Source organism: Onychostoma macrolepis, chromosome 07 (genome assembly GCF_012432095.1).
Source record: "Onychostoma macrolepis isolate SWU-2019 chromosome 07, ASM1243209v1, whole genome shotgun sequence".
Taxonomy (NCBI): Eukaryota; Metazoa; Chordata; class Actinopteri; order Cypriniformes; family Cyprinidae; genus Onychostoma; species Onychostoma macrolepis.
In genome coordinates, this window is record NC_081161.1 from 2,254,244 (window position 1) to 2,326,332 (window position 72,089).

The 72,089-nt window shown below is 35.7% G+C and overlaps 4 protein-coding genes and 1 long non-coding RNA gene across 9 annotated transcripts; 1 reads left to right on the forward strand and 4 right to left on the reverse strand.

The window, feature by feature from the left end:
* Window positions 1-4,094: 4,094 nt before the first annotated feature.
* On the reverse strand, window positions 4,095-7,166 carry LOC131543578 (uncharacterized). 3 transcript variants are annotated; one of them, XM_058781065.1, is made up of 6 exons: window positions 7,106-7,166; window positions 5,834-6,148; window positions 5,419-5,724; window positions 5,255-5,338; window positions 4,531-4,611; window positions 4,095-4,368 (listed from the first exon to the last, which is right to left on the reverse strand). In XM_058781065.1, exons 1-6 carry the CDS (start codon window positions 7,164-7,166, stop codon window positions 4,313-4,315), a joined length of 903 nt encoding a protein of 300 aa, XP_058637048.1. In that variant the 3' UTR covers window positions 4,095-4,312. The 3 variants fall into 3 exon arrangements, 1 of the variants encoding a protein (XP_058637048.1); XR_009271935.1 differs by having other exon boundaries at window positions 4,329-4,368; window positions 4,960-5,338; XR_009271934.1 differs by having other exon boundaries at window positions 4,095-4,611; window positions 4,960-5,338.
* A 4,930-nt stretch (window positions 7,167-12,096) lies between these two features.
* Window positions 12,097-21,046, reverse strand: LOC131543576 (uncharacterized). Of its 3 annotated transcripts, none has more exons than XM_058781063.1 (7): window positions 20,096-21,046; window positions 19,145-19,459; window positions 18,730-19,035; window positions 18,582-18,650; window positions 17,028-17,087; window positions 16,809-16,889; window positions 12,097-14,219 (listed from the first exon to the last, which is right to left on the reverse strand). In XM_058781063.1, exons 1-7 carry the CDS (start codon window positions 20,154-20,156, stop codon window positions 14,209-14,211), a joined length of 903 nt encoding a protein of 300 aa, XP_058637046.1. In that variant the 5' UTR covers window positions 20,157-21,046; the 3' UTR covers window positions 12,097-14,208. The 3 variants fall into 3 exon arrangements, with proteins under 3 accessions (XP_058637046.1, XP_058637045.1, XP_058637047.1); XM_058781062.1 differs by lacking the exon at window positions 12,097-14,219 and adding an exon at window positions 14,935-16,703 and having other exon boundaries at window positions 20,096-21,045; XM_058781064.1 differs by lacking the exon at window positions 12,097-14,219 and having other exon boundaries at window positions 14,935-16,830.
* Window positions 21,047-23,358: 2,312 nt separating this feature from the next.
* LOC131543571 (uncharacterized) lies at window positions 23,359-53,378 on the reverse strand. Its single transcript, XM_058781056.1, has 11 exons — window positions 53,206-53,378; window positions 41,954-42,108; window positions 40,987-41,301; window positions 40,572-40,877; window positions 40,424-40,492; window positions 29,779-29,862; window positions 29,092-29,118; window positions 28,014-28,091; window positions 27,339-27,367; window positions 25,747-25,815; window positions 23,359-25,571 (listed from the first exon to the last, which is right to left on the reverse strand). Exons 2-11 carry the CDS (start codon window positions 42,012-42,014, stop codon window positions 25,461-25,463), a joined length of 1,149 nt encoding a protein of 382 aa, XP_058637039.1. The 5' UTR covers window positions 42,015-42,108; window positions 53,206-53,378; the 3' UTR covers window positions 23,359-25,460.
* Window positions 34,397-40,389, forward strand: LOC131543579 (uncharacterized). Its single transcript, XR_009271936.1, has 4 exons — window positions 34,397-34,857; window positions 36,330-38,070; window positions 38,172-38,281; window positions 38,493-40,389. It is a non-coding gene; the product is annotated as an uncharacterized LOC131543579 (long non-coding RNA).
* On the reverse strand, window positions 47,006-56,451 carry LOC131543575 (uncharacterized). Its single transcript, XM_058781061.1, has 8 exons — window positions 56,326-56,451; window positions 55,419-55,733; window positions 55,004-55,309; window positions 54,415-54,441; window positions 53,402-53,430; window positions 53,206-53,274; window positions 48,631-48,699; window positions 47,006-48,455 (listed from the first exon to the last, which is right to left on the reverse strand). The coding sequence occupies exons 1-8, from the start codon at window positions 56,384-56,386 to the stop codon at window positions 48,345-48,347; spliced, it is 987 nt and encodes a 328-aa protein (XP_058637044.1). The 5' UTR covers window positions 56,387-56,451; the 3' UTR covers window positions 47,006-48,344.
* Between the last annotated feature and the right edge of the window lie 15,638 nt (window positions 56,452-72,089).

Consider the following 72,089-nt stretch of genomic DNA (forward strand, 5'->3'; position numbering starts at 1 on the left):
GAGCGAGCTCTGAAGGTTTGAACACAAACACAGGCTTCTCAAGAGGATGCGGTGTGATGTCTACAGAGATTGCAAAATAATATATATATTTGCAATCATAGAGGGGGAAAAAAAAAAAAAAATCGGTCTATACGTACAGTATAGTAGCATGTCATACATTTATTTTTAACAAATGAAATGTTACAATCATTAGTGAAAGCAGCTGCTCAAGAAGTTCAAACATCAAATTATTTCTTACATATTGTTGTAAACACTTACATCATCAAGGGTCTTTGCCCATTTTGTTAATTAGCACAAACTGATTGTTAATTAGTCTGTAGTAAACACTCAAGATTACCTTCATGTCCTTCCAAATCTGTATAACTTTCATTCACCTTCAGAGCACAACTGAGTTTTTTTTTTTTCTCATCAATTTTGTCCATTCATTGGAAGTCTAGACAGTCTAGGCAATGGGTTTTGTGGAGGACCGCCACTACAACGCATCGTCATTTGGACTACTGTACTGTGGTACTGCTTTTTGACATTTCTGCAATAAATTATTGTGATTACACGTGTCTGTCTGCTACATTTCTCTTATAACGTTAGACTGTACTTTATACACTCACTGATTTTTTTTTCTTTATAAAAATAAAACATTTATAATACATTTTTTTTTTTTTTTTTTTTTGCACAGTTACATGATTTGTGGATTTTTAGGCTGATTTTATATTTTATATAAAATTACAGAGTTTGAATGTAAAAATACACCTAAATATAAAACCAATAAGATTTACTTTAAAATGACAAAAAAGAACATTAAGTTGATAGAATGGACATAAACCTTTAATATAATGAACTACATACATATTTTTAACTGCAGATTATTTTTGTAATTTTACGTAAATTTGTACATAATCTAAGAAAACTGAAAAAATACTGTATAAATAATCCAATAATGTTTTTGTATAAAAATGAGAATTACTGTAATTTGTAATTAATGGAATAATACTTAAAATAGCAGTCAAGTTGTTAATTTACAGATATTGTTTGTAATTTTACAGAGTTTTGAACATAATTTAAAATAACACAAAAAATACTGTAAAATAATACAGTAATTTTCCTGAATAAAAAATAAAAAAAATACTGTAATTTGTCTTTAATGATATAGTACCTAAAATATCATTCAAGTTGTTAATTTACAGATATTGTTTGTAATTATACTAAGTTTTGAATGTAACTTGAAGTAACAGAAAACTACTGTAAAAAATTTAGTTATTTTCTGTAAAATTAGTTTTTTTTTTTTTTTTTTACAGTGAAGGTAAGCCCAGTTGTAACTCAGTTAACCAATCAATTGACTAAAATTGTTTCACAGCAGATGATTTTTGTTATCGTATCAAGGTTACTTGTCTAGCCCAAGCATGATGTTACTAAAAGGTCTAAGTGGTTCGGTCTCTAGTCTGCTCTCTCTGTCTTTACTGCTTCTCAACAAATCACTGAAGATCAGATCAGCAGAATCAGGTGCTGCAGACTCAGGACTCACCACAAAATAGCAAGACATTACCAAGAATTCATGACCAGAAACTGAACAAACAGTCGGGGCAAAAACACTAAACAGTTGGTAAATACAGCGACCCCTAGTGGTTACTTAAAAAGTCACGATTATCTCACAATCACAATGTTGAATGTTTATGTAAAGAATAAACTGATCTCTCTTTCACTCCACGTAAATTGATCAATACTTTAAATAAAAGTGTTATTAAATAGTTTGAAACAGAACATTATGAAGCAAACCGATAAGCTCGTGCTTACAGTAGAAAGATTTAGTTGAAAACCTGTTAAGAAAATTAGACGCTAATTTACTGAAAATTAAATTAAAAATGCTATTGAATGACTCTTGGTATCCAATTCTTTGATTTTGAAAAATAAAGAAAAACATGGTGTTAAATGTAAAATAGTTATATGCAGCTGCAGGAATAAGTTTGTGAACCTTCTGAACATGTCATACTTTAATAATTACAGACAAACACAACAGACTAAAATAATAACACAAACAATCATATTGTTCAAATTTTTATTGAATACACTGAGTAATCTTAAACAGTGCAGGGCGGAGAAAGTAAGTGAGTTCTTGAATTTATTAACTTGTAGATTCAGCAGCAAAACCATCAGATGTTTTCTGTCGCTGCTGATAAGACTTTTGAGCAGTTTTGGTTTATCTCTCCCTACAGATCTGTTTCAGTCTCGAGAGCACAGTGCTTGTTAAGTTATGCCACAGCATCTCAGTTGGTTTAAGATCAGGACTTGAAGCAGCATAACTTTTTTCCAGCCTTTCTTTAGTTGATTTACTGTACTTGAGTGCTTTGGGTCATGAACACTGTTCTTGTTCGGTGTTTTTCTGATAATAGACACATGAACAAAGACTTCCACAGTTTCTCTGGTTGTCATGACACTGAAGCATATTTACCATATATTTATATTATGATTTCCATCTGTGTAAATAACCATTCATGTTTATTAAAAGTACAAATGTTGCTGTTTTTAATCAATCTCTAATTCATATCGTATTTAAAATCTGTGGAGACTTTAACCCTTGTGCATTGTTCAAATTCACTACCCTTTCGTTATGTTCGGGATGAAAACATCCACTAAATTAAACTGCTGTAAAATTGTATCAGATAAATTTTTTTTTAATTTTTTTTTTCATAAATCTGTTAATCAACCTCAGTCCTGATCAAAACTACTAAATCTATTTAAAAAAATCCAGGATTTTTACTCTTTAATTGCCAAGTTCATAAATTATGTCACTGATTTGGGGGGGAAAAAACACAAAATTACTTAATTTCAATATAAAAAGTGATTGTGGACTGGATTTTTTTTTACCTTTTATCACAGTCTTGGACATGTGAAAGATTAGTAACAACATTGGCTTTGATGCATTGTTAGTTTTTGTGCAGCATCAGATTTTAATTTTTTCTCCCTCATTTACTGTTCGTGGCTGTTTTTGCCCCATTGACTTCCATTATAACTACATTTTTTGATTGCAAAGCCATGACACCATATAATCATGCATTCTTGATTGTTGGTGGTTTTCCCTGTTGGGAAGAGGTAACATTTGTAATTTTTACTGTTGATCACCAGGTAGCACCATTAACCCTTTAGATAGGCATGTGCAAAAAAAAAGCTTAGTTTCTGGCTTGTATATGGAGTTATATGGAGTATAACGGCATATAGTGTGTGTGTGTGTGTGTGTGTGTGTATGTGTGAGAGAGAGACCTTTGCGCACTTACCTTGATGCGTCTGAGAAAATCAAAATATGCACCTCAGCTCTCACAACTACATGGAGTAAACAAAAACAAAGTAAGTGTATTTATGCACCTGCTGCCTTTTGATGGTGAGAAGTACAGACTAAACAAAATGCCTTGTTAGTTTACTCTCACACACACACACACACACACACACACACACACACACTATAATATGCTGTTATACTCCATATAAAAGCCATAAACTAAGCTTTTTTTTTTTTGCACAGGCCTATCTAAAGGGTTAATGGTGCTACCTGGTGATCAACAGTAAAAATTACAAATGTTACCTCTTCCCAACAGGGAAAACCAGCAACAATCAAGAATGCATGATTATATGGTGTCATGGCTTTGCAATCAAAAAATGTCATTATAATGGAAGTCAATGGGGCAAAAACAGCCACAAACAGTAAATGAGGGAGAAAAAATTAAAATCTGATGCTGCACAAAAACTAACAATGCATGAAAGCCAATGTTGTTACTAATCTTTGACATGTCCAAGACTGTGATAAAAGGTAAAAAAAAATCTAGTCCACAATCACATTTTATATTGAAAATAAGTCATTTTGTGTGTTTTTTCCCCCAAACCAGTGACATCATTTATGAACTTGGCAATTAAAGAGTAAAAATCCTGGATTTTTTAAAAACATTTAGTAGTTTTGATCAGGACTGGGGTTGATATAATAGATTTATGCAAAAAAAATTGAAAAAAAAAATTTATCTGATACATTTTTACAGCAGTTTAATTTAGTGGATGTTTTCATCCCGAACATAACGAAAGGGTAGTGAATTTGCCCACAGTGTATGGTTGAGTTTTTGAAAATTTTCAAAGCATTTTCCCAAAATGTGTGTAAAAATAAGATTTGTCACCAAAAATCATTCCATTTGCTGAAACACAGAGAAAGTTGTGGCCAAATTAAGACTCAACAGCACCCCATAGTGGCCAAAACGTCCCCAACAGCACATAAGGGTTAAAATATTGAAAGCTTTCCAAATTTATACAATATACAATGATATTTGTAGAGAGTATTTTATTCTAATATTGTAGCTATTTCTATTTCCTCTTGGACGTAGGAGTCCTTCTTCCCTACAAAATAAATAAATACAAAATAACTCAATGACCTCTCATTTTACATTTCATTACATACATTGAAATTAATTTTTCAATCTTTTTGTTTGTTTCCCACAGTGTCTGCAGCTTGTTAGAGATCAATGTGAATCCTCAGGTTCTGTGATGTTCAAAACTCACCAGCTCTTCTCACACAGATGATCTGAAGAAGAATCACAGTAGGAGCAGCAAACACTGCGATCTCAACAATAATCACAATCACTGCAGGACAGATGTGTGGAGAGATGATAGAAAAACAGAAGAGAATTAATCTGTGAGAATGTAAATGACTTTGTAGATTAAATCAAGGATATAAAAGAATGAACAATTACTAACAATTATTTAGAAATCCACTAATAGTCTCAATGATATAAAGTCATCAGTAGTATCTGAATAATGAAGCAAAGCAAGGAACCAGTTGTGGCTCAGTTAGAGCTCTAAGAGACCTCCTTGTGGACCGAGAGGGAAGCTTCATAAAGTCTAAGTTTATGATCAGCTGCATATGATCATCTCCTGATTCTACAAGAATGTGAATAAAACCACTGAAATGAGAATCATTCATAAACAAACCTCGAATTAGACAGTTTAGAGTAGTCACTTGACTCTGTGTTTCTGCTGTAGTTGACGCTATGGAGGATAAATGTATAGTTTTAGATTTATGTGCCAGATTGTGGAAATACAGAGATAATATTTGAATGAGTGAAAACATAAAGTTACAGTTTAGCTTTCAATGACAGAGCCTTATTATCTCCAGCAGCTCTGAGTAGCAAAAACAACATCATAACATAGATTATTAGATTAAAAACTGTTTGTGAGAGCAACTGCAAAAGTGAGAGACTGATGAAGTGTGTCAGAGATCATGTACCTCGTGTTGTAGGAGCTGCTGTAGTTTGGCTTGATTTCTCAGAGTCTGAGCTGCTGACTGGAATCAGTGTTGAATCCTTTACACCTGCAGAAGATGAATGATACGCCATAGACTATAATCATATTTAAATTACTGATAATTATTTGTTAATATAAATAATTTACCTGAATACTGGACAGTATATGTGGCTGAGGTCTTCAGCTGGTTTCTCTGTGTAACCTGACATCTCCACTCTCTGTTGTGATCTTCATTCAGGAGTGTTGTAGTCAGAGAGCTGAGACACTGTTCTGAGGAGAATATCTGAAATCTGGAGTCTGTCTGCAGATTCACACCAGCCTGATTCACCCAGATCAGATCAATCCTCTCAGAACCAACCAAACTATCACAAGTGAATATATCATAATATAACTGACAGGAGAGAGTCACAGAGCGGCCTGATCTGATCTCAGACTGTGAGGATGATGAAGAGACTGAAACAGAAATCAGACAAAGATCACACGACTGATTCCAGTCTTTTCAGGAACAACAATATTACTGTTTAATTCAACATATAATCATAATATTCACAGAAACACTGACCGTGAAGAACATGCAGATAAACACGTGCATCAGTTCCTTGTTGTGGTCCATTCACATATTGTCGGCAGGAGTAAGATCCACGATCTTCTTTTGTGACGTTCTTGATGTTCAGAGAGCAGTCAGAGCCCAGACTCAGTCTCTCATGTCTCTCTGTGTCTTTCTTCTTTATTCCTCCAGCAATCAGTTCAACTGTCTCTGAATGTCTGCTATAGATCCATGTAGTTGATGTGCAGCCAGAAAGAGCATTATTACAGGACAGACGGACATTTTCACCAGAACTGCAGAACACATGAGTCTCATCCACTCCACTGCTACCTACAAATAATAATAGTAATAATAATAATAATAATAATAATAATAATAATAATGTGGGTTGATGACTTGATTATGAAATACAGTTTAAATAAACTCTTTGTGGTTCTGTTTTAAGCAGAAAATGAACCAAGCAGAGTAAACTGATATTGAACACATGAGTTAACTCTCTCACACAAACCCCAAAATCTCTTCTGAATAACCCAAACCTTATTTCTTTAATCAGTTTAATTACTATGAAGGCATTGTATTGTTTATTTGATGCTAAATGTTACGAATCCTGGGCCTGCCCTTCTGTCCGACTGCCACAAGAGGTCGCCCTGCCATCATATTGACTCTCACACCACACATCAGTCCTGCCTAGTCTTGCCTTGCCTCGCCTTTGTCGGCTTGTGTTTCCCCTGCCTGGACTATTGCTTACGTTTTGGATTACCTCTCTTGTCAAGCCCCTTTGGATACTGTTCGCCGATCGTCGACCCAGGCTTGTCTTTGTTTACTCTTTGTCTTGTCCCTGCCATACCTGTTTGCCATTGCTCAACCCTGCCTGTATTTATGACCATGCCTGTAAATAAAAGCTTGCACTTGGATCCGCACGTCTCACGTCTCGTCAGCCCTGTTACACTAAATATATGAAGTAAAGGAAGACTTATTGAATAAAAACACTTAACATATTTTTATTTTGCCATTTAGCTTCCACATTTGTTGTAAGATGTATGATTTTTATTATTACTATTATTATTATCATTTATTTATTCAAGAAATTACAACAAATGTTCAGTTGCAAGAATTCTTCTGAATGCAGATCCATATTGTGAGATGAGAATAAAATGAATAAATAACAGTAAAAACAAAAATAAACTTTTTTTTTTAATGTTAGAATTGTGCTTTATAATTTTATATATATATATATATATATATATATATGGGTTAATGAATGATATCATAAACAGATGTCTTTACCTGTGAGAAGTGCAGAGAGAGTGATCAGTCCCAGCAGACACATGTCACACTTATCAGACATTTTCTGTTTCTGTCCGTGTTTCTTTTAATTCTATATTTACATCTCTTCCTTTAAACATCACCAGCTCCTCCTGCGGGTGTTAACTTCCTCTGATCTCACCAACTAACGATTTATAGTGTCCTGACACTACAGCTGCATTTCACTCGCACTATATGTGAGATAAAAACATATTTATAAATATATACTGTACAGTTAGTTTTTTGTTTTTTTCTATCTCAGCAAGTGACCACTGAAAGTCATGACTACTGATACATAACTGAAAATAAATAAATAAATAAATAAATAAGAATAAAAGAAGAAAAATGTAAAATTACTGACTAAAGTGATGATGATGATGATGATTATTATTGTTATTATTGGTATCATGATCAGTGCATGCTTTGCTGCTTTTTTTTTTAGTACTTCACTCTCTAATGATTAACATTCAGAAAATATGTGCTTGTTATCTGAAGCCTCACAAATCAAAACTAAAGCAGTTTGTTGCTCTGGATAAGAGTCTTTTGAGAAACTACAATGTAAATGTTGGGTTACATGCAAGATACACAATAGATAACAACAATGCATTTATTTCTCAAGTGTGAGATCAGTGTGTGCAGTTATCTCTCTGTAAACACAATCTATCTGCATTAATAACTCAATCATCCACCAGCTCTCAAAAGACACAGCAGAACTACAAAAACGGTAAGTTTTTTTTTTTTTTTTCAGTGATAATGACCGTCTTTTCTCCTCTTTATACTCTGGTGTTTTGTTCGAGTGTTTTCAGTGCTGTGAGCTCAGTTTTGAGGTTAGGAATCATTTAATTGCTCAGTGTGAGCTCAGTTAGACCACAGGTTCAGACCACACAGAACTGTGATCATCTCTGAACCCAGTTTAGACTGACGACGAGTGCCATCACATTCAGCTCCTCTTCTTTCTTTAAGTGGGCTTCTGCATGACTTTAAACTCTGTATCTTTTTTTTGCATTTTAGTATTACAATATATTGTGACACGATATAATGTTATACCCCTGCATTGTTTTGAATGTTGAACAATTGTATCAACATATATTCTATATCCCGCGATCCAACAGAGGATAAGCGGTATGGAGAATGGATATGTTTTTATAGGGAAAGACTGCCTAGTTAAAAGTTTAGCCATGTCACTACTGATGCTTGAACTAATCAATCATGTTAACAACTTTACAACACTTAATATGAATTTCACTGACATTGTATTAGGGTTGCTTTGTGAAAACATCTAAATGGTTAATTATTTAACCTTAATCAGGGGCGTCATACACTCATTATTTTTGAGGGGCCACAAGTTGGGGGGGGGGGGGTCGTCATGTGACACATAGCAGCCACAATAGCATAAAAAGACAAAAGACAGAAACTCACCTGTTCCCCACTCATGTTGGTCTGCTGTATTCCCTGAAAAGGTAAACAGGTGTTTCGGGTCTCGGGAGACTAGCGTAAATTGGCAGACAGTGCCATCTGCTGTTTTTGGAAAAGGAAGTTGCTCAAATTAATTTGTGAGATAATCTGCCTGCACGCATTTGTGAGAAAATCAAGCCAAGTTTCCTCATAAAAAGGCAAATGAGTCTCACAGTTGTAACACAATACATACTGTGTATTTGTCCATACCTCTGCATTTTCTCTCAAATAGAGTTTTGTATTTGCAAATCACTTTGTGTTTGTTTGAATGTCGAGTTTTTCTTTGCAAAGCAAATTGTGTTTATTTGCAAAACGCTGGATTTGTTTGATGAATAATGGCACAAAATCCGCTCCATAGTGTGTCTTTAGTAATTCTGAGTGGATCTGTATAGATTAATGCAGTCCTGTGGCATCTCCCTGCGATCTTGTTACGAGCATACTATTATTACTATTTCTGCCATAGAAATAAATGGTAAGAGTGGTATGCGGTTCTGAATTCAGCAGTATATTGTCTGCTTGCTAAGCTAGTTGTTGTGTCTTGACACAAAAACAGTTCCCTGATGTTCCACACTTGTCTGCTGTCCAACTCTAAATTATTCATGTTATATAAAATGGGCGGATGGCTGAACACACCGGCACAAGCCTTAAGAGTTAGTTATTTATCTATAGTTATTCATCAATACTTAAGCATCAAGGGCTGTGCACACTCTTAACATAAATCCTGGCTAAATGCACATTCCCAGCTATGATCAGCCAGTAAATCCACCCTCAACCGATTTGCATTTACCGTCCCATATCCAAAACGGAGCGTATTGTCTAATACAGAGCTTGAATTGAGGTAAATCCTACACTCTAAAAAATGGTGGGTTAAATACAACTCAACCAACAGTTGGGTTAAATGTTTACCCAACCGCTGGGTCAAAACAACCCAATCACTGGGTTTGTCCATATTTTACCCTGCGTTGGGTTGTATTTATCCCAGCATTTTTTTTTTTTTTTTGAAGAGGCTGGGGGTTTTATATATATGTGACCCTGGACCATAAAACCAGTCTTAAGTGTCAATTTTTCAAAATTGAGGTTTACACATCATCTGAAAGCTGAATAAATAAACTTTCCATTGATGTATGAGTTGTTAGGATCGGACAATACTTGGCCAAGATACAAATATTTGAAAATCTGGAATCTGAGGGTGCAAAAAAATAAAAAAAATATTGAGAAAATCGCCTTTAAAGTTGTCCAAATGAAGGTCTTAGCAATGCATATTACTAATCAAAAATGAAGTTTTGATATATTTATGGTAAGAAATGTACAAAATATCTTCATGGAACATGATCTTTATTTAATATCCTAATGATTTTTGGCATAAAAAAAATCTATAATTTTGACCCATACAATGTATTTTTGGCTATTGCTACAAATATACCCCAGCGACATAAGACTGGTTTTGTGGTCCAGGGTCACATATATATATATATATATATATATATCATTTATAAGAACAGGCTTTTGAGTTAATCAACACAATACATAGGCCTATATTCAGTCAATGCAATGTTAGGCTATATAACAAAGAGAGGTAAGCCATTGTTTGTCTTTTTAATTGCTTACCATAATTAATATTTGATGTGACTTCCAAATTGAAATATCTAAAAAATAATATTAATAAAATAAAATAAAAAAGTTAACTCACTGGAGGGTATCACTGTCAAATTCAGTAGCAATTTATTTGATTATTTAATCTTAATTTACTAGTGAAGATTCCAGTCTGAGTGATGGTGCCAGCTGACCCTTTGCACCACCAGGTGGAGATTTCACTAATGAGTTTGTATGACTGCATGCATACTGTATACTTCAAAGAATGTCATGCACCATCATTTTGATTCATTTTCGACATTTTGCGTAGTTCTGATGCCATGAGCCAGTTTTGATAACTTTGGAATAATCCTAAATATAGAATAATAATTAATGATCATGTAATGATTCAGTCCACTGAAGGCAAGCGTAGTGAGAACCCAAGTGCAGTTTATTTACAAAGTGATCCAAAATACAAACATAATCCAGACAGATGAAGACTTGACTTGAAACAGACTTGGAACAGACTTGACTTGAGGCAGACTTGACTTGAAACAGACTAGACTCACTGACAGCAGATTACAAAAATCAACACACAACGAGAGACAACGGCAACAAGATGGCTACTTATAGCAATCAATACAGGTCACATGACAAGAACCAACCAATGAGAGACAGGACACATGACTAAGACTACCAATCAGAACATGACACAATGAACAAGAGAACCAATAGCATGAATAAACGAAGGCAATGGAAGCATGACACAAACAGGGACCAGGACTAAACTCCAAATTAAAAGACATGGACACATGAACGAGAAACACAAACAAAACCCAAACCCCATGTTACAGATCAGTTATAATTACAGACTTGACACAGCACTCATTTGTAAACCACTTTGGATAAAAGCATCTGCTAAATTATTAAATGTAAATGTATAAAATGTTTAAAAAATTAATAATGAAAAATGAGTGCACGCTTCAAATGTATGTAGGTAAGATACAAAAACTCCGACATGGAGTGGATAAATATAGTAGAATGATAGAAAAAGAGAAAATTACCTGTCAAAAAAAAGTCAGTTACATGAGAAGATTTCTTATGCTTAGCTTCACCGGAGCGGCACAAAACAAGTAGCTCCTAAATGATGTCATGCACTTAAGCGGTCTATAGAGATGTTACATGTATGATGTTACACCATACAGATTTAAACTACGCGCACAGCTAAATAAAACAGGCTGGGTGCTGATTAACATTTCTGAAATAAATATTTCTGTGAAACGCGTTCGGTTACACAGAGGAAAGCCCGATCTAGGACCTGCCCCGTACAGCAGCAGAGGACTATTATTTTGTTGAACGAACTGAGGATCATGTCACGGGCTCAGATTTGGTTGGCCAATCGGCGGAAGGGGCGTGTCATGACCGCTCACAAGAGGAAAACAAATTTTGAAGTCGTTTATCCGTTTCCTACCCATGAACTAAAACCCTGAAAATCGAGCCAAAATCTCGTTTTTTCTTTCTTTTTTTTTCTTTTTTTAACAAATGAAAAAACGACTGTTTTCTCATTTCTGCCTATTTAATTTCAAATTGAAAAACAAACTATCCAAACGTACTCGGACCGTATAGCTATGGTTGCAGACACAGTCAACTTGTGTTCACGGACCAGTTCTAATATGGCAGACAATATTTGACCGCTCCAATATGGTGGACAGCTTATGAACAGCAACCCATAGTAACAGACACTACTCTGTGTAACAGTGCTTAAAACATGATGTTTTAAAGTGTTAAAAGTAAATGAAATAAAACTATATTTATAGAGGTGCTACAGGCAGTAAACTTTAGAGTTCAAAGCTTGCATTTTTTTTTTTTTTTTTTTAGACGCTCCTGGAGTGTTACCAAGAAACATTCATAATGCATTTAAGGTTTGCAATTTTTTTTTTTTTCTTATTGAAATATTGGTTGGAAGTGTAATCTGTAATCTGTTGACCGTGTTGGTCTGCATTTGTTGATGTTTTGTGAATTGGCCTTTATGTTGCAACCTTAAGCAAAAATTCCAATGATTTATTCAAAAAGGCCCACCAGTATCAGAAATATGTGAAAGTGGTGCAAATCTGATTGTCAATGTATTGGTGTGTGATGTGTAGCAACAACAGATATGTATCCCAGTGGTTCTCAGTAGTTAAAAAGGCTGTTGAAAATGTCTGTTTAAAGATGTCATTTCATCAGTCTATTTCTGGATGTGGTTGACACATCTCTCATTGGGGCTGGGCCAATGCTGAAGCAGCTTTTGTGCATGGTGCATGCTATAGCATGGCCATTATAATTTTTTTTTTTTTTTTAAGAAGAAAGTGCTTCTTTTTTTTTTTAAGAGGTGCCCCATCCTGATCCGACTGGTGCACACAAAGCCACTGGGTAAATCTCCACGGGCCTTCCATTTGTAGGGTTTGATACATAAATATAATTTAATTTAGCTCAAAGGGAATCATTTATGATTTTATAGGGAATTTGAACAGAATCACTGTTTTGCGGCTGTTCACCGAGTCGGCAGCGATTCACTGAACGAGCCGTATAACATTAATTCTGCACTGGATATTAAAATCCAAAATATAGTGTAAACACTATTAATAAGCACAGTAACAAGATCGGCAGATTAAGACATTAACTTGTAAGCACAAAACACAAGATACTTCTCTTTTAAATATAAATACGACTTTATTTATATAAACCTAAGACATAAACTAATCTAACACATGAACACAAGCATTCACACATTCACACGTTGCAAAAAGAGAGAAAGGATGAGTTTAGAGAATGAGAAAGTGAAATCCCAAGTTTATAGCAATATGTGCTATCGCATAGACCTGAACAAACCATCAATCACTTAATTAACCCTCGCGTTGAGTTTCTCAATGAGGCTAAATTTTATATTAAATGCACCAGTTCAGTTAGAATCTGGAGTTGTTTTACTTGCGTTGCCTTTGGTTACAAGGATTCCCTTCTGTCATCATTGTTGCAGGAAAGGGGTTTTCCCGAGTTGGTGATTGGCTGGAAGTTCAGTAGTCTTTGAAGTGATGTCTTGGGAAGCCAATGGTTGGGTGTTGGCTGAGGATGGTCTTGGAGTCAGTTGCTGGTTGAAGTTTGAAGCGGGTGCAGTCAGAGCTGGACTTTGCAGCAAACTTAACTTTTGAACACGAGACTCAACGGAAAGAAAATAAACTACAGTAAAAGAATAAATCGAGTAACGAGACTAGGTGGTTTTTCCTCTCATCGTGGTGTTAAGTAGCAACTGGCCTGTAGGCCAGAGCACGCTCAAAGAGCGCTAAAACAGCGTCAAAACTCGGCTTTTTGGACAAAATTTGAATTTTGGTCAATGTCTTGACCAATTAGATAGGCTATTATCTTAGCTAGGGTTGTTCCTTCCATCATAAATCAGCATGTTATCAGTCACATGGTCCGAATTTTACAGACTCTGGCAAAGTACACTTTTGGATGTGATTTCTATAACCAGAATATGATACATTTGACAAAGAATCAATTGGAAGAAACGTTTCAAGCTAGAATTGTCAAGCTCATACATACCAAACACGAATAAACCTTAAAGTCATTCAATAGTTATTAAAAAGACATACATAATATGTGCTTAAAACATGATAATCTAATGTGTGGGTTACATACATAATATAGTGTTATGCCTAGCAATGTCCTTTTAGGATGGTTTTATGTGCATATGCAAAAGAAAGTCTCTGTGTAGTTCTGTGGAGACCAAAAGGAATTTCAGTCTCAGTCTTTGTCTTGTATGTGTGGGGGAAAAGTCAATCTAAAGAAGCTCGTGATTTCTCTTGTGGAACACATGAGATGGCCATCTCTTTGACCTTTAATCTTGATTACTTGTCCCAAATTTGACGATCTCCTTCCGGCATTGTACTTGTCAATGAGTATTCTTTTGTCTTAATGTTGCAAGCTGTTCTGTGAAAGAGGCTTGTTGGTTAGGCTTGCTCCAGAAGTCGGAGATAGGACCCTTCGGGGCATTTATCGAGCCATTCTTGTCGTGTGATTCTTCACCCCGTTACTATATATATAAATAAATTACTGTTATCATATAGTAGCTACAGTACTGTATACATACAAATGTGTATTTTCTGTGTTCTACAGCATTGACATTTTGCAGTAAACGTTTAACTGTTAAAATCTGTATCTAAAAAGCTCAGTGATACACAATAACATTCATCGATAGAGAAAGCGATCCAATTTATTTGACATTTGCAAAAGAATAATGAATTATAAATAAAAGTTAAAATTATAATCAAGTGCTTTAGTATGTTATTCAACACACAAATAAGTGCACTTTAAAGTACAATGAAAGATTATTAAAACAATAACTTAAAATATTCTTTAAAATTGAATTTGATGTTATTACAAAGTGCTCTTTTTAAGAGTGTTAAGAAACATGTTATGAAATTGTCTCTCTGTAGGTACACTTAAGTGGCCTTTATTATTTTTTTTAATAGTAATTGTGTTTTGTTTGTTTTTTTGCAAGTACAGATTTTGTTTCCGGAACTAAAGTCCAAGCTGTGAAGTCAATCAGTGTCAGAAACACACTGAGCTTTAACCACTAACCATCAACCCAGGGTTGGGTTTATGTTCCCACCGATCTCGAAAGCAAACCTACGCTCTTGCATCAACCAACTGCTGACTGACGAGAAAACATCATTATCTTGAGTGGAACAGAGGCAAACTGAACCACAGCGATTTGAACTGAAGACAGCGACTGTAACACATTTCTGTGTCATTCAGGTAAGCTCTTGTCAATGTGACTGATATTTGATATTTTAATGTGAAAGTAATATGACAAGAAATTATCTTGCAGAAGTTCTGTTTGTTTTATCAAGTGCCGTGTTGCAGGTTGTTGATTTCTTTCTCTTTTTTTTCTATTCTGCTCTCATAATTTGAAAAAGACAGTAAAAAGTGGTTTAAAGAACAATATCTCATGAATTATTCAACTGTAATTGCATTCTTTATTGTGAGAATAATTCTAAAGCAGTGAAACACAACAGACCTTATTCAATATCCGTCATAATGTTTGAAAACTAAACGCACACTGCATTAGATTCAACCTGCCTTAAACAAACACAGAGAAACTATTGTTAAAGGGTTACTCCACCCCAAAATGAAAATTTTACCTCCCTTGCCGCTCCAAACCCGTAAAACTTAGTCTGTCTTCGGAACACAATTTAAGATATTTTGGATGAAAACCGGGAGGTTTGTGACTGTCCCATTGACTGCCAAGTAATTAACACTGTCAAGGCCCAGAAAAGTATGAAAAGCATCGTCAGAATAGTCCATCTGCCATCAGTGGTTCAATCTGAAGGTTATGAAGCGACAAGAATACTTTTTGTACGCAAAGAAAATAAAAAATAACAACTTTATTCAACAATTCATCAAGATTTAATTTCTACTGTTAATAAAATTGTGGTAGGCTACTATGAGATGGATAGCCTAAATGTTATATAATTCAGATGGGCTACCTGTTATTTTTATGGTATATCAAAAAGTGTATATTTTTCAATGTCATTGTTGGTACATTTTACCAGTATTTACCATACTTTCAAAACAAAAATTAAAATAGGAAAAATATGCAATATGAAGTTTTACAGAGAGAGAAGAAAAAAAAAAAAAGATTTGGTTTTCAAAAAGCCTTTTTCCAAAAGGTACATCTGGAAAAAGGGGGGTCGTCTTATAATCAGGGCCGTCTTATATTCGGGACAATATGGTAATTTAAAATGATGAAAAGTGAATGTAAGACATTAAGGACAGGCGGGAACCCCGCAATTAACGGAAATCCGTCGTAGCGACGGAGAACTTTAATCCCTGTGTACATGTTGTTTGATGAACACCTTATCTGTCTTTAATTTGATCCAGTAGCATCTGGTGTATGAAATCAATACTACAGTCAACTCTATCTTTTATTTTACGTAAATATTGCTAATTTACCTAATATCAGGGTTAAATACCTCAAACACATTTTCACCATTTGTGCACCAAAAAAAGAAAGAAAAGTTTTTCAAATTGTGAATTTATACTTAAAATACTTAACATAAAATCGTGTTGAACTATCTTGTGGGTGAGGAATACAATCCTTCATGTATTTTCTTATTTGGGTTAAGAGGAAACATAAGTAAGGATTTGTCTCTGCATTGAAATTATCCGTAACAAAAAAAAAAAAAATCTGTAAATATATCATGTGATAAACAAACTGGAGTATGAAACTTTATTTTAAAGATAAAAATAAAATTGTAATTTATATTATTTCTGTGTAAATAACTATACATGTTTATTAAGATACCTGTGTCGCTTTATTGATGACTGTATTTAATATCATATTTAAAGCAGTCTGTACAATATGGAGTACTGGAAAATTACATTCAAATCTGTATGCAAATATAATATCCATAAACACTGAAATAAATCTTGCTGTAATCATTATAATAGATTTATATTCATTGTAATATTATAGACATCTCTACTTCATTTTGGTGGTGAGAGTTTTTCCTTCCTAAATAAATAAAATAAATCAATTTACTGAGTTTTTTTCACTGCCATGATTCAGCTTGTTAGAGATCGATGTGAATCCTCAGGTTCTGTGATGTTCAAAACTCACCAGCTCTTCTCACACAGATGATCTGAAGAAGAATCACAGTAGGAGCAGCAAACACTGCGATCTCAACAATAATCACAATCACTGCAGGACAGATGTGTGGAGAGATGATAGAAAAACAGAAGAGAATTAATCTGTGAACTGCTTATTAACAATGAACAATTATTGACAAAACATTTACAAATTCACTAATATTTCAGTGCATGCAAAGCCATTCCATACCTCTGATTAATGATCCAGCAGTCATACAGACTACAGTTTCTGATGCTGTGACAGCAGCTTCTGTGGATCAATAATATCAGTTCAGTTCAAACATAATGTGACTTCAATAAGACATGCAAATGTTGATGTGTAGTAACTGAAATGTGTGAGCAGCTGAAGACATCTCAGTGTTTGGGGTAATGATCCATTTATCTATACAGGTGTGCAAGTAATAAAGATTCATTTTATCTGCATTGCAGTTTGTCAAAGGCACATGTTTTCAGACATGTTTGCTATCTATTTAAAGTAACTAAGGTAACACAAGACAACTGTATCTATGAAGGCATCACTGATGATCTTGTCTCCTGAATTCTGTTCAGTGATGATGGAAGTAAGACTTTGCTGAGGAACCCTTTTGATCAGAAACGGTTCTGGTTACAATATAAACACACAAAGTTATTTATACCTCATTTATATGAGAGTGACACACAGTGAGCTGCAGACCTTAAACCTTCAGTTTGTCCTGAATCAATGACATATATTCTCCTGAAATTGATTCACCTCTTAAGTGCAGTATTCAAATTTTAATTGTTATAATTCATGAACGCTTTGGAATACAGACCTAAGGTTGGACAATCAGACAATCAGCAGAACAAAAATGAAAGTATAAAACATTTATAGAAGTTTAAATTTACTGTAAAGAAAATGTACTGTACTATTTATATTTTATATAAAATAAATATTTTACAAAATAGGTTTTAATCCAAAATTGATATAAAATTAAAGCCATGTGTCTAAATACGTGTTTTTTTTTTGTTTTTTTTTTTTTAATTAATTAATTGAGGTTCCTTTGCAATTTTGTTTCGGTGTTATACCACAAATAGCCATCCAAACTCCATTGATTTATTTTTTTATTTTTTTGATGCATTTTTCTGTCACAAATGTATAATTTCTCTCTAAAATTTACTTCTATCAAAAAATAACCACCAAATATGGAATCTTGAGACTCAGATATTTCCAACGATATGTATTTTGTCAAGATTATAAAAAGTTTTGATTCTAAAAGACGCAATACATTTTGTAATATGACACTAAGGGGGAGGAGCCTGCTAGAAGATTTTAAAGTACCGTTTCCATGGTAATGCAACGTCCAATTTGAATATAGTTTTCGCAGGATGAATTTAGAGGTTTTATCCTTTCAAATGATATATAATTTTTGATGATTATTAAATCATGTGATAGGGAAAAAGTAAACTAAATATATTTTTGTGACAAAGGTCAGAACTCCTGTTATGATGTATATGTTTTGAGGTGCACTCTTGTCATAAATTAATATATTACTGTCCCTACATAATTTCTAATAACAAACAGTGGTAAAATATCTATTTAGGAGTCTTAGACCTTTCCAACGATATATAGTTTGTCTTGATTAGATTAGGATTTAATCGTAATATATTGAAGTGAACTTGTGACAGTTAAGGGGTTAAAGAAATGTAGTTTCTGAATACTCGAGAGTATATGTGACTGAGGTCTTCAGCTAACAGTAAATATTAATATTAACAGCTGATTATGTACCTGGTTGTGTAGGAGCTGCAGCTGATGTAGAGCTGGTGACTGGAGACGGTGTCTTTGTTTCGGTCGGAGCTGAAGATGAATGTTCAGATACATCATAGACTACAATCATATTTAAATTACTGATAATTAATTGTTATAAACAATTTACCTGAATACTTGACAGTATATGTGGCTGAGGTCTTCAGCTGGTTTCTCTGTGTAACCTGACATCTCCACTCTCTGTTGTGATCTTCATTCAGGAGTGTTGTAGTCAGAGAGCTGAGACACTGTTCTGAGGAGAATATCTGAAATCTGGAGTCTGTCTGCAGATTCACACCAGCCTGATTCACCCAGATCAGATCAATTCCCTCAGAACCAACCAAACTATCACAAGAGACTCGATCATAATATAACTGACAGGAGAGAGTCACAGAGCGGCCTGATCTGATCTCAGACTGTGAGGATGATGAAGAGACTGAAACAGAAATCAGACAGAGATTACACGACTGATTCCAGTCTTTCCAGGAACAACAATATTACTGTTTAATTCAACATATAATCATAATATTCACAGAAACACTGACCATGAAGAACATGCAGATAAACTTGTGCATCAGTTCCTTGTTGTACTCCATTCACATATTGTCGGCAGGAGTAAGATCCACGATCTTCTTTTGTGACGTTCTTGATGTTCAGAGAGCAGTCAGAGCCCAGACTCAGTCTCTCATGTCTCTCTGTGTCTTTCCTCTTTATTCCTCCAGTAATCAGTTCAACTGCCTCTGAATGTCTGCTATAGAGCCATACAGTTGATGTGCAGCCAGGAAGAGCATTATTACAGGACAGACGGACATTTTCACCAGAACTGCAGAACACATGAGTCTCATCCACTCCACTGCTACCTACAAATAATAATAATAATAATAGTGATAATAATAATGTGGGTTAATGACTTGATTATGAAATACAGTTTAAATAAACTCTTTGTGTCCTGTTTTAAGTAGAAAATGAACCAAGCAGAGTAAACTGATATTGAACACATGAGTTAACTCTCTCACACAAACCCCAAAATCTCTGCTGAATAACCCAAACCTTATTTCTTTAATTAGTTGTATTACTATGAAAACATTGTATTGTTTATTTGATGCTAAATATATGAAGTAAAGGAAGACTTACTGAATAAAAACACTTAATGGTAATATGGCCGTAAAAAAAAAAAAGTGTTTCTTTTGCCATTTAGCTTCCACATTTGTTGTAAGATGTATGACTTTATTATTATTATTATTATTTATTCAAGGAATTACAGGAAATGTTCAGTTGCAAAAATCCTTTTGAATGCAGATCCATATTGTGAGATGATAATAAAATAAATAAATTACAGTAAAAACAAACAAACATTTTTTTGTTTGTTTTTAATGTTACAATCGTGCTTTATAAAGGTTGATGAATTAATTCAAATAATTACTTTTAATTGACTGGATCTTCACATTATACAGATCTTTTATAATATGTAATAGATCATACACAGATGTCTTTACCTGTGAGAAGTGCAGAGAGAGTGATCAGTCCCAGCAGACACATGTCACACTTATCAGACATTTTCTGTTTCTGTCCGTCTTTCTTTTCATTCTATATTTACATCTCTTCCTTTAAACATCCTCAGCTCCTCCTGCGGGTGTTAACTTCCTCTGATCTGAAACAACTGACTGTTTAGCTGCATTTCACTCACACTATATGTGTGAAAAAGAAGTATCTATAAATATATACTGTACATAGCAGTTAGGTGTGTTTTTTTTAATTGTAACTTATGAAGTGACACTGAAACACAACTTTTGTGAATTCTTCCCCTTTAAGTTGAACTCTTGCGATCTGCGTGATGTTTCAGTAATGACTTGCGTAAATAACGTAGTGCAGTGTTCACAAGTTACTTCAGCGTCGCAGTCACGTCACGTTACTGACGTCTGTATTAATGAGACAGTCTCGTTTCTATATAACTTATATTTCATTGTTTTTGTAGATTGTTATTCTCACAGAGATATTGCTGATATATTTCTCAGTTTATATTCCATATATCAGTGCACTTCACAAAGTTGTTTATTATACAGTTTGTGACATGTTGAATCGTTGATTATATTTAGACAATGTATATTTATTTTTGTTGCTTTATTTATTTCAGAAACTACCTCAAATACTCTAACATGTGTATATGGTCAAATCTTGTGCAATAAACGGTCAAACTCAATATGATGACTGACTCCCTGCAAGAGTTCTGCAGCGTTCAATAACTATTAACCAGCATTCAGTGGGGCAATCCCCTGCAGAAACACTGCTATTATCAAAAGTGCACTGAAATAAATTGATAGAGTTTAACTGTATCTATTAAAATCAAACATGCTGTTAACACAATGTATCAACTTCAATAACTCAACCATCCACCAGCTCTCAAAACATGCAAGATGACTACAAAAAACATTCAAGTTTAATAATTTTCTCATCAGCAATATTTTGATGTCTATTAAGGAGCTTCAAAAGTTGCCTTAGGTTTTTTGTTTGTTTGTTTTTCCCCTAATCACTGTCTTTTGTCCTCTTTATTTTGTGGCATGCTAGTTCTACGTTTATATATATATATATATATATATATATGTATATGTATATGGGTGATTCTTAGACTATGGGCACTTTTATGTTCTTTGGTCATATTTTTAAAAATACATATAATTTTGGACAAATTATAACTTTGTCAAACTAACAATAAAACCACCTTAAAAACTTTTTACTACCTTTCTATTATGATTTTTTCATACTTTTCAACCTCCTTATAGGTGTCAAAATCACTGTTTTTTCCTTGTCGCACACCCAGACTTTTAAACTTCAACAATGAAAATACAATTTAAAAAAATGACTTATCTGGTGACTATTAGTGTTCCTGAATTAAGCACTAGTAAAATAATTAAAATACATTATAGTATTTAATGTGAGACCACTATTAATATTACTTTTTATACTAAATATAGCTGTCGCACAGTATTGGTGTAATTTCCACCACAACACTGTAATGTCTCTTTGAAACGTTTGTGTGAACGATTGTTTCGGTGGTTTCTATGGAAATGTTCAGTGACATCAGAGCACATGTTGGACATGGAAGGAATTAAAATTTTCATCAACAACAAATGGAAGAAAAATCAAGGTAAATATTGCTTGATCAGTTAATATATTTATTCTATGTCATTTCCAAACATGCTGTACCTTCAAGGGTGTTTTTAAAAAGCTGAACATTTTAAGTTAAATAAGAGTATTTTTCATATATGAAATGCTAAGCATTAATTCAAAGCTAATCAGTGAAGCTATCTTCCATTTTTTCACAAAAAAATACAGAAATTTCATTTCCACCACACTGCCTCTGTGGTGGAAATGACATTTATGGTTACAAAGTACAATTGATATGTTTAATGATTTTGTGAATTGAGTTTAATGAGTGTGATGAGTTTAAGACTTTTTCTAATAAATATATCTGCTATTTCTCTACATTCACGTTAATTCATTGTCATTTCCACCACCACACATTTTTTAAAAATATTTTAAAAGTTCTCATCACACATTAAAAATGTATCCACAATTTATGAGATCATGCTCTACTTAATATACAAATTCAAGTTATTTATTTTCTTATAAGTTATTGTGGAAAACTAGTTACAAAAAATGATCTTAGACAATTCTTGAGTGGCATAAGTTATTCTATATTTAAATAATAGCTGTATATTGGGATGTGGTGGAAATGACATTTGTTCATTGCAGGTCGGAAAAATGTAAAATATTAACAATTTCTCTTGTAATCTAAGTTTGTCCTCTTACAGACTTTAAAACTAGACAAATTATTTAAACTTGATACTGTGTTACGTGACTTTTGAACAAGTTTTTTTTATTCAACTTCACAAGGCTAAAAGTGCCCCTAGTTGAAGAAACGCCCATGTATATATATATATATATATATATACAGCTATGAGCGGTTGAGGATATGAAACACATTACTACAGAGTTTGAGAAGTTTTTCCACACTCGTTCAACCCACAGTGAACAGTACCATCATCTCTGAAGCCAGTTTAGACTGATGGCTGTGAATTCTCACACATTGTGTTACCAGTTCCTCTTCTTTAAGTGGTTTTCCTTTCATATTGCTATAGTTTCTACAAACCATTTACAAATGACTTAGTTTCAATGGTGCAATGTATCAAATGTTTAGTTCAAGTTAGATCCAACAAAGCTAAACAGCTCAAATTAGCCGATTCAGGTTTGTTTATTAGAGTTGAAACTAAACTCTGCAGTAAAGTGTCTCTGCAGGTCCAGGAATGATGAACCTGATGTAAAGCGTGATTCTGTGCATGTGCCTTTTTTATTTATTTATTTACTTATTTTGCACATTTGAGTAGTGGTTTTCCCAATAGTGCACATTTTGAATGTGTCCTTTAAATGAAACAACCATTTGAGCTCTTGCAGTCTTTATTAATGAGCTGATGACATGAATCAAATGTGTTCAGTGAGAGACACAGAATGTATACATTGTTGTGGAGGATCCAGAAACAAGTCTGGAAAACAACTGGTACTGAAATGTAAAATATTGACAGCATTTCCTGCATATACACTGTTCAGCAGATTACCAGCAACTGATTTATACAAACTCAGATATGACACGGTCAAAATCTGTTCTGCCTCTAAAGTTTCTTCACTGTAAACATACAGTCATGGCCAAAAATGTTGGCACCCTTGGTAAATATGATCAAAGAAGGATGTGAAAATTAATCTGCATTGATAATCCTTTTGATATTTTATTAAAAAAATAAATAAATCACAAAAATCTAACCTTTCATTGGATAATAAGAATTTAAAATGGGGGAAATATCATTATGAAATAAATGTTTTTCTCAAATACACGTTGGACACAATTATTGGGACCCCTAGAAATTCTTATGAGTAAAATCTCTGAAGTATATTCCCATTCATATTCACAATTTTGAGCACTCCAGGGTGATTATGAACATGAAATTATCCAGCCATGGCTTCCTGTTTCACAGAAATATAAATAGGACGGAAAACAAAGCCCAAATTCCCTTAATCATCCATCACAATGAGAAAAACCAAAGAATATATTTTTGATGTGCAGCAAAAGATAATTGAGCTTCACAAATTAGTGAAGTGGCTTTAAGAAAAGAGCTAGAGCAGTGAAAATTCCCATTTCCACCATCAGGACAATAATTAAGAATTCCAATCAACATAAAATGTTAGGAAACTGCCTGGAAGAGCACCTGTGTGTCTATATCGTCCTAATGCACGGCGAGAAGGAGAGTTTGAGTGGCTAAAGACTCTCCAAGGACCACAGCTGGAGAATTGCAGAAAATAGTTGAGTCTCGGGGTCAAAAAACCTTTAAAAAAAAATTGTCAAACAGCACCTACATCAGCACGTGTTGTTCGGGAGGGTTTCAAGAAAAATTATCCTCGCTCATCCAAATACAAACTCCAGCATTTTCAGTTTTCAGACACGACTGGAACTTCAAATGGCACTGGCTTCTATGGTCAGATGAAACTAAAAAATGAGCTTTTAAGCAGCAAACACTCAAGATGGGTTTGGTGAACACAGGGATAAAAAGTACCCCATGTGTACAATGAAATATACTGCTGTATCTTTGATGTTGTGGGCCTATATTTCTGCTGGAGGTCCTGGACATCTTGTTTAGACGCATGGCATCATGGATTCTATCAAATACCAACAGAGCTGTTAAACTGGCAAATAAAGGTTTCAAAAAGTATTGAATAAAAGGGTGCCGTTAATTTTGGCCAATGTGTATTAGAGAAAAACATTTATTTCATAATGATATTTCCCCAAATTTTAAATTCTTATCATCCAATGAAAGGTCAGATTTTTGTGAATTTTTAAAATAAAAGATCAGAAGGATTAACAATGCAGATTAATTTTCACTGCCTTCTTTGATCATATTTACCAAAGGTGTCAATATTTTTGGTCATGACTGTACGTATGACATGTCATACATTTATATTTGACAAATTAAATAAAATGTAACAAGCTTTAGTGAAAGCAATTGCTCAAGTGGTTCAAACATCAAATTATTATTTCTTACATATTGTTATAAACATTTACATCAAGTGTCTTTTCCTATTTTCTTAATTAGCACAAACTGTAAGTTAATTAGTCTGCAGTAAAGACTCAAGAAACTGGATTATTTAATGAGCATGATCTAAGAGAGAAACCGTCCTTCATTTAGACTAGACTTTGTGCAAGCACACAGATCCATGCATCATCCTGAATTAATATAAAGAGGCTAGTTTATTGAAAAACAGACAGTTATTATGAAATCCCAAACTGAAATCTGGTAATCACAGGTAAAAGGACAGTTCACCTAAAAATAACGGTTCTGTCATCCTTCCCTTCCCTCACCCTCATGTCGTTACAAATCTGTATAACTTTCATTCATCTTCAGAACACAACCGAGGCCTGTTTACACTGGTATTAAGATGCGTTTGGTCGATCGGATCACAAGTGGGTAACGCTAAATACAAGTGTGAACGGGGTGTGCAACGTTTTGAGCTTGTTCACTTTCGACCACTTCCAGAGGTAGTCAAAAACGCATTCGACTGGATTGCGCTCGTAGTTTAGATGCTGATGTTGTTGAATGCGTTCGAGCAGCCACAAAAGACCACCTACTCTCCGCCTACTGACCTAATATGTAATCATTGCAAGGCGTACAAGGATGTGTGAGGGTGAGTAAATTATGACAGAATTTGAAAGAAGACATTATTTACAATGGCACTGAATGGAAATCTTACGGAATCAGTTATATATATATTCCTCTACACATGATACTATAATTGTATAATTAAAGACTGTTTGACTTATTTGTGATGGTTCTTGTTCACAGAGGCATAAAGTTGCCTGCAGTCATCCTGAGGTCCAGCTGTTGCTCCTCTGATGGAAGAATAAGTCACTTTATCATCATCATAAACCTGATTGAACAGATTGGAAAGAAGTTGATAATGTTGATGAGAAGTTTCAACCCACAATTAATACAGCATAAATACTTAATTCAAGATTTTGAAGAACTGCAAGTAAGAATAAAACAGATTAGAGAAGATGGATGGCATCAGTTGACACTGAAGAACAGGGAAGTGTTTTACTCGCCTCCTTCTTTCTGGCTTGGATTGTACAGTGTGTGGCAACCTCAGTATAAGTCACGTCATCTTTATGCTCCTAAACAGAAATAAATGAAAATATGATAAACCAAGCTTTAAAGACACGTCCATTCCTATATACTTTGCTAATTAGCCTAATTACAGGTGCAAATGTTTTAAGTAAAATACCTCGCTACAGGGTTTGAATCCCTTACTGTGGCAGAACAGCTGGAAGTCTGTCAGAAATTACTGATTTATGGCCCTCCTTCTTCTCTCATTCCAATGAATGTATATGTTGCCACAATGACTTTCTACAGGGGAAATTTTCTTTCTGGCATTTTCAACTTAATTCTATATAGCGCCTCTTACAATACAGATTGTCAAAGCAGTTTCACATATAATGAGTAAATAGCAGAATCAATGACAATAGTGTTGTTATTCAGCTCAAGACTGTTCAGATCAGTAACAGTGTGAAGTTGTAATCAATCAGCTGTAAACACTTCTACAAAAGGCAGACATTTCATTATTGAGCTCAAGTCAGTTCAATGTTGATTCAGTTTAGTTTAATACCAGTGGTACAAGTTGCTATTCAGTAATAACAATAAAACAATACCAATATTACCAAAATTTCAGTTTATGTGCTGTAGTTAGTGCTGGGCGGTATGACCAAAAATGTATATCACGGTATTTTTCAAAATTATACCGGTTTCACGGTATATGACGGTATTTATTTTTTCCATGCATGATCGGGTGTTAACCACATTTTCTACTGATTGAGAGAGGAAAAACTACAGTAGATTGACTTAGAATGCCCTATTTTACTGTCATGATGAGCGAATATTGTAGAAAAATTCCACACTAAATAGTGACTAAACACGACCCATTAATACATGTTAACCAGGAGTCATTCTCATTTATAATCGCGACATCGTCTGATAAAATCAACATGCATCTAACGTTATACTAAAGAGCGGCTATGCGGTGGTTTTGGCTATATTACTTTTTTGTCTCATGCAGCGCACTGCCTGCGTCTGAGTAAACTAAAAAAAAAAAGTGCATAATATTAACAGACGAACTATGCTCATATTTATAATTCCAAACAGTCGCGGTACGGCCAAATGAATGCAGTGCTTCTCAGCCGCTCGCTGCACAGAACAGACGCAGAGAGACGCGACGCTGCGCCGGGAGTCAGATCTCGCGCTCGCGGGGCAGCACTGGCGACATCTTCCAACTGAACCATAGCTAAGGTTTATCCAAAACATTCGCTAGGTTTGTCAGTTTGTATATTCTATGGGGAAAAAAGCCGCTAAAAGGGTCTGAAAGTTGCTAAATATAGTGCTAAAATCACGCTCGTGTGTGTGAGACGCGGGAGCTGGTGGCGGCGCGCGGTGGATATTGTGGATGAGTTCTTCTGTGTCATCACGTTCTACTAGTTCTACAGCCTCAGAACTGGCTCCATTATTCTTATCTGTGGACTTTATACACGAAACAGTGCAAATATACACACTTGTCTTCTAGCTGATGCTTTAACTAACGTGACTAATAAGAGTTCACATATTACAGCTTATAGAGCAACCTCACGGGTCTTTGGCTTTTACTTACCACAGAGTCATTAGTCCCTCTTCTGTTATCTAAAAATAGAAATATTAGGAATAGGTTATCTGAAATATGAATATTAATGATTACATACAGCACAAAACACTGGAATACTTGATTCTGATTGGTCTTGACTCTGATCGCTCATCTGGGTATTTAAGGCTGTGGTGTGATACGATGATTCATGCCTCAAATATCCATCTTTTATGGCTCAGAGCCATTTGATAGGAACTATTTTTATTTGCAGAAGCTTTTCTCTTAAGAGCAAATAAAATATTTCAACTCAAATGTGTAACTATGTAATAAGGGGGTCCTGATCGCCCTGTTGGGGTTTATTTTGTGAACTGGCTGGATGTTCATTGTCCTTTACTCAGTGGAAATGGTGGCAGATGATATTTGCATCTCAGAATACCGTAGTATAAAACAGTAAGCAATTCTAACAACATAATGAGTTTAAATGATAATATTTGTTAAAATCATTAAATGGATACCACACTGATGGGACAATAAATTATTTTTATATATAGACTTGAATGAATTATATTCAGACATCTCATTGTTTTCTCTTCACTTATCAGAGGAATTCTGTCAAAACATTTACACGACACATTTATCTTAAAGTCACATGCTTTGAAATGTTTGTCTGTTGTTAGAAAATAGAGGAAAACCCTAAAAACTCACCGGCTCTTTTTCTACAAATTACCCAGAGAACAACAGCAAGAAGAACAGCTGATGCAGCGGCAACAACAATCCCAATCACTGAGGAAGAGACACATTAAGAGGCATATTACTGTTTAACCAAAGATATAAAAACAACTACTACTGACAAAGAAATAAAACGGTAAAGCATATAACAGCGTAATTATGCATATTTATCATACTTATGAGTGATGATGATGATGATTTTTATTGAAAGTTTCTGCCAGAGCTAAAGCTGTGAGGAGCTTCATGATCCTACTGTTGCCACTTTATACATGTACATTACATTTATTCATTTAGGCGCTTTTCTACAAAGTGATTTACAAAAAAAACAAAAAAAAAACAATAAGGGATAATGACATACAGAGAGTTGTTTATATGTCCTGAAAGCATCTGCACACTAACAGAGTATATCTGATATGTTTATTAAATGATCACACAAAACAAGAGGAGTCCGCTTTTAGCTATTATGCCGCCCGCAGTTGGAACCAGCTTCCAGAAGAGATCAGATGTGTTAAAACATTAGCCACATTTAAATCCAGACTCAAAACTCATCTGTTTAGCTGTGCATTTACTGAATGAGCACTGTGCTACGTCTGAAGTGATTGCAATATGTATAATCATTTTCTATTCTTAACTGTTTTAAATTATTTTTAAATCAATTTTTATATCTTGTTTTTATTATTATTATTATTATTATTTTTGAATTCCTTGTTTTAATTGTTGTGACTTTTTTTTTTATGACTTTTTCACTTCCTTTTATGTAAAGCACTTTGAATTACCACTGTGTATGAAATGTGCTATATAAATAAACTTGCCTTGAATGAGAACGACATCTCTTTGAGTTACTTTTACAGAGTTACAAATTTACTTTTCACATATACATTCATTTAAATGTTCATGGATTGTAATTGATGTACAAGATCATTATTACATGAGAAAGTGAAGAATAGAAAAGAGGATTAAAACTAAATATTCAAGACTTATTTATTTTATGCTGATTCTAGGAAAACTTTGAAGTGTGATCAGAACCACTGAAAAGAGATCGATGTACACATACCTTGTTTTGGGGAGTTTGGTGTGGTATCTGGAATCGGGGTAATATGGGGCAATATGTTCATGTAATTGATGCAATGGAGGATAGAAAAAAAATCTTATTTTACTGCATGAACACAACATCAAGACATTACAAACTGATTTTTTGTATTTTCTTCTTCAGCTGCTGTATTCAGGAGCAGTTTTATTTCAGTCTGACCCTTAGTTATGATGCTGGACGGCGTCTGTTCACTAACGTGGAAGGACTTGCACAGTCTTATAAATGCTCACTATGATTTTAATCAATTAATGTGAATAACCTAATGCCTCGTTCACTTTTTATAATAAAATAGTTTATTTAAATTAGCTTTTACGTTGACGTCTTGTTTGAAAGGGGAAAGCGAATTATTTACAAATTAAATAAGGTTTATAATAAGCTCTTTCTCTGTAATAGGCATCTTAAACAATAAGAATACGAAATAATACATAAATATCTTGTTGTGTGGTAATTACAGCAGTGTGTGCAGCTGATGTGAAAACACACAAAACAGATGTAACTTGTGTATTTGTTGTGTAATCATTTTGAGAGTTAAACATTTATGCATCAGACAACAGACTGTAAGAGAATATTATAGTCATGACACGTTTTGTGTTTTTTATCCAGTAAAGCACTGAAGTGAGAGACTGATGAAGTGTGTCAGAGATCATGTACCTCGTGTTGTAGGAGCTGCTGTAGTTTGGCTTGATTTCTCAGAGTTTGAGCTGCTGACTGGAATCAGTGTTGAATCCTTTACACCTGCAGAAGATGAATGTTCAGATGCATCATACTGTTGAACATTAATATCATATCATCATACTTAATCATTACATCACACAACACAGTTTGTGTTAATTTATCACAATTTACAGAGTTGTTTATCCTCTTAACCTGCACCCCTATTTTTGAGCATTTTGTGAAAAACGACATAACCAAATAAAAATGTCAGTAGCTTTTGAACCCTAAGGTCTATATTTAACACTTCAACCTTTGTTACTCTAGAGTCAAAATAACTCAAAATCAGTATAGCAACAGAGTAAAACAAGGTAAAATATACATGAAAGTGACTCTAGATATATTTTAATGAAATTCACTAAGGGAAAAATGGATGGGGCTTTGCTGCCAAAGGCCTGAAAACACCATAAAGATAAAGCTGAATATCTGACCATATTTTGATTCAAATTTGAGGATGATACTCCCAAAAATGTAGATTCTGTAAGCTTTTATTTAAAAAAAGTCTAGGCTTTCCTTTCAAAAAAGCCATTTGGAGACCTGGTAACCAAATGACCAAATGAGTCAAAACTACATAATAAATATATGTATATTAATTCAGTACTACTCTGCCCACCAAAACACACAATAAAAAAATATTTCTGAACAGCATTTGTAGTGCTGACTCATTTGGTCATTTGGTTACCAGGTCTCCAAATGGCATTTTTAAAAAAAAAAACGCCTAAACTTTTCCTGAAATAAAACACTTTTTTTTTTAGGTAAAAACTTACAGAAACTACATTTTTATGGTATTTCATTTCAAGAAAAGCTTTGGAAAAGTCATTTGGATCTTTTATTTCAAGAAAAGTCTAGGAATCCTTTCAAAAAGGCTATATAGAGACTCCATATGACACTGCATACCACATATACTACATATATGTATATCAATTCAGAACTGCTCTACCAGTGAAACCACATAAAAACACAAAACTATTTCAGAATTTGAACTAAACAGTCTTTATTTTGAACAATTCTAATAATGAAAACAGTGAACCAAAACAGATTTGATCATTTTTGACCTAATGAAAACACAAACAATGATTTTACAACATTTGTAACTTATAAAAAAAATAAAATAAAAAAATTATCTGCTAAATATTATTAATATTACTAATATAGTAATAAATAAATAATGTTACTGAAAAACTAAAGCAACTGTTTACAGTATTTACTGTGTAGAAAGACACTCAAGGCAGCCACTAAAAAGGTTTGTTCTCTGACCAACTGGATGCACCAAACCCACTGAAAGACAGGAAAAGGAGAGAGAAAGAGTGAGAAATTGTGTAAGCAAAACAAATAAAACTTTCAACACTGTTTACATGTTGTACACACACAGACACACTCACTCACTCACACTCTCTCTCTCTCACACACACACACACACACACACTCTACATACCCACAAACATACACACGCGTACATAACTCATGTAGCCCCCTCATACTATCCCTCTCCGTTGTCATGTTTATAATCTAAAACAGCTAACATGAAACAAAAGCTGCAAATACATGATATACATATATAAACTTTCAAGAGAACAGTGTTGAAACTTACGTGCTAATGCTATCTCTGCCTGTCGTGCATCTCGTGCATCTGATGCGTGTCTTTCTGTTACTCTCTTCGCCGATGTTTCTCACCACGTCCTCCAAAACACCATCAAACGCCACAAAAACACTTCTAAAGTCGTCGATCCATGATGGAGAGATTCAGATGAAAGCTTCGGAGTAGTGGTGGGCGGATCGATCCTAATATCGATAGTATCGATACCAACGTTGGTATCGGTATCGGATCGATACTAGCCTGATTAGATCGATACTTTAGGTTAATTTTCTCTCCTCTACACATAATATATTGCTTAATACATTCAACAAAGAATAGGCATGTATGTGTGTTTATATAACGCTCTTTTCACGTCTAGTATGCAAGCATTACTGCGTTAGTGTTTTGTTATGCCATTACGTGACTCAGCGGCTCCAAGCGCGAGCGGATATTATTGGCTACAGCGAGAGATGATGGAACGGTAGAAATTCGTGGCAACAGCAACAAACTTATTCACCTTTTTCAATGTGGAAGTAAGCTTTTTTTCATAGACTGAATGTGCGAGACTTCCACTTCATTAGGCACGGTAGGGAAATCGTGAGAAAAATAATAAATAATAAAAACAATAAACGGTAAAATTATTTGTGCTATCCACCGTGTGTTTATAATTAAGTAATTCATTAAAATAATATGGTAAGAAGCACCAGTTTGCAACACCAAGCAAGCAGCAAAATGAGCTGTTTTGTACAGTTAAAAGTGCTGGAAGCGGATGAGACTGGAAGCCAGACCCATTAAATTGACCGAATTTGGCCTTTTTATTACTGTCTCCAACCATTAAGCCACGTTGTTGTTTTTTCTTTATAAAGGTTTTTTATCAGAGGAAAACACTTAACATGCATGCACTTTGGGTTCATATCCTGGGCTGCTTGCCTGCATATAGTTTGCATCATCAGTATACTGAGTTGGCCTTTCAATTTTACTTTCTTAATGCATTAGGCCACATTCATTTTTTTTTTCTTTATAGCCTAACTCTTTTCTATGGGAGGAAAATGCTTAACACGAAACTTTACGCATTGCTTTCATATTCTGGGCTCCTCTGCTTGTAAACTCCTTTCAGAATAATAATATCCACATAGCTTTAAGGTGAATGTAATATTTTAGTCATATCAACATAAGTTATTGTTAATTTTCAAAGTGTAATTGGTCATTTAAATGTATGTTATTAAAAAGGAAAAAGTATCGGTATCGGTATCAGTATTGGCGATACTTGCTCTGTATTTACTTGGTATCGGATCGATACCAAAATTTGCAGTATCGCACACCCCTACTTCGGAGAGCATCTGCTCGCTGATAAACACTCCGTGTAGCGCCGCGGCGCCGCTCTCTGTACGCTACGTGCGTAAACCGAGAGCGCACGAAGACACACGAACTTTGCGCAGAGCTACAGTGCTGGTCATATAATTAGAATATCATCAAAAAGTTGATTTATTTCACTAATTCCATTCAAAAAGTGAAACTTGTATATTATATTCATTCATTACACACAGACTGATATATTTCAAATGTTGATTTCTTTTAATTTTGATGATTAGAGCTTACAGCTCATGAAAGTCAAAAATCAGTATCTCAGAATATTAGAATATTACTTAAGACCGATACAAAGAAAGGATTTTTAGAAATCTTGGCCAACTGAAAAGTATGAAAATGAAAAGTATGAGCATGTACAGCACTCAATACTTAGTTGGGGCTCCTTTTGCCTGAATTACTGCAGCAGTGCGGCGTGGCATGGAGTCGATCAGTCTGTGGCACTGCTCAGGTGTTATGAGAGCCCAGGTTGCTCTGATAGTGGCCTTCAGCTCATCTGCATTGTTGGGTCTGGTGTCTCTCATCTTCCTCTTGACAATACCTCATAGATTCTCAGGTCAGGCGAGTTTGCTGGCCAATCAAGCACAGTAACACTATAGTCATTGAACCAGCTTTTGGTACCTTTGGCAGTGTGGGCAGGTGCCAAGTCCTGCTGGAAAATGAAATCAGCATCTCCATAAAGCTTGTCAACAGAAGGAAGCATGAAGTGCTCTAAAATATCACACAGTGGACCAACACCAGCAGATGACATGGCAGCCCAAATCATCACTGACTGTGGAAACTTCACACTGGACTTCAAGCAACATGGATTCTGTGCCTCTCCACTCTTCCTTCAGACTCTAGGACCTTGATTTCCAAATTAAATGTAAAATTTACTTTCATCTGAAAAGAGGACTTTGGACCACTGAGCAACAGTCCAGTTCTTTTTCTCCACAGTCCAGTTAAGATGCCTCTGACGTTGTCTCTGGTTCAGAAGTGGCTTGGTAGCCCTTTTCCTGAAGACGTCTGAGCGTGGTGACTCTTGATGCGCTGACTCCAGCTTCAGTTCTCTCCTTGTGAAGCTCTCCCAAGTGTTTGAATCGGCTTTGCTTGACTGTATTCTCAAGTTTGCGGTCATCCCTGTTGCTTGTGCACCTTTTCCTACCCAAATTCTTCCTTCCAGTCAACTTTGCATTTGATATGCTTTGATACAGCACTCTGTAAACAGCCACACCTTTCAGTAATGACCTTCTGTGACTTACCCTCTTTGGAGGGCGTCAATGTTCGTCTTCTAGATCATTGCCAAGTCAGCAGTCTTCCCCATTATTGTGGTTTCAAAGAACAAGAGATACCCATAATTTATACTGTAGGGATGGTCATTTATTCAAACTCAAATGTAAATATTCGAATATTTTGAGATACTGATTTTTGACTTTCATGAGCTGTAAGCTCTAATCATCAAAATTAAAAGAAATAAACATTTGAAATATATCAGTCTGTGTGTAATGAATGAATATAATATACAAGTTTCAGTTTTTGAATGGAATTAGTGAAATAAATCAACTTTTTGATGATATTCTAATTATATGACCATCACCTGTATTCTGTAAACAAGCTTACGCAAACTATGCAAACTGTCAATCATTGTAAACGTCCTTATGGTTGGCTAACACTTCCATCCATCAAAACTGTGCTGGCTAGGCATTGGCTGGCTTCAAACACCCCAATTCTGATGGGCGCAGATTGACACCTCGCTGAACCAGTCATTGACTCGCTGTCTGTCCAGGGTTATAACATCGCCTGTGATTGAAGGAGAGAGACGAGGGAGGGCTCTTTTTACTCGGAAGAAGCTATTCTACCTGATATAGACGGTGTTTGAAAGCTGGAACACGAATTAGAATCGATAAAACGGACGCTATCGATAACTATAACTCTAATCGCTCATGTAAACAAAGGAGGACCTTTCGTTTTTTCCCCTATTTTTTCGTTGTTTTGGATTAAAAAGTGGGATGCATTTTGAAGAGTGGACCCTTCTCTTGAAATGTATGCTGGTGTTTCTTGGATTAGTCCGAGCTGTCCAGAGCTATAGGCGATGAAACGTAAGTGCTGCCGTTCACTTTGTACAAGTTTAAATGGCCGGTCCTTCAGCATTTATGTTAACCCTTTCCTCTCTGGTGCATTGATTTCAAAAACAAGCTCAGAACATCAATCTTGAGTGTTTCAGCTTTCAAATGATACATAGTTTATGGTAATTGATTGGATATTGTTCTAAAACCATGGTAATTAAAAGCGCAGACGCCCTTCCGGCCCGCCCTTTTTAAAAGTAAAAGTAATTCAAAGATCAGTAAAAAGTACGACATAAACTTTGGAATGTAGTGAAGTAAAAGTTTCCCAAAAAGAAAAACACTCTGATAAGGTACAGATACTTTTTAAATGTACTGTCCAAAGCGACTTACAATTGAGGAATACATAAAGCGAATCATCTTGAAGAGGCAATCAGAGCATAATTATATTTTATTATGCTTTTCATAATAATATAATCAATTAAATTAACTTAATTTTATATGCTTAATAGTGTGTATATATTGTACTGTACATTATGCTCAGTTAGGTGCTTGAATAAATCTTGTCTTTCATTGAACATGTAGAGAATACTTTGTCTAAAGTAAATTCTAAGTTCATGACTTCTGCTTTTCATTTTACATATAGGCCTACTGGTCTCTTGACAGACCTATAATTCTTCTTGTGTTTCCAACCATAGAAAACATGTTATGAGCAGTGCAGGATTCAAAGCTAAACTCTTTAATACTGTGTGATGAACACAGGAAGGCATTTTTCCACAGTTTGTATGAGCGATGTCACATGTATGGCATGTTTACATTTTTAAGGTGACAGTGTTTGACAGGTGTTTACTAAAAGTGAACCATGCTGTAGGATCTTTCTTACTGCCTCATAGCTTCTTTTTCTAGTTTCCATACTGTCTTTTTTATGAAAGTCCTGTGACAATCACTCAGCAGCCACAACTTATTCATGACTGACATTAGGCAGAGCATGATACTGTGATGATGAATAATTACATATATGGCTAATATTGCAAAAGACTGTATACATCACTAACCTCATAATCATTTGGCATCTTACACGAATATGATACCTCTCTCCCAAACATTAATTAGAATAGGAAAACCAATATTTACTTTATTGCAGACTTCTTGAACTAAAAATATGACACAAAAGTCTGTCAGTTTCATAAATAATGAGTGTGGGCCTCTTTATATATATATATATATATATATATATATATATATATATATATATAACTGAATTATGCCAGTTATCTTAACTTCAGTGGTAACAACCTCACTAACATTTGGATTCAGCCTTTGTGAAGATTTTAGATGACCCTAACACCTGTGAAGAGATAACAACCCCTGCAAAAAACTAATGATCCCAACTCTGAATCAACATGCAAAACTGCACAATTATCCTTATATTATAATCATTATGATCACAATATGTAAATGATTGCCTAAACATGTTTGTGCTTAACTGAATGATGTTAACTACCCAGATCCAGCCCGTTTTCAGTCCAGATGGTGGATCAGCACCTAGAGAAGACCACAGCAGCTCTGAATGTCAGTGGAGACCATGCCAAGTAGATGTGCCCTACAGACAGATCCCCTGCGAAGACCTTGTCACCTAGACAGCCATCAGCACAACTGAACTGAGTTGGACAAACACATCGCTGTATCAACGATGAACTGACTTTAACTGAGAAACTGACTGTTTACTATTGTCCTCATTTTAGAGCTGCTTTACAGCTGAATTGAACTTTGTTTGCATTATTGACACACTATTTCAGTATACACTGTGAAGCTATTTGGACACAACCTGTATTGTATAAAGCGCTATATAAATGGTGACCTCACTTGACTTGACAGACCTCTGTTTTAAAACTGTACATTTCTGCAATATGATCATTACATCGACAGTCATTTCTGACATAGAAAATGCATTTTATATAAAGCTGCTTTGAAGCGATGTATTGTTAAAAGTGTTTGTTTGTTTGTTTGTTTGTGTGTATGATTTTGCTTCAACACCTAACTAGCAAGCACACTCGGGCCGATTCTGGCAGAAATGCGGCACTGTCGGTTCAGTCACGACGTCGGTGAGAAGATAATGGGCCAGAGCCGCGCCGACTCTACAAAACACTTCTGGCTGACAGACGCTTTTTCTCTCTGGGCCGATCTCGGCTGAAAGCTGTTGTACGTGCGGCAGGTCCACACTCGGTGTAGTTGTGTGTATGTACTTTCGGCCCGAGCTGGTTTTGTCTCCGGCGGCCGCTGCTAGAATGAAGGAACTCAGCCGTTGAGAGAGAGATTTGGCGGTTAATCCTGAGGAGATTTCGGCGGGCACAGTTCTCAAGAGGAATACTTCAGCTGCAAAAAGGTAAGTTAAGTTATTTAATTATCAATCTAGTGTTGTTTGATATTTAAATGCCACGAAGAGTATAGTTTTTAGATGGTTTCTGTTAGGTTTGCGATGATAACAGCGTTAAAAATCATTCGGTCCTGGATATATTGAGTGTTGATGAGTAACGTTAGGCCTAACTGTCAGGCGCGGTCTCTTTAGGAAAACAATATGTAATTTTTTTAATATGAAAAACCGATGAGCTGTATCCAGTGCACGATCATGTTAGGTAATTAAATTTTAATGAGTTAAATTCTATTTTGTTTGCTAGAATTCATTCGATTCGTCTTTTTCAACGAGTGATTGCTATTGAATCAAAGGAGTCGGACCGCGCTGGTGGCGCCATAAACATACGAGTGACTCTGTCTGATTCGATTCACTTAACCATTCAAATGAGTCATTTTTGTGAATCAAACTGAGCACGCTGTTGTAGCATTACACCTGCTAAGACAATATAATATGTGCAATCTGAATTTAATAATAATATTTATTTTGTGGTAACACTGCCGTGTGGGAAGCTCTAACAGAGAAAAACACTACAGATACGTAAGAGGGAGCCGTAAAATGTAAGTGCATCATCTTTTGTTCCTGAATGGAGGCCTAATCTGTCTGCTGCACTTGAGCAGGTTCAGTTTTTAGAGTGAATGAAAACTTTTGAAGCATATATATGCCGTATGTTGTGATTTAAAAATCATACTTATTTTACTCTGGTGGGGATTATTATGAGCAAACAAATTTAAAAGTTTAATCTGAACACTATATATATGTAATCTGACATTTATTCATTTAATTTTTTTACAGAAATTCTGAGCTGCTGCATGAACATTCATCAAACATATAAGGTGCGAATTCTGGGTCTGGTCCTAATGATTGTAAAAAGCTGTAATGCTTAAGATTAAATATTTACCTTACAATATATATATATATTTGTATATATTTCAAGGCTGCAATTTGGAAAACTTTCAAGCTAATGCTGCTGCAATGGAGTTCAAGGGGACTAAGAGGTGGCTCCAGCAGATCAGAAGTGAGGACTTCAGGAGGCAGACACACTCTGTGAGTTTAAAAGACCATCTCTTTAGCCTTCCATACACATGACACACTATCACATTTGTATAATTCAAATCTCTTAAAGGATTTTTATGCTGCACCAATTAGGGTAAGCAGCAACACTTCCTATATTATCTAATGTACTTGTTAATTTTTAAGAAGAATGACGTCATTGCTTATATTAGTTGCTTATATACTGTCTCACCCTTATCCCTAGGTTACAGTAATCAGCTGATCCAGTCGGTATCCAGACCAGACGGTGGACCTGCACCAGGAGCGACCACAACACATCCCTGACTGTCAGCGGAGACCATGTCAGCTAGATGACAGATCCCTGTGAAGACCTCACTGATGGCCCCAGCACAGATCCTCAGCAAAGACTACGAGAACCAGACAAGCCCTCTACGCAGACCCTTTTTACCAGCTTCACCTGCTAGCGTGATATTACTTCATGCAGAAGAAGTTGGATGAAATATTCTGAATGATATCAATCCACAATCTGGCTTGTGATGCAGCCTGGAATAATCACACCACGTTCATTCGTTTGGCCAGAAGAGACTGTTTCTGACTGAGCCGGGTCTTGTTTGGGTTCCTTGTCACTGTTGCCTTTTGTCTTGCTTGGTTGAAGACACCTAATATTCAGCAATATTATTGACTTGTCTGCACTGACACCATTTGATAAGAATTGAACTGAATTATGACACACAATGTTTTATATATGAATAGTTTATTTGCAAAAACGGATAACTCCGTTTTTAAATATTTTTAAAAATCATGTTTTTGTTTTGTGTTAGTTAGCTAGTATTTATTAGTTATTCTTTACTTAATCAAAATAACCTGAATGCAGTTTGATTGAGATTAATTGGAATACACAATGAAAAAACATGATTTTTTAAAATTGTTAAAAACGAAGTTATCTGTTTCTGCAAATGAACTCTTCATATATATAAAATATGCAGTAAATATAATTTACTTGTTACTTTGTGGTTTAAAAAGTGTGAATGTTTATACTGTATTGCATTTGTTCATATATATTTAAAGTATTTGGTAATTTTATAATTAAAGCCTTTTTAATGTTTTTAAATGGTTGTATTGAGTTTCTGGGCCACATTCGGCCCGGGGACCAAGCCGAGTCTCAGCCAGATCTGGCTTAGAGTGTCTGGGCCAGACCTGGGCCACATAAAAAAATAGAAGTCACTCTACAGTATGCGGGCCAGATCTGGGCCACGTCAATAAATAAGAGTCATTTTACGGGGCGTGGGCCGCATCTGGGCCAGAGGAAATTGAGTCGGTTTTCAGTGTGTGTGCCAGTTTTGGGCCGGGGACCCAGCCAGAACTGTGCCAGAAGTGAAGCAAGGTTGTGGCCCAGAGGTGGGCCAGACAAATTTTGCTATCTGGGCATCCCCAGTTAACACGATCCCCAGTTGATCTATAACACCGCCCCCACTGGATCCCCCAACATCATTGGGCTAGAGGACTGTCATTCTGACGATGCCTGTATGACATTGGATCAGATCGCTGTCAATTGCTGCCTCTGATTGTTGCATGCAAAGCTTGCGTTTGGATTTGAAGCGCTCAACAATGCCATTAGATCAATGCGTTCTTCTCAGTGTTTTGGCAAGGTAAGGCTTTTTTTTTTTTTTTTTTTTTTAAAGTTCAAAGTCCAATTTAAAAAATTGGTACATAAAAAGTGCACAAAATCAGTATTTTGTTTAGGCAGTATTTGTGGCATTCGAGAAATCATGTTTCATGTGAAACTGGTCTAAAAGGTGTGCATTTTTGCGCCAATGCATAGTTAAAGTTTCAGTGTGTCATGTAATATTCCCATATAAAACTTTTACAGCCAATTAAAAAATATTGGTATAGTAGAATTCGCTAATACACAAGATCAATACATACTTTATTAAACCGCTTTGTCAAATTTAACGCATCTTTATACGGAAGTGTCGAAATGCTGAATCAATTATTTCCCTTCCAAAAAAAAAAAAAAGGTCTTGATCTTGTTTGGGTGTGGGAGTTGGATGGGGGGGCGCTAATAGGGATTTCGCCTAGGGCGTCAAAATAGCTAGACACGGCCCTGCTTGAGAATATATGTGACTGAGGTCTTCAGTTATCAGTGAACATTCATCTTAACAGCTGATTATGTACCTGGTTGTGTAGGAGCTGCAGCTGATGTAGAGCTGGTGACTGGAGACGGTGTCTTTGTTTCGGTCGGAGCTGAAGATAAATGTTCAGATACATCATAGACTACAATCATGTTTAAATGACTGATAATTAATTGTTATAAATAATTTACCTGAATACTTGACAGTATATGTGGCTGAGGTCTTCAGCTGGTTTCTCTGTGTAACCTGACATCTCCACTCTCTGTTGTGATCTTCATTCAGGAGTGTTGTAGTCAGAGAGATGAGACACTGTTCTGAGGAGAATATCTGAAATCTGGAGTCTGTCTGCAGATTCACACCAGCCTGATTCACCCAGATCAGATCAATCCTCTCAGAACCAACCAAAGAATCACAAGAGACTCGATCATAATATAACTGACAGGAGAGAGTCACAGAGCGGCCTGATCTGATCTCAGACTGTGAGGATGATGAAGAGACTGAAACAGAAATCAGACAGAGATTACACGACTGATTCCAGTCTTTTCAGGGACAACAATATTACTGTTTAATTCAACATATGATCATAATATTCACAGAAACACTGACCATGAAGAACATGCAGATAAACTTGTGCATCAGTTCCTTGTTGTACTCCATTCACATATTGTCGGCAGGAGTAAGATCCACGATCTTCTTTTGTGACGTTCTTGATGTTCAGAGAGCAGTCAGAGCCCAGACTCAGTCTCTCATGTATCTCTGTGTCTTTCCTCTTTATTCCTCCAGCAATCAGTTCAACTGCCTCTGAATGTCTGCTATAGAGCCATGTAGTTGATGTGCAGCCAGGAAGAGCATTATTACAGGACAGACGGACATTTTCACCAGAACTGCAGAACACATGAGTCTCATCCACTCCACTGCTACCTACAAATAATAATAGTGAAAATAGTGATAATAATAATGTGGGTTAATGACTTGATTATGAAATACAGTTTAAATAAACTCTTTGTGTCATGTTTTAAGCAGAAAATGAACCAAGCAGAGTAAACTCATATTATGAGTTATTTTATGAGTTAACTCACACAAACCCCAAAATCTCTGCTGAATAACACAAACCTTATGTCTTTAATCAGTTGTATTACTATGAAAACATTGTATTGTTTATTTGAAATATTTAATATAAATATAAAAATATAAATATATGAAGTAAAGAAAGACATTGAATAAAAACACTTAATGGTAAGATGGCTGTAAACATTTTTTTTTTCTTTTGCCATTTAGCTTCCACATTTGTTGTAAAATGTATGACTTTATTATTATTATTATTTATTCAAGGAATTACAGGAAATGTTCAGTTGCAAAAATCCTTTTGAATGCAGATCCATATTGTGAGATGATAATAAAATAAATAAATCACAGTAAAAACAAACAAACATTTTTTTGTTTGTTTTTAATGTTACAATCGTGCTTTATAAAGGTTAATCAATTAATTCAAATAATTACTTTTAATTGACTGGATCTTCACATTATACAGATATTGTATAGTGTATTATAGATCATAAACAGATGTCTTTACCTGTGAGAAGTGCAGAGAGAGTGATCAATCCCAGCAGACACATGTCACACTTATCAGACATTTTCTGTTTCTGTCCGTCTTTCTTTTCATTCTATATTTACATCTCTTCCTTTAAACATCCTCAGCTCCTCCTGCGGGTGTTAACTTCCTCTGATCTGAAACAACTGACTGTTTAGCTGCATTTCACTCACACTATATGTGTGAAAAAGAAGTATCTATAAATATATACTGTACATAGCAGTTAGGTGTGTTTTTTTTAATTGTAACTTATGAAGTGACACTGAAACACAACTTTTGTGAATTCTTCCCCTTTAAGTTGAACACTTACGGTCTGCGTGATGTTTCAGTAATGACTTGCGTAAATAACGTAGTGCAGTGTTCACAAGTTACTTCAGCGTCGCAGTAACGTCACGTGCTCTCGCTCAGGTGCAGCATTCATGTGCGTGACAAAGTACTTCGATGTATATTGTTAATTACCTAGATTACAGTTAACTTTGACAGTGTTTATGATGTTATTGATGTTTAGCAATCTTTCTGAGTGTAATCTGCTGAAAAACCAGCTAAACCCAGACTAAGCTGGTTGGTCTTAGCTGGTCATCAGGCTGGTTTTAGAGGGGTTTTGCCCGCTTCTTTAGCTGGTCAGGACCAGCTAAAACCAGCTACTTCCAGCTTAAACCAGCTAAGAGCAGCCAACCAATTTAGGCTGGTTTTAGCGGTTGTTTTCAGCAGATTACACTTATTGATCCTGTTAGCCTCGCTAGCATCACGGCGTGCATTGTTCATGTTTACAACTTTATTACATTTAAGTGTAACATTTTCAGGGTGATAATACCTTTCAACGACCATTATTACTGACGTCTGTATTAATGAGACAGTCTCGTTTCTATATAACTTATATTTCATTGTTTTTGTAGATTGTTATTCTCACAGAGATATTGCTGATATATTTCTCAGTTTATATTCCATATATCAGTGCACTTCACAAAGTTGTTTATTATACAGTTTGTGACATGTTGAATCGTTGATTATATTTAGACAATGTATATTTATTTCTGTTGCTTTATTTCAGAAACTACCTCAAATACTCTAACATGTGTATATGGTCAAATCTTGTGCAATAAACGGTCAAACTCAATATGATGACTGACTCCCTGCAAGAGTTCTGCAGCGTTCAATAACTATTAACCAGCATTCAGTGGGGCAATCCCCTGCAGAAACACTGCTATTATCAAAAGTGCACTGAAATAAATTGATAGAGTTTAACTGTATCTATTAAAATCAAACATGCTGTTAACACAATGTATCAACTTCAATAACTCAACCATCCACCAGCTCTCAAAACATGCAAGATGACTACAAAAAACATTCAAGTTTAATAATTTTCTCATCAGCAATATTTTGATGTCTATTAAGGAGCTTCAAAAGTTGCCTTAGGTTTTTTGTTTGTTTGTTTTTCCCCTAATCACTGTCTTTTGTCCTCTTTATTTTGTGGCATGCTAGTTCTACGTTTATATATATATATATATATATATATATATGTATATGTATATGGGTGATTCTTAGACTATGGGCACTTTTATGTTCTTTGGTCATATTTCTAAAAATACATATAATTTTGGACAAATTATAACTTTGTCAAACTAACAATAAAACCACCTTAAAAACTTTTTACTACCTTTCTATTATGATTTTTTCATACTTTTCAACCTCCTTATAGGTGTCAAAATCACTGTTTTTTCCTTGTCGCACACCCAGACTTTTAAACTTCAACAATGAAAATACAATTTAAAAAAATGACTTATCTGGTGACTATTAGTGTTCCTGAATTAAGCACTAGTAAAATAATTAAAATACATTATAGTATTTAATGTGAGACCACTATCAATATTACTTTTTATACTAAATATAGCTGTCGCACAGTATTGGTGTAATTTCCACCACAACACTGTAATGTCTCTTTGAAACGTTTGTGTGAACGATTGTTTCGGTGGTTTCTATGGAAATGTTCAGTGACATCAGAGCATATGTTGGACATGGAAGGAATTAAAATTTTCATCAACAACAAATGGAAGAAAAATTGAGGTAAATATTGCTTGATCAGTTAATATATTTATTCTACGTCATTTCCAAACATGCTGTACCTTCAAGGGTGTTTTTAAAAAGCTAAACATTTTAAGTTAAATAAGAGTATTTTTTCATATATGAAATGCTAAGCATTAATTCAAAGCTAATCAGTGAAGCTATCTTCCATGTGTCACAAAAAAATACAGAAATGTATTTTCCACCACACTGCCTCTGTGGTGGAAATGACATTTATGGTTACAAAGTACAATTGATATGTTTAATGACTTTGTGAATTGAGTTTAATGAGTGTGATGAGTTTAAGACTTTTTCTAATACGTATATCTGCTGTTTCTCTACATTCACGTTAATTAATTGTCATTTCCACCGCCACCCAGTTTGTCCTCTTACAGACCTTAAAACTAGGCAAATTATTTAAACTTATGATACTGTGGTTCGTGACTTTTGAACAAGTTTTTTTTATTCAACTTCACAAGGCTAAAAGTGCCCCTAGTTGAAGAACCGCCCTTATATATATATATATATATATATATATATATATATATATACATACAGCTGTGAGCTGTTCAGGATATGAAACACATTACTACAGAGTTTGAGAAGTTTTTCCACACTCGTTCAACCCACAGTGAACAGTACCATCATCTCTGAAGCCAGTTTAGACTGATGGCTGTGAATTCTCACACATTGTGTTACCAGTTCCTCTTCTTTAAGTGGTTTTCCTTTCATATTGCAATAGTTTCTACAAACCATTTACAAATGACTGTTAGTTTCAATGGTGCAATGTATCAAATGTTTAGTTCAAGTTAGATCCAACAAAGCTAAACGGCTCAAATTAGTCGATTCAGGTTTGTTTATTAGAGTTGAAACTAAACTCTGCAGTAAAGTGTCTCTGCAGGTCCAGGAATGATGAACCTGATGTAAAGTGTGATTCTGTGCATGTGCCTTTTTTATTTATTTATTTATTTACTATTTATTTGAGTAGTGGTTTTCCCAATAGTGCACATTTTGAATGTGTCCTTTAAATGAAACAACCATTTCAGCTCTTGCAGTTTTTATTAATGAGCTGATGACATGAATCAAATGTGTTCAGTGAGAGACACAGAGTGTTGTGGAGGATCCAGAAATAAGTTTGGAAAACAACTGGTACTGAAATGTAAAATATTGACAGCATTTCCTGCATATACACTGTTCAGCAGATTACCAGCAACAGATTTATACAAACTCAGATATGACACGGTCAAAATCTGTTCTGCCTCTAAAGGTTTGAACACAAACACAGGCTTCTCAAGATGTTGCTGTGTGATGTCTACAGAGATTGCAAAAGAATATATATTTGCAATCATGGAAAATATTTTTTCACTGTAAACATACAGTCATGGTCAAAAATGTCAGCTCACTTGGTAAATATGATCAAAGAAGGCTGTGAAAATTAATCTGCATCGTTAAACCTTTTCATCTTTTATTTAAAAAAACAAAAACAAAAAAAAATCTAACCTTTCATTGGATAAGAATTTAAAACAGGGAAACATCATTATGAAATAAATGTTTTTCTCAAATACACATTGGACACAATTATTGGCACCCCTAGAAATTATTATGAGTAAAATATCTCTGAAGTATATTCCCATTCATATTCACAATTTTGAGCACTCCAGGGTGAGTATGAACATGAAATTATCCAGCCATGGCTTCCTGTTTCACAGAAATATAAATAGGAGGGAAAACAAAGGCCAAATTCCCTTAATCATCCATCACAATGAGAAAAAAACAAATAATATATTTTTGATGTGCAGCAAAAGATAATTGAGCTTCACAAATTAGTGAAGTGGCTTTAAGAAAAGAGCTAGAGCAGTGAAAATTTCCATTTCCACCATCAGAGCAATAATTAAGAATTTCCAATCAACATAAAATGTTATGAAACTGCCTGGAAGAGGACGTGTGTCTATATCGTCCTAATGCACGGCGAGGAGGTGAGTTTGAGTGGCTAAAGACTCTCCAAGGACCACAGCTGGAGAATTGCAGAAAATAGTTGAGTCTCGGGGTCAGAAAACCTTAAAAAGAAATTGTCAAACAGCACCTACATCAGCACGTGTTGTTCGGGAGGGTTTCAAGAAACATTATCCTCGCTCATCAAAAAACAAACTCCAGCATATTCAGTTGTCAGACACGACGGAACTTCAAATGAGACTGGCTTCTATGGTCAGATGAAACAAAAAATAAAATTAGCTTTTTAGCAACAAACACTCAAGATGGGTTTGGTGAACACAGGGATAAAAAGTACCCCATGTGTACAATGAAATATACTGCTGTATCTTTGATGTTGTGGGCCTATATTTCTGCTGGAGGTCCTGCACATCTTGTTTAGACGCATGGCATCATGGATTCTATCAAATACCAACAGATACAAAATCAATAAGTGACTGACTCTGTAAGAAATCTTATAATGGGCCATGTTTGGATCTTCCAACCGTACAATAATCCAAACACAAACCTCAAAAACAACACAAAAATGGGTCATTGAGCACAAAACCAAGCTCTGCTGGCCATTCCAGTCCTCTGACCTGAACCCTGTAGAACATGAGTGAACTGAAGAGAAGAAGCAGCAACATGGAGCTGTGAATCTAAAGGGTCTGGAGTGATTCTGGATGAAGGAATGGTCTCTGATCTCTTGTCAGGCGTTTTCTAAACTCATCAGGCATTACAGGAGAACATTTAGAGCTGTTAAACTGGCAAATGAAGGTTTCAAAAAGTATTGAATAAAAGGGTGCCATTAATTTTGGCCAGTGTGTATTAGAGAAAAACATTTATTTCATAATGATATTTCCCCAAATTTTAAATTCTTATTATCCAATGAAAGGTTAGATTTTTGTGAATTTTTAAAATAAAAGATCAGAAGGATTAACAATGCAGATTAATTTTCACTGCCTTCTTTGATCATATTTACCAAGGGTGCCGATATTTTTGGTCATGACTGTACGTATGACATGTCATACATTTATATTTGACAAATTAATTAAAATGTAACAAGCTTTAGTGAAAGCAATTGCTCAAGTGGTTCAAACATCAAATTGTTATTTATTACATATTGTTATAAACATTTACATCGTGTCTTTTCCTATTTTCTTAATTTGCACAAACTGTAAGTTAATTAGTCTGCAGTAAAGACTCAAGAAACTGGATTATTTAATGAGCATGATCTAAGAGAGAAACTGTCCTTCATTTAGACTAGACTTTGTGCAAGCACACAGATCCATGCATCATCCTGAATTAATATAAAGAGGCTAGTTTATTGAAAAACAGACAGTTAATATGAAAACCCAAACTGAAATCTGGTAATCACAGGTAAAAGGACAGTTCACCTAAAAATAACGGTTCTGTCATCCTTCCCTTCCCTCACCCTCATGTCGTTACAAATCTGTATAACTTTCATTCATCTTCAGAACACAACCGAGGCCTGTTTACACTGGTATTAAGATGTGTTTTGGTCGATCGGATCACAAGTGGGCAACGCTAAATACAAGTGTGATCGGGATGTGAAACGTTTTGATCTTGTCCACTTTCGACCACTTCTAGAGGTAGTCAAAAACGCATTCGACTGGATTGCGCTCGTAGTTTAGATGCTGATGTGGTCGAATGCGTTCGAGCAGCCACAAAAGACCACCTACTCTCCGTCTACTGACCTAATACATAATCATTGCAAGACGTACAAGGATGTGTGCTTATCAGACGGGATTTAAACTTTGATGGGCAGAATCAGAAGTATTATTTTCTGATAACACGCAAAGAAACAGCAGTAAGTACAAGCAGACGTAATATTAGTGCGCAATAACTTTAGCTCTCCCGCTCGTGTTTCAACACCGACAGAGGGATCCGCCCATTCACCCTCCTCTTGATGTAATCAGCACCACGGGGGATAATCTGGTCAGAAGTGGTCGAAAGTGGACAGAAGGGACGGATTTAAACCGCAGGTGTAAACGGGAATGTGTCTTCTTTGTCCACTTGTGATCCGATCGACCAAAACGCATCTTAATACCAAGTGTAAACAAGGCCTGAGGGTATTTTTTTAAAGATATTCTCTCATCATTTTTGTCCATCCACTGGAAGTCTAGGCAGTCGAGGAAATGGGTTTTGTGGTTCCAGACCCAAAGTCTTATGAGTTTGGAACCACGTGAGGGTGAGTAAATTATGACAGAATTTGAAAGAAGACATTATTTACAATGGCACTGAATGGAAATCTTACGGAATCAGTTATATATATATTCCTCTACACATGATACTATAATTGTATAATTAAAGACTGTTTGACTTATTTGTGATGGTTCTTGTTCACAGAGGCATAAAGTTGCCTGCAGTCATCCTGAGGTCCAGCTGTTGCTCCTCTGATGGAAGAATAAGTCACTTTATCATCATCATAAACCTGATTGAACAGATTGGAAAGAAGTTGATAATGTTGATGAGAAGTTTCAACCCACAATTAATACAGCATAAATACTTAATTCAAGATTTTGAAGAACTGCAAGTATGAATAAAACAGATTAGAGGAGATGGATGGCATCAGTTGACACTGAAGAACAGGGAAGTGTTTTACTCGCCTCCTTCTTTCTGGCTTGGATTGTACAGTGTGTGGCAACCTCAGTATAAGTCACGTCATCTTTATGCTCCTAAACAGAAATAAATGAAAATATGATAAACCAAGCTTTAAAGACATGTCCATCCCTATATACTTTGCTAATTAGCCTAATTACAGGTGCAAATGTTTTAAGTAAAATACCTCGCTACAGGGTTTGAATCCCTTACTGTGGCAGAACAGCTGGAAGTCTGTCAGGAATTATTGATTTATGGCAGATTTGTTGTTTTGCCCTCCTCCTTCTCTCATTCCAGTGAATGTATTTGTGGCCACAATGACTTTTTACAGGGGAGAGAGAGACACCGAAACACCAAACAGAAACAGCAAAGTTCTGAGTCTCTGATACATCCAGAGAGACAGTAGCAGACACAACGTACTGAGTCTCTGGCCTGACGAGGAAAGAGATTTCAAGACAGCTAAGGTTTAACTTTAGCCCCTGAGCAAACCTTCCTTATCGGATTTGGCTACCCTTCAGTTGCAAAGGACCCAGCAGTGACGGACCTCGTCTGACTCTTGCCGCTCCGAAAGCAGCACAGCCCAGTCTGCAAAGGACCCCCGCAGTGGCAGACACTGCCTGAAACCCACGGCTCCTCAACGACGCAGCCAGGCTGCAAAGGACCCCGTGAAGACCCATCTGACCCAGCTGCCCGGTCCGTGCTCTAAGGACCCTTTGTGGCACAACAGCAGTTCAGCATCCTCCAGGTCAGCGTATCGACGGCAACCGAAACAGCTCTGTACCCTCCCCACTGCACGCAGTCTGCATCACCAGTGGAAGACGTCTCTACCGCCGGACTGATCACCCGCCTGTGGAACATAATTATAAACTTACCAAACCTCTTTCCTAAAGACCTTGGCTTAGTTTATACCTGCAGCCTATGTTTCTCTAACCTGTTTAGATAACATTTACTTGGGGTCAGCATTACAAAGAATAGCTATATTATTTGTTCAGAGATAAATAAGCAGTTATTTATCGTTAATTCCACCAGAGCCATTAAGTGGTTCCCATAAGCAACATTTCCATAGAAATCACTTCCATTGCTACATTCAGCTCAAGAACATTGCATTCAGCCGTTCTGTGTTCATTCCATTCATCTGTTTCTGTGATTTACTCAGTATCTTCCTTCATATTTAGTTGTCTATTATTCTCTATTAGCAGCGCATATTCAGTTATTGGTATCATCTCTAGTTGTTGTATTTACTCTTGCATATCTATTGTTAATGAATCTTATTACAGTTGTGTCTTCTTTGTGTTGATGATCCAAGGCTCTACTAGCTAGCTAAACCACCAATCTTTCAGATAAATCAGTTGACCAGCTCCCTCCAATGTGTACAATTCAAATTATTGAACAGCTTGTGGGAAACACGCCCGCATTGCCACATTACCAGTCTTTGACTGGTGCACTAAACTAAGTGAGGTGGGAATTGGTCATCTGATATACTCATAACCGCACCTTGAGTGACGTGTGACCCAAAATCACAATGTCTTAGGTGACGTGAGTCCCACACACTACAGCATAAAACATTTGCGAATAAGCACGTTTTCCATCCAACGAGTTAGAACAAAATTGTCACTTCCTGATAAACTGGCACTAAATATCACTAAGAAAAGTAGGAGAAGCCACTGATTAATAATTCTCAAATATAATAAATTACTTATGCTTCGAGTGAAAGCATTCCATCTCCTAATATTCGCATTAAGCCTTTTTCGCACAAGTCAAAAACCACCTCAAGTGAGCATAAAATCTTTTTTGCGAATTAAGGGATTTCTTCTTGAAATTTAGCGTTTCCATCACTTGTTTCTGATGCGATACTTCAAAATGTGCATAAAAAGAGGGTGATGGAAACATGGCTACAGATACCACAATAAAAGTAGCATCTTGCCACAGAGACATCAGTCTTTAGAGCAGGAAGTGTAAGACAAGCAGTCCTTAAGCGAAATGATAATGAATCCATATCAACAAGCAATTAATCCGTTGTTGATAACAGAAATGAGATGAACAGTAGATGGTTGTTCGATTAACAAAGACAATTAGTCCCTTTGGTCTAGGTCCTGTTAACTGTGCTGTTTCCTCTCTCATACAAGAAGCCCTCTGCATATAAACAAACAAACAAACACGTGTTTGGTGCTGACCTCTAACAGAACCCTATTTACAAACCCTACATATATACAAAGATAGGTGCTTACTTTCATTTGAGTGTAAGAACAAATTGTTCCTGAAATCAGGGCACCAACAAAGGACAGCAAAGGGGAAGAAGACATCCAATCTGCTGAGCACACTACTCCCTGCCCAATGCTTCTTCTCTAGCCAGTGTTGCCAGATTGGAAATGTCTAAGTATCATACCACAAGCTCAAAATGATCGTATTTGGAAGAAAATTATAGAACAAGAGTCAAACATACAGAATACAGCTATTTATCTACCAACAACTTTTTGACACAACCTAAATTACCACAATATATAAATAACTAGACATACTTTATTGAGAAGGTCCAAACTCCTCCTCTGAGTCGCTGTCATCGGAAGCCTGCAGTGCTAGTGCTCGTTGACTAAAAGCAGTGCACCCTCCTGCATTCTTAACATCAGAGCTGGACTGGTAATCGGGCATTTTCCCGGTGGGCCGACACACTGAAGGGGCCGACAGAATTTTTTATTTTTTATTTTTTGTCAAGGACCATCACGCACCATCACTTGAAACCAGTGGCCCATTGGATTGTCTCCTGTATTGACAGCGTAAACCACCCAATATTTTTTAGGGTGGAAAAGGGGTGGCACGGGGTCTATGAGGGGTGGCAACACCAAAGCAAGCCCCCATCCATAGTTTTTGGGGACTGATTGTCTGACATGCACAGTTGTTCACGAATATTGCATTACCATTAAGTAATCATCTATACTGTTTAAAATGAAAAATAAATAACATTTCAATATCCATCATGGCACCAAGTCAATACACAATATAAAAAACTTCAACAGGTTCTAAATGTTTCTGAGCTTGTATCACTAAAGAAGACATGCGGTTCTATTAATAGTACATAGGCTACTTAGATGGTATAAATCATGTTTTAGTGCAAGTTTAAGAGTAACACTTTTGAATTTTCTAACATTAGAAAGAAATACAATAATATCAAAGCATTGCAACTGGATCAGTTTTGAAAACAATGATTGATTTTCTGTTATTACCAAAGGTGGGAATGTCTGTAATCACCCAGAACACACTATAAATAGTCTAGCAACACCCCAACAACTGCAAGAGCCTAGCAACCACCCATAACATCCTAGCAACACTTTAGCAAACATCTAGAACATCTAACTGACCAAACTATTTATGTTTCTTAAACAAGAATTTAAGACAAGCCAGCATAAATGTGTCTATCAAACTTTTCAATCTAGTTATTACAGGTATTCTTAAATGCTTACACATCATTTTCATGCAGTAGATGAAAAACACTAGAAAAGTTCAAATACCAAAGAATTGCATATGAACAAAATAAAAATAAGTAAATTCAGCATCCACTGCACATTTGGTCAAATTTCATTACAGTATACAGCAGTTTCCTGGTCTCCTGACACAAGACTAGCTATAGGCAGTCATTTCTCAGTTCTGAAAACATGCAGTTTACACATAAAAAATGATTACAAATAAAATTTGACAGTCACACGTTTGAAGGTGTACAACATGTATAGAATATAGAATATATAGAATATGGAAATTTCCATCATCTAATGTACTGGTACTGTACTGTAATTATACTGAATGTGTAAAACCCATGTATATTATTCATTCAGCTCTCTCCTCTCTCCGTTGTTAGGATGCAGAGATTCCGATTGGTGTAATCAGTTTTGCTACCTAATGTTTAACTTACTTATTGTTAAACTTTTTTAGAAATGTGTCTTTTGAGAACTAAATTAATGATTTGGGAAAATTGACCAACTAAAATCAGTCATATTATGTTAACAATCGAGAAAACGTCAATACAATATTCTTACCTAACTCTGCTATTAGTTTTCGTGATCGGCATCTTCTTACTGATTTCATGTTATTGTTTCGTCCGATATGGCAGAAAGGCCTCTAAATCCATGATGAAAGTGGCGCGAGCGGTCGGAGAATCGGATCACCAAACAATTACGGGATGAATCTCAGATATATCCCGACGGGATTAGATTTCTCAGAGGATTTCTGAATAAACCGAGAATCAGTATCTGATTCACGAACAAATGCAAAAACAATTCGTATGGGCCGCGCTTTGTGTTTTCGACTCAAAAAGAACCGGTTCATAAGAGTCATATGTTAATGAAGCCGACTGCACCGGGCGCGTGCAACCATCGTGCACAGTTTAGTGAAATGCTTGTTTGTTTGTTTTTTGCCATTATTTTCCGTTACGCTGTCATCGCCGCGGCTGAAAAGTAGCACATGAAGCACTGCTTACATTTATATTTTATTCTGTGATAATGCTGGGGTTGCCACCCCGTGCCAACCCGGTAGATCCGCCCCTGATGAAAATATACACAAATGATTGAAGATGAATCATATTGTTCACTTACATTAGTGCTGGGAGTCAGATGAATGGACCTGCTGACTGAATCACTGGCTCCATTATTCTTATCTGTGAACTTTAGACAGGAAACAGTGCAAATATACAAACTTGTCTTCTAGCTGATGCTTTAACTAACGTGACTAATAAGAGTTCACATATTACAGCTTATAGAGCAACCTCACGGGTCTTTGGCTTTTACTTACCACAGAGTCATTAGTCCCTCTTCTGTTTTCTGAAAAACAGGAATATTAGGAATAGGTTATCTATATACTGTAGTCAGTATATTGTGCACACAAATCTTGGCTCTGGTAAGGACTCTGGCTCACTGTACATCGGGACACTTTTTTTCAGTAGCAACAGGCAGGACAGATATTTTTCTGATGTTGTTTTGTTTTATGTTGTCAGAAAATCATTATGAAAAAAGACTTTGAGTGTAAATAGTTGTTAGATGCTATTTATACTTATCACGTGGCTCTCTGGAATACTTGATTCTGATTGGTCTTGACTCTGATCGCTCATCTGGGTATTTAAGGCTGTGGTGTGATACGATGATTCATGCCTCAAATATCCATCTTTTATGGCTCAGAGCCATTTGATAGGAACTATTTTTATTTGCAGAAGCTTTTCTCTTAAGAGCAAATAAAATATTTCAACTCAAATGTGTAACTTTGTAATAAGGGGGTCCTGATCGCCCTGTTGGGGTTTATTTTGTGAACTGGCTGGATGTTCATTGTCCTTTACTCAGTGGAAATGGTGGCAGATGATATTTGCATCTCAGAATATCGTAGTATAAAACAGTAAGCAATTCTAACAACATAATGAGTTTAAATGATAATATATAAAAAAGAGGAAGTTCAACAATAAGAGATAATATCATACAGAGAGTTGTTTATTATGTCCTGAAAGCATCTGCACACTAACAGAGTATATCTGATATGTTTATTAAATGATTATGACAATATGATTAGAATCGTCTGAGTGAGAACGACATCTCTTTGATAGAGTTACTTTTACAGAGTCACAAATTTACTTTTCACATATACATTCATTTAAATGTTCATGGATTGTAATTGATGTACAAGATCATTACATGAGAAAGTGAAGAATAGAAAAGAGGATTAAAACTAAACATTCAAGACTTATTTATTTTATGCTGATTCTAGGAAAACTTTGAAGTGTGATCAGAACCACTGAAAAGAGATCGATGTACACATACCTTGTTTTGGGGAGTTTGGTGTGGTATCTGGAATCGGGGTAATATGGGGCAATATATTCATGTAATTGATGCAATGGAGGATAGAAAAAACAATCTTATTTTACTGCATGAACACAACATCAAGACATTACAAACTGATTTTTTTTCTTCAGCTGCTGTAGTCAGGAGCAGTTTTATTTCAGTCTGACCCTTAGTTATGATGCTGGACGGCATCTGTTCACTAACGTGGAAGGACTTGTACAGTTTAATAAATGCTCACTATTATTTTAATTAATTAATGTGAACAACCTAATAACATTAATATCATATCATCATACTTAATCATTACATAACATATAGTTTGTGTTCAATTATCACTGTTTACAGTAGCAGGTTTTGGGAAGAGAGATGTTATTACATTATGACAAAGTTATTTATGCCTCTGTTTTTTTTTTTTTTTTTTTTTTTGTGTTTTTTTAACAGTGAAACACAGTGAGCTGCAGCGCATAAAACTTCAGTTTGTCCTGAATCAATGATATTATTCATCACGTCACGTCTCTATCAGAGAGTCTTCTAAATTTGATAATATTTTATGTTGTTGTTTTCTTACCTGAATACTGGACAGTATATGTGGCTGAGGTCTTGAGCTGGTTTCTCTGTGTAACCTGACATCTCCACTCTCTGTTGTGATCTTCATTCAGGAGTGTTGTAGTCAGAGAGCTGAGACACTGTTCTGAGGAGAATATCTGAAATCTGGAGTCTGTCTGCAGATTCACACCAGCCTGATTCACCCAGATCAGATCAATTCCCTCAGAACCAACCAAACTATCACAAGAGACTCGATCATAATATAACTGACAGGAGAGAGTCACAGAGCGGCCTGATCTGATCTCAGACTGTGAGGATGATGAAGAGACTGAAACAGAAATCAGACAGAGATTACACGACTGATTCCAGTCTTTTCAGGGACAACAATATTACTGTTTAATTCAACATATAATCATAATATTCACAGAAACACTGACCATGAAGAACATGCAGATAAACATGTGCATCAGCTCCTTGTTGTGGTCCATTCACATATTGTCGGCAGGCGTAAAATCCACGATCTTCTTTTGTGACGTTCTTGATGTTCAGAGAGCAGTCAGAGCCCAGACTCAGTCTCTCATGTCTCTCTGTGTCTTTCTTCTTTATTCCTCCAGCAATCAGTTCAACTGTCTCTGAATGTCTGGTATAGATCCATGTAGTTGATGTGCAGCCAGAAAGAGCATTATTACAGGACAGACGGACATTTTCACCAGAACTGCAGAACACATGAGTCTCATCCACTCCACTGCTACCTACAAATAATAATAGTAATAATAATAATAATAATAATGTGGGTTAATGACTTGATTATGAAATATAGTTTAAATGAACTCTTTGTGGTTCTGTTTTAAGCAGAAAATGAACCAAGCAGAGTAAACTGATATTGAACACATGAGTTAACTCACTCACACAAACCCCAAAATCTCTGCTGAATAACCCAAACCTTATTTATTTCATCAGTTTAATTACTATGAAAGCATTGTATTGTTTATTTGATGCTAAATGTATGAAGTAAAGGAAGACTTACTGAATAAAAACACTTAATGGCAATATGGCCGTAAATATTTTTTTTTTATTTTGCCATTTAGCTTCCACATTTGTTGTAAGATGTATGACTTTTTATTATTATTATTATTATTGTCATTTATTTATTCAAGAAATGTTCAGTTGCAAAAAAATTTCTGAATGCAAATCCATATTGTGAGATGAGAATAAAATGAATAAATAACAGTAAAAACAAAAATAAACTTTTTTTTATTTTTTTTTATTTTAATGTTAGAATTGTGCTTTATAATTATATATATATAGGGGTTAATGAATGATATCATGAACAGGTTTCTTTACCTGTGAGAAGTGCAGAGAGAGTGATCAGTCCCAGCAGACACATGTCACACTTATCAGACATTTTCTGTTTCTGTCCGTCTTTCTTTTCATTCTATATTTACATCTCTTCCTTTAAACATCCTCAGCTCCTCCAGCGGGTGTTAACTTCCTCTGATCTGAAACAACTGACTGTTTAGCTGCATTTCACTCACACTATATGTGTGAAAAAGAAGTATCTATAAATATATACTGTACATAGCAGTTAGGTGTGTTTTTTTTAATTGTAACTTATGAAGTGACACTGAAACACAACTTTTGTGAATTCTTCCCCTTTAAGTTGAACACTTACGGTCTGCGTGATGTTTCAGTAATGACTTGCGTAAATAACGTAGTGCAGTGTTCACAAGTTACTTCAGCGTCGCAGTAACGTCACGTGCTCTCGCTCAGGTGCAGCATTCATGTGCGTGACAAAGTACTTCGATGTATATTGTTAATTACCTAGATTACAGTTAACTTTGACAGTGTTTATGATGTTATTGATGTTTAGCAATCTTTCTGAGTGTAATCTGCTGAAAACCAGCTAAACCCAGACTAAGCTGGTTGGTCTTAGCTGGTCATCAGGCTGGTTTTAGAGGGTTTTGCCCGCTTCTTTAGCTGGTCAGGACCAGCTAAAACCAGCTACTTCCAGCTTAAACCAGCTAAGAGCAGCCAACCAATTTAGGCTGGTTTTAGCGGTTGTTTTCAGCAGATTACACTTATTGATCCTGTTAGCCTCGCTAGCATCACGGCGTGCATTGTTCATGTTTACAACTTTATTACATTTAAGTGTAACATTTTCAGGGTGATAATACCTTTCAACGACCATTATTACTGACGTCTGTATTAATGAGACAGTCTCGTTTCTATATAACTTATATTTCATTGTTTTTGTAGATTGTTATTCTCACAGAGATATTGCTGATATATTTCTCAGTTTATATTCCATATATCAGTGCACTTCACAAAGTTGTTTATTATACAGTTTGTGACATGTTGAATCGTTGATTATATTTAGACAATGTATATTTATTTCTGTTGCTTTATTTCAGAAACTACCTCAAATACTCTAACATGTGTATATGGTCAAATCTTGTGCAATAAACGGTCAAACTCAATATGATGACTGACTTCCTTTAAACAACATTAGCTCATCCTGCGGGTGTTAACTTCCTCTGATCTCACCAACTGACCGTTTATGGTGTCCTGACACTACAGCTGCATTTCACTCGCATTATATGTGAGATAAAAACGTATTTATAAATATATTCTGTACAGTTAGGTTTTTTTTCTATCTCAGCAAGTGACCACTGAAAGTCATGACTACTGATACATAACTGAAAAAAAAGTAAAATTACTGACTAAAGCGATGATGATGATGATGAATATTATTATTATTGGTATCATGATCAGTGCATGCTTTGCTGCTTTTTTTTTTTAGTACTTCACTCTCTAATAATTAACATTCAGAAAATATGTGCTTGTTATCTGAAGCCTCAAAAATCAAAACTAAAGCAGTTTGTTGTCTCTGGAGAGTCTTTTGAGAAACTACAATGTAAATGTTGGTTTACATGCAAGATACACAATAGATAACAACAATGTATTTATTTCTCAGGAGCCCGCTCTTCGTACGTTGCTAACTCAGTTAGCTGGATTTGATTGTTGACGATTTCGCTTGATCTTGGATCATTTGGTTCTTCGAAGCTCATCCTAGACTTGCTGTCAAAGCAACAGGTCCGTAAACTTAAACCTGCTGAAAAGACACACCAGGACTACAAAAACAGTACGTGTTTTTTTTCCCCTTCATTTTTTTCCTCAGCGCTAATTAGTTAGATCACAGGTTCAGACCACACAGAACTGTGATCATCTCTGAACCCAGTTTAGACTGACGACGAGTGCCATCACATTCAGCTCCTCTTCTTTCTTTAAGTGGGCTTCTGCATGACTTTAAACTCTGTATCTTTACAGTTCATGAAAGCATATGTTCAGCCTGCTTAATTAACAAAAGGTAGGCCCAGTTTTAGCTGAATTAACCAATCAATTTACCGAAATTGTTTCACAGCAGACAATTATTGTTATAGAATCAAGGTCATATATGTTACAAAAAGGTCTAAGTGGTTCAGTCTCTAGTCTGCTCTCTCTGTCTTTACTGCTTCTCAACAAATCACTGAAGATCAGAGCAGAATCAGGTGCTGCAGACTACATGAGATCAAATTCCCACCAAATGTATTGCAGTCATGGATTAAAAAAATAACAAGCGTGAAACTAAAATTTAAAAAGTAACATTATATTGCTCAACATTTAAAAATTAAAGCAGAGTTTTCAGAATAGCAATGGTCACGGATCAAAAAATAACAATTGTGAATCAAAAATTTAATAACAACGGGGCTAAAGGCCCCCCTTAAGAAGAAAATGTTCTATTCACTGCGCCTAAAATGTATAATTGCAGAAAAAAATATATACGTTGTATTGAACATTAATGGAGCAACAGATTTTGCGTGAAAATAAATCATTCAAGTTTTTTTTTTAAATCTATGAGGTGGCAAGAGGGGCCTTTTACCCCACACACAGGGTACTGATACAAATAATTCAGCTGAAATAATGTTTTTTTTTAAATAATGTCTAAGTTAATACTTGTTCAAAACAATCACTTTAGCAAAGTTTGTATTATTTTCTGCTTATTTTGAAAAATAAAATTATTAATTTTTGTTTAATAAATATGCTGTCATTAAATGTAAATTATATGTTAATATAAAAATATATTTTAAAATACAGAAACAAAATCATTTTAATAAGTAAAGATTCTGAAAGCATTGAAGGAGATCCAATAATAATTGAATATATATATTTACAGTAGTGACAACAAATTATATTTTATTATATGATATTATTAATATTATGATTTTAAATATGATGGTTTCATTCTAAACATGGTGATCATCTCTAATATGGACACCAAACATATGATATTTGCCATCTGAATCTAACCATTTCATGTCAACAAATGGAAAAGTCAGTGATCTTGTCACAAATCTCTGGAGCAGGGAACGAGGAGACGAGGAATTCTTCAATCACACAGGCTTTATTAATCCAGACACAACACAGAGCACATAACAGACACAGAATGACAAACAAGACCAGACGCTAAAGACAGGGAACCACAGGGTTTATAAACAGGGAGAAAACTAGATAATTAATCAAACACAGCTGGGGATTAATAACTAATGATGGAGACTAAACGAGGACAGGAAACAGGAAAAAACAAATATGGGCATGGAGCACATGGGGAACAAAACACAAGACAAACGCTTAGTTCACACTGCAGGCCAAAGTGGCCCAAATCTGACTTTTTTGCCCAAATGTGACCCATATCTGATTTTCTTATGACAGTCTGAACAGAACAAATCCGATTTTTTCAAATCAAGCCCAGGCCACTTTCATATGTGGTCCTAAATCGGATACATATCTGATGTTTTACAATGCGACTTCAGTCTGAACGGCCATGTCACATTTCATGCGATTTTTACAGCATTGAAATGCGACAGACGTCACAATTCTGCGCTGGAGGTAATCGTGCTCTTCTTAATATTCTTCTTCTTATCACTTTGTTATTTAGGCACCGATTGCACATTAACTTAAAAACTGCTAAACACACGCTAACACGAGCAGCATCCATTTTTATTTCCGCAAACACAGTGCGCTGCGTCTGACGTCACGTCTTCTTCTGCGCGTGTGGGTCACTTCAGGGCCGTATACGGGTCACACATGTATCCATTTTCAGATAGAGGTGCATCCACATCAGGAAGGATACGTAAATAGTCTGTTTTATAATTTCAACTGCTTTGTGTGGTTGTTTAATGTCTCTGTCTACCCCTGCGCTCTAGAATGCTATAATGGCAGCACTAGTGTGAGGGCATGTAATATTGTTTAAATAAATATATTGCTTTCAGAAAGCTACTTCTTTACTGAAACATTAAAACAGACATGACATTCACATACCTCACAAATTTCCATGTATGTGGAGGGCTACTCTTTAAAGGGTTAGTTCATAATTTATTCTCCCCCATGCTGTTCCAAACCCATACAAACTCTGCGAATTATTGGAACACAAATAAATATATTTAATATTATCTTAATTTTTGTCCTCCATTCCAAGTCTGGGAGACCAATATTTTCTTCTGAACAGACATGTTCGCTATGATATAATTTAAGATTTATTCATATATAAATTAGTGGTGGGCCGTTATCGGCGTTAACGTGAGACTCTTATCGGGCGATAAAAAAAATATCGCCGTTAATCTATTCTCAAAGTTGGGTTGGGAGCTGGGTCTATACTACGCAAGCTATGATGACTTTCACCTTCATATTTTAGCGCGGATGTATACCTAGCCGATTTGCACTGTAGGGGGCGAGAACGAGTCTTCGAACCTGTGTGTATGCGTGCTAACATGGATGCAGCTATGAAGCCGCCGGGTTTGCTTCAGGGAAAATTTATTTTTAAGATGCTTCCCAATGGAAATCGGCAAGTCATTTCTGTCTCTATGTTACATGGTCGCGCTCTCTGTATCGCGCGCACAGCGGAGTTCCGCCCCGGTTCGCACACACACACACACACACACACACACACACACACACACACACAAACAAACGTAAATTTACTTATCTACTTGGCAGAATTCAAATGAGCCATTTTAATCTAGATTAACCTAGATTAATTCCAAGATTACAGTGAGATTAATCTAGATTAAAAAAAATTAATCTATGCCCACCACTAATATAAATACTGGCATGGATTACTTCTGCAATAACTCTGTATTTTTAAAGCTTGAAAATACTGATTATCTAGACGCTCAATGGATTAACAACAAATTTTGAGAGAAAATTAAAAATATCTTCATTTGTGTTCTAAAGACAGACAAAAGTCTTATAGGTTTGGAATGACATGAGGGCAAGTAAATTGTTTTTTGTGTGAACTATTCCTTTAAGAAAGGAAGACCAAGAATGATGACTAACAAAATCAGACACCTCCAAAGTTGGTTTGAGTTCTGCAATGAAAAACACAGACATCAATGGTTTCCGTAAAATATGAACACGTAATCATACTGTTGTTGCATCAAAATGTGAAGTAAACAGGCAGGAGACAACAGAAACATTTATTTTCTAAAAATAACTTACATCAATCTCAAAACAATGATGCTCTCCTATGTCTATGGCTTTCAACATCTACAAAAAAACAAACAAACATTATTTGACAAAATTGATAACATGGAGTTATGACGTTTACTTGCCTTAATCGTCTTTCCCTCTCTTCTGAAGAAGCTGAGAAAATCGCCTCGTCACACACGCAGACTGCTGTGTCGTTAACTCCCGGCGCGGGCATTAAAGGTGCCATAGGTGATTGTCTTCAGAAACATTTTTTGTTATGCTGGTTGAAAGTCTCTTCACATCCCGAAAGCAATCATTAAGTTAAGTGATCTAAATCTATTTATCTGTATTTATATATTCTGTGGAAGGCGTAAAACCAAGAAATGTTCGTCCAATCAAAACGCTCGTCCCAATTGTCTTTTCTACCTGACTGTCAATGTATATATTTGCATACCTCTGCGCAGACAGGATCCGTCATCAGCGTGTTTACATACGCTATTGCAGACAGAGCTAGAATGGCAGGCAAACATCAAAAACCCAATCCTCCTTCCTGGCGTTGTAATAATTTTACTAACTGTACTATAAAGTTTTCTCACCGGTGAATGACACATGATGTAGCCCAGCGGTTCCCAGTCCACACGCTCTGCATATTTTGCATGTCTCTCTTAGTTAACACACTCGGTTCAGATAACCAGCTCGTTAGAAGAGAGCTCCGAGCATGAACTGTGTACCGATTGACATGCTCCCTACACAGTGTTCATTGCTCTCTACTCCCTGAGCAGGGAAGTCCGTTGAAGTTTAGTTCACTTCGGAACATTCACGGATTTGCGCTGCACAGTGTCTTCACACACAGACAAAACTTACTAGATATGTGTGAAGGGTGGCATTACCTCTGTAAATAAATACTATTTAAATTTGCGTCTCGCACATGTCCACTTCGCAGGGCCCTTACAATTGAATAGAACAAACGTCACAGGTGATAATAGATTCATATGAAATGTAATAGATACATATGAAATGTGGAAGGTTGGTTTGGTGGGGGCGCGAGGACTGGAATTGGGAACTGCTGATGTAGTACTGAGGGTTTGCGTTCAGGGGGCGTGGCTTTTGACGGCGATTGCAGGGAGGGTGGGGCGTTCGCTTTCAGTGCTATCAGGCTAAAGTTAGCATTTTCCAAGATCTCCTACTGCACCTTTAAGACACAAGCTCAACAAGTCTGAAATATCACATGCAAAACATTACTTTTAACAATTATCACTTCATCAGCCTCAAAATAATTATGCTAGTCTTTATTACATAACGCCGTTTCCTTTAGGAAACTACATTTTTTAACCACGAAAAATAAGATAACGAATTAACAAGTAAATGTGTTAATAACCCAGCGTTTTTTTAGAGTGTAAATCGAGGTTTGTTTATGAATGATTCTCATTTCAGTGGTTTTATTCACATTCTTGTAGAATCAGGAGATGATCATATGCAGCTGATCATAAACTTAGACTTTATGAAGCTTCCCTCTCGGTCCACAAGGAGGTCTCTTAGAGCTCTAACTGAGCCACAACTGGTTCCTTGTTTTGCTTCATTATTCAGATACTACTGATGACTTTATATCATTGAGACTATTAGTGGATTTCTAAATAATTGTTAGTAATTGCTCATTATTTTATATCCTTGATTTAATCTACAAAGTCATTTACATTCTCACAGATTAATTCTCTTCTGTTTTTCTATCATCTCGCCACACATCTGTCCTGCAGTGATTGTGATTATTGTTGAGATCGCAGTGTTTGCTGCTCCTACTGTGATTCTTCTTCAGATCATCTGTGTGAGAAGAGCTGGTGAGTTTTGAACATCACAGAACCTGAGGATTCACATTGATCTCTAACAAGCTGCAGACACTGTGGGAAACAAACAAAAAACATGAATGATTGAAAAAAATTATTTCAATGTATGTAATGAAAGTAAAATGAGAGGTCAGTTAGTTATTTTGTATGTCATTACTTTGTAGGGAGGAAGGACTCCTACTTCTCAGAGGAAATATAAATACCTACAATATTAGAATAAAATAGGGGAGCGCGGGGCACAAAGTAACGCGGTTTAGTTGTAACACACGTGGTTTAAATATTTCCACACATGCTAGTATAACCAAATTTACAGTATTTACTAGTTACCATATCAACATTATATAAAGAAAAAAGTGCGGCAAAATTCAAAAGTCTTTTGAAGATATCGATGGAAGATTTTAATTAAATGTTTTTCTCTTTTTAGGCCACTGATGAAGAACGGGCGGTGATTGGGAAGAATGCTGGTCAAAGAGGAGAATGACCTTTTCCCCAAACTGATGCAACAGTGGTTTTAAAGGAGGACTCTGTCCTGGATAATGTAAAAGATGGCACATGCCTTTGCTGTGCTGATGGGGCTTCTTCATGACTACACCAATTATGCTAAAGAGATCATGAAAATTGGCAGTGATGCATGATCTGTATTCATGGACTATGAAACAAACTGTAAGTGTATAATTTGTAAAAACGAAATGTTAAATGCTTGTTCTGTGTTGTTTAGTAGAAATGGAGTTCACACTGTCATTCATACACATGCTCACATTCTTTCACACATGCTTCTGTTAAAACCTATAATATCAGTGTTAATGTTGTGCTTTATTTGTGTACTGTCATGCCAGTATAGTTTGTAAAGAACGTAACTATTAACTAATTGTACAATTATTGTGTAATAGTTTTTTTATAAACTTATAATTCAAAATAATTTCAGTGCTTAAATCACTATAATGACTGGAGAGACACAAACACATGAGCACAGTTATAGAAATAAATGTGTGAAAATTAAATATTGATTCAAGTATATAGTAACCTATTTTAATCTTGCCTGTATATTATTTTAAAGCTAAAATCAGTTCATTACAATGGACAAACAAAATAATATATCCATAGACTTTCCTTCATTTTCAAAATAGACACAATATGTCTTCAGTTGCATTTGTATGAAATGAGAGAGAGCAGGTGTGTGGTGTGATGTGAGAAGCATGAAAGTAGCACATGTTTCAGTTCATGGGTGTAGAATATGCGGGGGACGTGAACTCCTCACTTTTAATAAGGTAAATTCGTTGCCACACTTTTTTCTGGCAAGTATGTTCACACAGAGATTTTCAAGGACCAGTGTGAATAAATATAATTGTCATAGGACAATATTGGGGAGGGGGGATACTATAGAATACAAATTACTTGTTATTGTCAAGCAGTGTATTTGGTTTTGTAGCCCATTAAAAGTAAGAGAAAATAAAATAAAATAAAATAAAATAAAATAATAAATTGGCATTTCTGTCCCCCTCACTTCTGAAATGATGGCTATGCTCGTTTCAGTTACTCAGATGAGTGTTGGATTTATAGCATTGCTGTGCGTGACGGCATATATTATAAAATATCTAATGTTGCAGTTGACCAATATGAATAAAGTATTCCAGATGCATGTGACCCTGGTGTCTTAAGCAAGGCAAGGCAAGGCAAGGCAAGTTTATTTATATAGCACATTTCATACACAATGGTAATTCAAAGTGCTTTACATAAAAGGAAGTGAAATAGTCATTATTAAAAATAATAAAAATCACAACAATAAAAACAAAGTGATTTAAAAATTGATTTTAAAAGAATTTAAAACATTTAAGAATAGAAAGTGATTATACATAGTGCAATCAGTTCGGACGTAGCACAGTGCTCATTCAACAAATGCACAGCTAAACAGATGAGTTTTGAGTCTGGATTTAAAAGTGGCTAATGTTTTAGCACATCTGATCTCTTCTGGAAGCTGGTTCCAACTGCGGGCAGCATAATAGCTAAAAGCAGACTCCCCTTGTTTTGTGTGAACCCTTGGTATTTCTAACTGACTCGATCCTAATGATCTGAGTGGTCTGTTAGGTTTATATTCAGTGAGCATATCTCCAATGTATTTAGGTCCTAGGCCATTTAGAGATTTATAAACGAGTAGAAGTACTTTAAAATCAATCCTAAATGTAACTGGAAGCCAGTGTAAGGACCTGAGGACTGGTGTAATATGCTCAAATTTTCTGGTTCTAGTCAGAATCCTGGCAGCAGCATTCTGGATGAGCTGCAGCTGTCTAATGGTCTTCTTTGGAAGGAGACCATTACAATAATCCACCCTGCTGGTGATAAAGGCATGAACAAGTTTCTCCAAGTCTTGACTGGAAACAAAACATCTAATTCTTGCAATGTTTTTGAGATGATAGTATGCTGATTTAGTTACTGCTTTGACATGACTACTGAAACTAAGGTTTGTCTCCAGAATTACCCCAAGATTTTTGACTTGGTTTTTAGTTGATTGACCCCTAGAGTCAAGGTATGCATTCACCTTGAGAACTTCATCTTTGTTTCCAAATGCAATGACTTCAGTTTTCTCCTTATTTAACTGAAGAAAGTTCTGGGACATCCAACAGTTTATTTCATCAATGCATTGGCAGAGGGAGTCAATGGGGCTGTAGTCATTTGGAGATAAGGCTAGGTAAATCTGCGTATCATCAGCATAGCTGTGATAGGCAATTTGGTTCCTTCTCATTATTTGACTTAGTGGGAGCATATACAGGCTAAACAAGAGCGGTGCAAGAATTTAGCCTTGTGGGACTCTGCATGTCATGGACGTCCACTTAGACTGAGTGGACGTGAAGCAATGAGATAAAGACAGCCAAGTCTCTTAACTTGCATGATTCTCTTATAGCCTACAGTTTGTTAATCTCCATCTGGTAAGAATTCAGCTGAAATACCTGATTTAGTTTATTCTGCTTCTGTTCTTTTATTCTTTGTTTCCATACGTGGTGTTTATGAACATATGGGCATCAGATGCTCCAAACACTCATTCTGACAGAGGAACTGTTCACTAATGACGTCAGATTCCACACATTCAGAATGTTTTTATTTATTTATTTTTATTTTTGTGTCTTTAGTAATTCTGAGTGGATCTGTATATATTAATGCAGTCATGTGGCATCTCCCTGCGATCTTGTTAGGTATGGCAGGTTGAATTGCTATATTTGTTAAGTTACTGTGTAACTGAGCAGAATAAGTGCTTCTAAGCTTTTAATAATATCTCTATTGACATTATTCAAAGTATGTTTGCAAAGAACACTGAAGGTTTAAATATATCTTAAATTTATTTTGATTAAATACTAATAACATGGAATTGAAAAATAAAAACACTAGAATGCAAAGGTTTTTGTGAATAGAAAAACAGTTTTTTTTTTGTTTTTTTTACCATTTGTTCACTTGTAGCCAATTCTTTTTCAGACAGTGCCTCAGCCCCCCAAACTATGAGACACCATTAATTCAAACATGCTATTCAGTGACGCCTGACATTAGACATCAAGTTTGCATTGTAAATAAACAACTCAGACTTGGTTTGTTTGTGACTGTCCCAGAGACTCAACATAACCATCTCTCTCTCTCTTTTATTTATTAATTTTTTTCTCAACCACACTGGTTGTCTTTTGTCGTCTTTGAGTTCTGACTTTGAGTTCTCATGTTTTCAGAGCTGTTGAGGATACTACAGAGTGTGAGAACTCAGTTTTACTGCACTGTTCAACCCACAGAGAACAGTCTGTTCATCTCTGAAGCCGGTTTAATCTGATGACTGTGTTCTCACACATGCCAGTTTCTCTTCTTTATTGGTTTTCTACAACAAACCAAATATTGCAACATTTCCCTTTTGTATAAATTAATATAGGTGCTAAAAACACTACAATAAAAATAATAAAATAATACCACTCAATAATTACTTATGATCCTCTAGAAGTGTGTGATGGTGATTTTTGTATTGTTTTATTCTTCTATTGCTGCACTCTGGATATTGTTGTGGCTAATAATGACAATAATAATGTGCAGGCTCTATTCAGCCCGGGTCAACACTGGAATCTGTTACTAAATTTGGAACCGCATACGAGCATACTATTATTACTATTTCTGCCATAGAAATAAATGGTAAGAGTGGTATGCGGTTCTGAATTCAGCAGTATATTGTCTGCTTGCTAAGCTAGTTGTTGTGTCTTGACACAAAAACAGTTCCCTGATGTTCCACACTTGTCACTGTCCAACTCTAAATTATTCATGTTATATAAAATGTGCGGATGGCTGAACACACTGGCACAAGCCTTAAGAGTTAGTTATTTATCTATAGTTATTCATCAATACTTAAGCGTCAAGGGCTGTGCACCCTCTTAACATAAATCCTGGCTAAATGCACGTTCCCGGCTATGATCAGCCAGTAAATCCACCCTCAACCGATTTGCATTTACAGTAGGCTATTTGCAATGACCGTCCCATATCCAAAACGGAGCGTATTGTCTAATACAGTGCTCGAATTGAGGTAAATCCTACACTCTAAAAAATGTTGGGTCAAAACAACCCAATCACTGGGTTTGTCCATACTTTACCCAGCGCTGGGTTGTATTTATCCCAGCATTTTTTGGGGGTTTTATATGTATGTGACCCTGGACCACAAAACCAGTTTTAAGTGTCAATTTTTCAAAATTGAGGTTTATACAACATCTGAAAGCTGAATAAATAAGCTTTCCATTGATGTATGGGTTGTTAGGATCGGACAATACTTGGCCGAGATACACATATTTGAAAATCTGGAATCTGAGGGTGCAAAAAAAATAAAAATATTGAGAAAATCGCCTTTAAAGTTGTCCAAATGAAGTTCTTAGCAATGCATATTACTAATCAAAAAAGTTTTGATGTATTTATGGTAAGAAATTTACAAAATATCTTTGGAACATGATCTTTACTTAAAATCCTAATGATTTTTGGAATAAAAAAAAGTGATAATTTTGACCCATACAATGTATTTTTGGCTATTTCTACAAACATACCCCAGCGACTTAAGACTGGTTTTGTGGTCCAGGGTCACACACACACACACATATACAGTGGGGCAAAAAAGTATTTAATCAGCCACCAATTGTGCAAGTTCTCCCACTTAAAATGATGAGAGAGGCCTGTAATTTTCATCATAGGTATACCTCAACTATGAGAGACAAAATGAGAAAAAAAATCCAGAAAATCACATTGTAGGATCTTTAAAGAATTTATTTGCAAATTATGGTGGAAAATAAGTATTTGGTCAATAACACAATTTCATCTCAATACTTTGTTATATACCCTTTGTTGGCAATGACAGAGGTCAAACGTTTTCTGTAAGTCTTCACACACTGTTGCTGGTATTTTGGCCCATTCCTCCATGCAGATCTCCTCTAGAGCAGTAATGTTTTGGGGCTGTCGCTGGGCAACACGGACTTTCAACTTTTCGATGGGGTTGAGATCTGGAGACTGGCTAGGCCACTCCAGGACCTTGAAATGCTTCTTACGAAGCCACTCCTTCGTTGCCCGGGCGGTGTGTTTGGGATCATTGTCATGCTGAAAGACCCAGCCACGTTTCATCTTCGATGCCCTTGCTGATGGAAGGAGGTTTTCACTCAAAATCTCACGATACATGGCCCCATTCATTCTTTCGTTTACACGGATCAGTCGTCCTGGTCCCTTTGCAGAAAAACAGCCCCAAAGCATGATGTTTCCACCCCCATGCTTCACAGTAGGTATGGTGTTCTTTGGATGCAACTCGGCATTCTTTCTCCTCCAAACACGACAAGTTGAGTTTTTACCAAAAAGTAAAAACTCAACTTGCAATTCTCTTCTGGATCATCCAAATGCTCTCTAGCAAACTTCAGACGGGCCCGGACATGTACTGGCTTGAGCAGGGGGACACGTCAGGCACTGCAGGATTTGAGTCCCTGGCAGCGCAGTGTGTTACTGATGGTAGCCTTTGTTACTTTGGTCCCAGCTCTCTGCAGGTCATTCACTAGGTCCCCCGTGTGGTTCTGGGATTTTTGCTCACAGTTCTTGTGATCATTTTGACCCCACGGGGTGAGATCTTGCGTGGAGCCCCAGATCGAGGGAGATTATCAGTGGTCTTGTATGTCTTCCATTTTCTAATAATTTCTCCCACAGTTGATTTCTTCACACCAAGCTGCTTACCTATTGCAAATTCAGTCTTCCCAGCCTGGTGCAGGTCTACAATTTTGTTTCTGGTGTCCTTTGACAGCTCTTTGGTCTTGGCCATGGTGGAGTTTGGAGTTGGACTGTTTGAGGTTGTGGACAGGTGTCTTTTATACTGATAACGAGTTCAAACAGATGCCATTAATACAGGTAACGAGTGGAGGACAGAGGAGCCTCTTAAAGAAGAAGTTACAGATCTGTGAGAGCCAGAAATCTTGCTTGTTTGTAGGTGACCAAATACTTATTTTACCGAGGAATTTACCAATTAATTCTTTAAAAATCCTACAATGTGATTTTCTGGATTTTATAGTTGAGGTATACCTATGATGAAAATTACAGGCCTCTCTCATCTTTTTAAGTGGGAGGACTTGCACAATTGGTGGCTGACTAAATACTTTTTTGCCCCACTGTATATATATATATATATCATTTATAAGAACAGGCTTTTGAGTTAATCAACAATATATACAAAACTATACATAGGCCTATATTCAGTCAATGCAATGTTAGGCTATATAACAAAGAGAGATAAGCCATTGTTTGTCTTTTTAATTGCTTACCCTAATTAATATTTGATGTGACTTCCAAATACATTGAAATATCAAAAAAATTATATTAATAAATTAAAATATAAACTCACTGGAGGGTATCACTGTCAAATTCAGTAGCAATTTATTTGATTATTTAATCTTAATTTACTAGTGAAGATTCCAGTCTGAGTGATGGTGCCAGCTGACCCTTTGCGCCACCGGGTGGAGATTTCACTAATGAGTTTTATGACTGCATGCATACTGTATACTTCAAAGAATGTCATGCACCATCATTTTGATTCATTTTCAACATTTTGGGTAGTTCTGATGCCATGAGCCAGTTTTGATGACTTTGCAATAAACCTAAATATAGACTAATAATTAATGATCATGTAATGATTCAGTCCACTGAAGGCAAGCGTAGTGAGAACCCAAGTGCAGTTTATTTACAAAGTGATCCAAAATACAAACATATTCCAGACAGATGAAGACTTGACTTGGAACAGCCTTTTCTGGATGTGGTTGACACATCTCTCTCAGACGGCCAAAGTTGCTGTGTTAGTCACTGGGGCTGGGCCAATACTGAAGCAGCTTTTGTGCATGGTGCATGCTATAGCATGGCCATTAGAACTTTTTTTTTTTTTTTTTTTTTAAGAGGTGCCCCATCCTGATCCGACTGGTGCACACAAGGCCACTGGGTAAATCTCCACGGGCCTTCCATTACCCAGCACATTCATTTCTGCTGAGCTCCGAGCTCAGCAGAAATAAATGTGTATTTTCTGTGTTCTACAGCATTGACATTTTGCAGTAAATGTTTAACTGTTAAAATATGTATCTAAAAAGCTCAGTGATGCACGATAACATTCATCGATAGAGAAAGCGATCCAATTTATTTGACATTTGCAAAAGAATAATGAATTATAAATAAAAGTTAAAATTATAATCAAGTGTTTTAGTATGTTATTCAACATCAAAATAATTGCACTTTAAAGTACAATGAAAGATTATTAAAACAATAACTTAAAATATTCTTTAAAATTGAATTAGATGTTATTACAAAGTGCTCTTTTTAAGAGTGTTAAGAAACATGTTATGAAATTGTCTCTCTGTAGGTACACTTAAGTGGCCTTTATTATTTTTTTTAATAGTAATTGTGTTTTGTTTGTTTTTTTGCAAGTACAAATTTTATACCGGAACTAAAGTCCAAGCTGTGAAGTGAGAACAGAAACATGCTGAGCTTTAACCACTAACCATCAACCCAGGGTTGGGTAGGGTTTATGTTCCCACCGATCTCGAAAGCAAATTTACACTCTTGCATCAACCAACTGCTGACTGACGAGAAAACATCATTATCTTGAGTGGAACAGAGGCAAACTGAACCACAGCGATTTGAACTGAAGACAGCGACTGTAACACATTTCTGTGTCATTCAGGTAAGCTCTTGTCAATGTGACTGATATTTGGTATTAATGTGAAAGTAAAATGACAAGAAATTATTTTGCAGAAATTATGTTTGTTTTATCAAGTGCTGTGTTGCAGGTTGTTGATTTCTTTTCTTTTTTTCTATTCTGCTCTCATAATTTGAAAAAGACAGTAAAAGTGGTTTAAAGAACAATATTTCATGCATTATTCCGCTGTAATTGCATTCTTTACTGTGAGAATAATTCTAAAGCAGTGAGACACAACAGACCTTATTTTATATCTGTCAGAATGTTTGAAAACACTTTAAAATGCTTGGTTAACACAATATAGCTTTATGTCACAAATAAATAAGCGCACACTGCATTAGATTCAACCTGCCTTAAACAAACACAGAGAAACTGATTTTCCACTGATGTTGTGTATTTTTTCATTTACATTTTTATTATATTTCCCAGATACCAGCCAGTTTCAACATTTCCTTTAAAAAAATACAATCTACTCATCTGAGCTAAATGATTTATTGATGACCGGCAAGGATAGTATGTGATACATGTTAATATAGGTAAAGATGCTTGTATGT

Coding starts and splice junctions, on each gene's coding strand:
- LOC131543578 (XM_058781065.1), bottom strand. CDS start 7,166: ATGTCTGATAAGTGTGACATGTGTCTGCTGGGACTGATCACTCTCTCT. Junction 6,149..7,105: donor TCTCTCTGCACTTCTCACAG/GTAAAGACATCT, acceptor TATTATTTGTAG/GTAGCAGTGGAGTGGATGAG. Junction 5,339..5,418: donor ATATACTGTCCAGTATTCAG/GTAAATTATTTA, acceptor CATCTTCTGCAG/GTGTAAAGGATTCAACACTG.
- LOC131543576 (XM_058781062.1), bottom strand. CDS start 20,156: ATGTCTGATAAGTGTGACATGTGTCTGCTGGGACTGATCACTCTCTCT. Junction 19,460..20,095: donor TCTCTCTGCACTTCTCACAG/GTAAAGACATCT, acceptor TATTATTTGTAG/GTAGCAGTGGAGTGGATGAG. Junction 18,651..18,729: donor ATATACTGTCAAGTATTCAG/GTAAATTGTTTA, acceptor ATTCATCTTCAG/CTCCGACCGAAACAAAGACA.
- LOC131543571 (XM_058781056.1), bottom strand. CDS start 42,014: ATGTCTGATAAGTGTGACATGTGTCTGCTGGGATTGATCACTCTCTCT. Junction 28,092..29,091: donor ACCAAACTCCCCAAAACAAG/GTATGTGTACAT, acceptor TCTCTTCCTCAG/TGATTGGGATTGTTGTTGCC. Junction 25,572..25,746: donor TCCAAGCCAGAAAGAAGGAG/GCGAGTAAAACA, acceptor CTGTTCAATCAG/GTTTATGATGATGATAAAGT.
- LOC131543575 (XM_058781061.1), bottom strand. CDS start 56,386: ATGTCTGATAAGTGTGACATGTGTCTGCTGGGACTGATCACTCTCTCT. Junction 55,734..56,325: donor TCTCTCTGCACTTCTCACAG/GTAAAGAAACCT, acceptor TATTATTTGTAG/GTAGCAGTGGAGTGGATGAG. Junction 55,310..55,418: donor TTATCTGCATGTTCTTCATG/GTCAGTGTTTCT, acceptor TTTCTGTTTCAG/TCTCTTCATCATCCTCACAG.